The sequence below is a fragment of the Saccostrea echinata genome, unplaced genomic scaffold (genome assembly GCF_033153115.1).
Source record: "Saccostrea echinata isolate AGI-Se365-2 ecotype Australia unplaced genomic scaffold, CSIRO_AGI_Sech_v1 ptg000025l, whole genome shotgun sequence".
Lineage (NCBI taxonomy): Eukaryota > Metazoa > Mollusca > Bivalvia > Ostreida > Ostreidae > Saccostrea > Saccostrea echinata.
Genome location: NW_026889774.1, coordinates 1,412,874 through 1,484,962, shown reverse-complemented (window position 1 = coordinate 1,484,962; position 72,089 = coordinate 1,412,874). Strand labels below are relative to the sequence as shown.

At 33.5% G+C, this 72,089-nt stretch overlaps 2 protein-coding genes and 2 long non-coding RNA genes across 5 annotated transcripts; all 4 read right to left on the bottom strand.

Annotated features, from left to right (window-relative positions):
* Positions 1 to 11,594: 11,594 nt before the first annotated feature.
* On the bottom strand, positions 11,595 to 13,262 carry LOC133192407 (uncharacterized). Its single transcript, XM_061328418.1, has one exon. It carries the CDS (start codon positions 13,260 to 13,262, stop codon positions 11,595 to 11,597), a length of 1,668 nt encoding a protein of 555 aa, XP_061184402.1.
* Positions 13,263 to 38,252: 24,990 nt separating this feature from the next.
* On the bottom strand, positions 38,253 to 48,736 carry LOC133192485 (uncharacterized). Of its 2 annotated transcripts, none has more exons than XR_009721811.1 (3): positions 48,630 to 48,736; positions 44,617 to 45,012; positions 38,253 to 38,858 (listed from the first exon to the last, which is right to left on the bottom strand). It is a non-coding gene; the product is annotated as an uncharacterized LOC133192485 (long non-coding RNA). The 2 variants fall into 2 exon arrangements; XR_009721812.1 differs by lacking the exon at positions 48,630 to 48,736 and adding an exon at positions 47,555 to 47,624.
* Positions 48,737 to 54,164: 5,428 nt separating this feature from the next.
* Positions 54,165 to 56,938, bottom strand: LOC133192484 (uncharacterized). Its single transcript, XR_009721810.1, has 3 exons — positions 56,858 to 56,938; positions 55,035 to 55,117; positions 54,165 to 54,389 (listed from the first exon to the last, which is right to left on the bottom strand). It is a non-coding gene; the product is annotated as an uncharacterized LOC133192484 (long non-coding RNA).
* Positions 56,939 to 70,629: 13,691 nt separating this feature from the next.
* On the bottom strand, positions 70,630 to 71,291 carry LOC133192483 (sarcoplasmic calcium-binding protein-like). The gene has a single exon (XM_061328486.1). The coding sequence runs from the start codon at positions 71,288 to 71,290 to the stop codon at positions 70,754 to 70,756; it is 537 nt and encodes a 178-aa protein (XP_061184470.1). The 5' UTR covers position 71,291; the 3' UTR covers positions 70,630 to 70,753.
* Between the last annotated feature and the right edge of the window lie 798 nt (positions 71,292 to 72,089).

Here is a 72,089-nt window from a genome sequence, read left to right as displayed (position 1 = left end):
TCTTACTGTGGTGCTAGTACTTTACTGTGGCGGTACTCTGTAAATGATAAAACATCAAATGGAGCATTTTTGTTTTGGTCGTTTTCATGTGAACTGTACTCAAAATCCCTTACATTTTTATCATGTCGGCCGAACATGCTCAAGACAGAACTGTATTAGGGCATGCTACAAATATATATACATGTATCTATATTGGCCTTTATCATATACTTAGTAGTAAATACACCGATTCCGCACGTTGCGATACCGGTGATAACACCGTCATCATCATCATCATCCTTTACACCCTGTGGTGTGTAGGGCAGCAACAAACTTCCTCCACTCTTGTCTATCCTGGGCCAGCCTAGTTAATGATCCCCAGGTCTGGTGATAACACAATACCCCATATCACGTATCAGATTGGTATGCAAAAATCCATATCAAACAGGAAGTAACGTTTGTATAAAGTTTAAATGTTAATTAACTTGATTTTATTAAAAATAAACATGTAATAAAATTCTTGTGCTAAAGTTTTTCGACTTAAATAATTTTTTTAAAATGACCTGAAATTGAGTTGTTTTTTTTTTTTTTTAGATTTTAAGGAAAAAGAGTCATATACATGCACTAATAGTTATTATATGACTTTATGTAACCTTACAAATTACATATTTCAAAAATATGATAAATAGAATGCAAACACTAAAATCCCTATCATAAGCCATAACAACCATAGGGTTGACATGGGCCACTCGGGTTTATGTGACATGACATATGATATGGATTTTAGTATGTAATATTCTCTGTACATCATATCAACAATTTCTCATGGTAAATAGTTCAGGAAAACTGACGCTTGAAGATCATTTTATCATTTAAATCATTCATGTTGATTTAAGATATAAATACTTTCTATTTCCAATGTAAAATATACAAATCTTGCGGAGTTTCTGGGACAATCGTAACAACATGTAAACAATATGTTGGATGTCGATGGGGGGAAAACGCTTAAGTAGAAACGACAACATCAATTTATTTACCACAGGAAGTTGTTGACAAGACTTAGTTTTGACGGTTCGTCTCCAAATACAGTGTACATGCCTCGAAAACTTCGTAATGTTTATCAAGGAATGATAACTTCAGGGCTTCATACCTATTAGTTTTTCTGTTCTTTCACTGGAATGACAAATACACATTTAACATTCAAAATTGGATTGAGATCAGCATATTTGTATCCTCCGCTTCGTTTGTTTGTTTGTATGTTGTTTAACGTCCCTCTCGAGAATTTTCCTCTCATATGGAGACGCCACCACTTGCCGGTGGAGAGCTGCAAATTTTGTCCTATACTCAGCACTAACGGCCATTGAGCAATGAGGGATCTTTTTCGTGCCAGTACCTACTGCGACACGGGACCTCGGTTTATACGGTCTCATCCGGAGGACCTTTCTCCCCCGTTTGTCATTGTAGTCCCAGTCATACCACCAAACGCGCCTCAAATTTGAAGAGTTCCAGAATATTGTCTGTATAATAAATGCATGTCATTAAGGTATTCATGTATAAAGAAGGGATTTTGAACAATTTTGGATCGTTTTAAACTAGTTAAAAATACATTGCTAGATAACGATGAAAGTGAAATAAGCCAAATTCACATGACTGATAACAAATAAGAAGCTGATCATTTTGCACCTGAAAAGCTTTTGAAGAGTTATCTGCCCTTGATGAAAAGAAGAAAATTTTAATTTTGTCAAAATATCTGTGGTAAATGATTCATTTTATTTCATATTTTAATAAAAAGAGAGTCTATGCATATTTTCACCAAGAGATTTGTTTGAAATTCACATTACTTTTTACAGTATCTTAATAAAACATGCACTACCCATAGACGTCAACATAAAATTTAAGGTGCAATCAATTGGACAGTAATTAAAATGTTGTAAATTCCTTTGGTGGGGTATGTGTATTTCACTACACCTTCAAAATGTTACCATGATTAATCATTTCGGACCTTTCATTTATTAGGTACAAAATATGGTCGTTATACATTGAATACCTTAATGAGTAAAACTAAACTAAAACGCAAATTGAATGAAAGAGTTTACTTTTTAGAGTACAAGTACGTTTTACAAGTACGTTTTGATGATCTCTTTAGGAAATCTTTTGGTTTACAAGTACGTTTTGATGATCTCTTTAGGAAATCTTTTGGTTTAGTAGTAAAATATGTATGATTCACAGGCTAATTGTATTCGGCGCGTCGGCGCGCCAGCGCGTCCATCTCATCCCAATATCACATAAGTATTTTCTCCTTGCATTAAAACACTCAAATGACATCGATTTTCTTAATAATTTAAGCATTATCGCTTATATTCAAGTCGACAGCCCGAGCCCGATTGTAATTTTTTGTTGGGTGGATCCAGAAATTTTTCCCTAGGAGGTGTTGGCTCAAATCGCAGGGAAAGAGGTCCGAGGCATAGCTTTAGTAATTTTACTATGTCAGTTTAAATAAATTTGAATTTTCCAGGGATCTGGATCCTTGCATGCCTTACCACAATTTGTGCTAGAGTAATCCGAAATTTACCCCAATTTTTTGAGTTGGCCTACTTTCGATCTCTCTCTCTCTCTCTCTCTCTCTCTCTCTATATATATATATATATATACGAGGGTTGTCCAAACAGTTCGTGGACAAGGGCGTTTTTGTCAAAATGAATGGTTCCAGATATGCTTATTGTATACCAAAATATTAGTTATGAAAATCCAAGTCAGAATAGTTTGGTTTTTATTGTTTGAACGTTATATTTTTATAATTTAATTCTGGTTGTAACGCTTTATTTGATTGGACAAAAAAATTACTTTATTTTGTATAAAATGCGTTGCCTACGTCACAATGACTTGCGTCAAAAACGTATCGATCCGCCTGACGTTACATTCAAATTTTGCACAAATTGAAGTCATTTTTTAAGGATAATCACCTTTTTTTCTTACATCAAATGAATGAAAATTAAATTATAAGGAATGAATTTAATAGCAACCCATTTTATACGGTATAAACTGGGTTGGAACAGTTTACGCTTTTTTATAAACCGCTTCGCGGTTTATAAAGCGTAAACTGTCCCAACCCAGTTTATACCGTATAAAATGGGTAGCTATTAAATTCATTCCTTAAAAATCTCGGTCATTAAAGGTCGCCGATAGTGCGCACGGACCAGGGTTAAAATGCCATGAACTTTTAAATAAAGTGATCTGATTGAAATGATCATTTTCTTTTTAAAACGAGTCAAAGCTGAATAAAAATTTAATATATCACAAATAAAACGGTTATCGCCATTTTCTGATACCTTTAGTATCGCTTACTAAATAGACAATGAAAATATTAAGTGAAAACCGCAAGAAGTATGTTTCAAAAATTGACAGAAAAAGCGACGTCGGCCATCCGAACGGGACAGCGTCCAATCATACAATTATGGTTAATATGGTGAAACGTCGTCAAAAACAAAATATTTATTCAAACAACTTAAATTTATTGGAAAATATTTAGTCTAGTGATTTGTAATTGGTGAAAACGATTTTTCAACGGTGTGTAAAATTTTGGAGACATACAAGAAGTGGAAAACCACTGTTATTTGATGAAAATAGGATATATTCCTATTCATGACGTTGTTATAAATATAACGCCGTCGGGCTGGGCTGTGCATCCTGTGTTTACGAAGTGTTCATATTGATGACGCTGGTAAATTATTGTGTATTGTTTTGAATTTTAAAATTTAAATTAATTATAATCTATACATAAATATTATTGCACACATTTGGCAATGTGGCATAATAAAGAAAAATAGCGTGCGTCTATGAACATGCGATAAAAATCCAAAATTCATATTTCTGACGTTATCATGAAATAAGCGTTACGTCAAACTGGCCCGTGCAACTTGCATATACAAAGTATTTACACCTATAATGTTCAGTAAATAGTGGCAATTGTTTTAATTTTTGTATATTTACTCAATCATGGTCTATATTAAGATATTATCGTACATGTTTGCCATTGCGGACTTTAAAAAGAAATTTAAGCATTTGTCCACGAACTTTTTGGACAACCTTCGTATATATATATCTTTATGTATCACAAAAATTTACCGGTATTACGTAATGACCCTAGACTTTAGAGTTTAACCCCTTTTTTAGAGACTTGATCATGGCAATAAGCTGCCACGCATTGGTATCAGTGTTTGACAGATTCCTTGTTACGTATTAAAATAATACTACTACTAAAAATTAACTTGTCTTTATTTCAGGAGGGGGAGTAACTTTAGTTACAGAAATGGCTGGCCTGTAAACCTAAACAGATCATTTGCACTACAGATCATGTGCCAGTATACATAAAGTCCTGCCTCCATATTGTAGTCTTCTCAACCACTTAGCTCATTAAAAATCCATTCATATAAAATACATGTACAATGGTTTCATCAACATTCCTTAAACATTAATTTTTGAGGTTTTGTGTTTTGCAGAGTGAAAATTAAAATAGAATTTGATGGTCATTAGAGTAAGAAGCATATCAAAAAGTTTTATGATGACCTGCGTTCACGAAATACTGAGTCATTCGCTGATTGCACAAAAATTGATGCCAATGAAAATTGATAAAACCAGTGTATTTACTGTATTAATTAGTGGCCATGAATAAAAGAAACCACAGGCAGTTAAATAATGATGTTGAAGCTTCAAAAACATAATTCCAACTATGAAACTTTCTCTTTTTAGCCGGGCTCATTGCTCGTAGAGCAATAGCCGGCTTATGTTACGGTGTTCAACCGGAAATACTGCTTCCTCGCCGCCAAATTAAATACGAGTAAGAATATAGTACGTATGCTCAACCACCTTTGAAGCAATACGAACACTTAATTAAACAAATTTAAGTTAACTAAGAAATTCTCAAAAAAAAAAAAAGAAGAAGGTAATACTCTTTCTCCCCTTTTCTTCAATAAATTATTTGTCTAAAAAATGCGAAAGGTAATTTCATCAAGTCTGCCAGCTTCACATTCTATAAATAAAGGTTCTGTTACCAGGCTAACACTAATGCGGGGAGCACGTGACCCGATGCACACCTTTATGCAAAACTCCCCGCTGAGGACCCGTCTGTGTATAAACGTTTGACCTTGCTGCATCAATGTTTATTTACTTCCGTAAGTGATGTTAGACCCCGAAACGATACATGTGATAAATTGTTCACGCTGTTAAATTCAAACTGCATTTTATTTTAATTTTTTTTTAAACATTTTTTATTCATACTATATACCATAAATATATTTTTATGTGTTACATATTCTTCCAGTGTCTTGTTGTTATTCATCTGTAATTACAATGTATGTTTCATGTAAAACGGACTTGTTCACTTCTCTGTACATGTGTAAATGGGCCCGGCTCTCTGTACTTCTCAGTACTTTGATTATTTATGATATCGCGCCCGATGCTAACAGAATTGTATAAGCGATAATTTATTTAATAAACAAAATCTGTTGCGCGAGCGCGCCGACGCGCCGAATACAATTAGCCGATTCACATAGTTATTCCGCTATTTCAGGTACTGAATAACTTTTACGCTTCCAGTTTGTCCCTCGCCACACCACAACTTCCCTTCAGTATCAACATCAATAGCTCTTGGGCGCCTTATCCCTGCATCTGTTTCCAAAAATCGAATAAACTTCCCATATCTATCAAGGAGATGTATCTTGTTGTTGTCAAGATCAGTAATTAAAATGTTGCCGAAGTGATCGGTAGCTATGCCGCATGGGCTAAATGTTTGGCCCTTTTCAAGCACACTGCGGCCGGTGTAAGAAAATTTTATAATTCCAAAATGATCAACAACAATAACGGTTCGCTTTGCATAGTCTACTGTGCAAATATCGCCATTCCTGTTGCAGCAAATAAACATGGGATGTTCGTACAAGAGTGTTTTGTTGCTATTGTATTGGATTTCTTGTACAATCTGGCCATTTTTATTGTACCTCGAAACCTTCGACTCATTTCGTCGGTAAAGACAAACAAGTAAATGATCAGAGGATGTCAGGGTTAATCCTTTCGGTTCCAAGTTTTCAAATTTCAGGAAAGTAGTGATTTGTTTTAACGCAAATCTTTTTACAGAGTTGTCGGTTCTGTCTGAGTAAAAAAGTATACCTTTGGATGATAAGTCAAAGAAAAGACCTTGGCAAGTAATTTCGACAGTCTGGAAACGTTTAGAATCTTCCAAAGAAAGTTCTCTTAAGAAAAGCAAATTACTGTTTCCACCAATAAGAACTTTTTCTGAGTTTATGCAAGACAAATGGTATAACTTGTGATTATTTTCATCAGAAGGAAATTCATTTTTCAGAATTTTGGTAACTTTTGGTTTCTCTAAGAGTTGCATTTTCACGCGTTTAGCATTGTCCACTATTAAATCAGGCACTTCACACTCTGAGGCTTCGAAAGTAACTTTTCCAAAAAGTGCCAAAATTGTTTCTTGAATTACTTTGTAGATTTTGTTAGGTGTGAATTTAGGTAACTGTACTTCCACTTGGCTCGGGTTTACATGGAAGTAGGCAATGCTCGAAGTAAAAGTTGTTACGTCTATAGGATTTTGGGAAGTCAACAATTGCTGATTGTGTGCAACAGTTTCATCTATTTGATGAATTCTTTTTGAATATGTATCTTTTTGACTCTGCAATTGTTCTATTTCCTCGTTTTCGTTTTGGTCCATAGTCTGATATAAACTGTCTACTGCATTCTCAATTTCTTTATGCAAATATTCTCCCATCTGTTTGATGGCGTGTTTCACTTCTTTTGAGCTCGTTGCTATTTTCTTCAAATTTTCCTCTGTAATGTCCAGTATCTTTTGATAAAAGGGCTTTATTTGATTTATTAATTCTTGGTTTTCTTTGGAAATAACTTCCCTAAAGAATTCCAAAATAGCTTCCAGGTCACTTTTTTCATGGGAAACATGGTCACCATCTGTCACACACTCATAACATAAAGGGAGGATACAAGTTCTACAAAAACATTTAAGAGAATTTTTGGAATGAAAGGGACATTTTGTGTTATCGGTTGTGCTGTCCGATAGCAAGTGAACAGTATCCATGTGAATATTCATGTGTTTCCTACACAAATTAGCGTCGCATAAAGAGCAAGTACAAACAAAAGGTTCACAACAGTCGGAGCACGTTTTTAATGGAGCTTGAGCCCCTGCACCTATTTTGGACATGTTCACAGAAATTAAATACTGACCTAGGGAAAAAATGAAAAATGAAATTATTTCTTACTATATTTACAGCTTTAGTCATATGTTTTCCATTTAACATATTAAAGATAGTAAAAAGAAAGATACATACTTCTGAATACTGGGTGGATCTGAATGTTAAAGTCCATAAAATATGCAACTGATATATGTTATGTGATAGACTGATACGCGATAAATTAAAATGGACTGCAGATAATTTATCTATACTTGTTTGATATTTCGATAAATTGATTGTAAGATTACAGTTAAAAAGGATTTTTATTGTAAGTTTATCTTTATAGGTTCTGTAAGACGTCTTTAGGAAAAGACATGTGGGACAGGAACAGAAACAACATCAATTAGTCTACAAATTCTTCAACATCTAAAAGTAGGCTTGATGTACAATAATATGCTAGGCGCAATAAGAAAAAAAAATCATTTCTTTGTTATTGATAAAAAAAATGCCTAGTCCATCTAGCATCCTTTCAATAACAGAGTACTTGTGTGTGGAAATAGAGTGGTTTTTCACAAAGTATTTTGTAGACGACCAATCACAATATATAAAAAATTCCATTTGTATTGAAGAAACAGTTGTCTATCATATCAAAAAGCTAGGCGAACTTTAAAATAATGTTTGCTTGCCCTCTCCCGACTTAGGGTGATAAAATTGGATCGGTAGGTAGGTGAGAATTTTTTTCCCAAGAAAGTTTCAAAATCAATGCTAAATTTTCAAACTATATTTTCCAAAATGCATAAAAAAAACCTTTTTCCTGGAGATTAAAAAAGTTTCGAGTCGGGCCATTTTTAGTCCGTCTGTCGGGAGAGGGCAAAATTTTTTAAAATGGCCCAAAGTTTTTGATTTATCGTTAGGAATGATCGTATAAAGCGTAGAAAAGTCATAGATTTTGATGTTATTGATTTTTGAAAAAAAAAAATGTGCGTTCAAATTTTCAAAGAGTTTTTAGTATTTTTTGTAGTATCCATATTTGATTAATATCATTTCTTAAATTTGTTGTTATGTACTGTTGAATTTTCTCCTTCATTGCTGTTAATGTTTTCGTGAGGAGTAAAGAAAGAGGCTTAGAACATTTATTAGATCTCGCTATGTATATTTGTTTGTAAGGATTTTGATGAAATTTTGTAATAAGTAGTAATAAGCCTTATAATCAAAGATTATTTTAATATGATTTGTTAGTTGGAACCAGTACACCTATCTAATTCTTTTGACACTACTGAATTACTGAAGACAGAAGAATAAATGGTCAATATGCATTTTACTTCTCACCTTTTAAACGGTCACTGTAGCTCAGTCGGTAGAGCGCTCGCTCCGTGTTCAGTAGGTCGTAAGTTCGAATCTCGGCCGCGACTGACCTAAATCGATAAAAAAATAGGTAGCAGCTGTTCCTTCGCCACGCACTCGGCACTTTGTAGTGAAAGTTGCGGGTCCTTCGGATGAGACCTTAAAAACCGAGGTCCCGTGTCACGGCAGGCGTTGGCACGATAAAGATCCCTCACTGCTCAATGGCCCTGAGTGCCGAGTAAAGATCAAAATTTGAAGCCCTTCATCGGTGTATGGTGACGTCTCTATATGAGTGAAAAATTCTCAAATGGGACGTAAAACAACATACAATCAATCAATGAATCAATCTCAACAAATAATACGAGATTGCAATATCCATCTTCTATTTTTTATCCATTCTGACAAAGTGTCAAGGTCTTCATTTTTGACCCATCGCCTGGTATAATCTTCGATTGAATTCATAATATTTATATGTAATTTTATCGGCAATTAAAGCACCTTAAATTTTAAACACCTTAAAATGAGTGATTTAAAGTTCTCATTGGTAACTTTATTCACATCACCCTTAATGACATACCTGGCAGAACTATAGTTAAAGGAGTTCTTGAGAAAAAGATTTTCCCCCAAACATTCCATCATATCTTGACCCCCACATTAAATTAAAATGAATAAAGATAGGGAGATCAATATTATAGGGTCATAAAATCTGGAACCCCTTCCTTATTTTAACAAGCATAATTTTTGAACCCCCTTTCTCTTAATTAAAAAAGTAGGGGTTTTATATTTATTGTCATATTTGCAATATTTTGCAACCATCTTATCTTGAAATCCCTCATTTAAAATTAAAAAAAACGTAGGGGGATCAGTATTTTTATGTCATGATATCTTGAATCCCTTCTTTATTTAAAAAACATAATATTTTGAACCCCCTCTTCCTTAAATTTAAAAAGATAGGGGGATTAATATTTCATGGTCATAATATCTTGAACCTCTCCCTTAACTGTAGACTAATAAAGGAATCCCTAATGTCCACCTAAAATATAATAAGAATTGGGGGAGGATCTTATTTCACAACCATAATATCTTGAATCCGGGCTCAATATATTATAACCACAATATTTTGAACCACTGAGGTTCAATATTCTATAGGGGGTTCATTATATCGCAGAGAGAAAGTGAATCCGGCTTAAAAATGTCGCGGTATCAAAATATTATGCTACACCGGGTTCGCCGCGCCGTGTCAAACCTAAAACATAAACGTAGGTAGTGACTGTTCCTTCGCCAAGCGCCCGGCACTAGAAGTGAAAGTCACAGGTCTTTCGGATGAGAACTGAAAAACCGAGGTTCGGTGTCACGGTAGGCGTTGGCACGATAAAGAACCCCCATTGCTCAATGGCCCTAAGTTCCGAGTATAGGTCTAAATTTGAAGCCCTTCACCGGCAAACGGTGACGTCTCTATATGAGTGAAAAATTCTTGAATGGGACGTTATATATATATATATATATATATATATATATATATATATATATATATATATATATATATATATATATATATATATATATGAGGGATGGTAATTTGTAACCGGTTAACCGATTAATCGGTCGGAACGGTGGTAATCGATTAGAAAGTCTGTAATCGGTTAGTCGGAAAAACTAAAATATATGTAAGTTTGAGCGCAATTTTCTTAAAATTTATATTTAGAAAGGAAACCTCTGTATAGAAAGTTGATAACTTAGCATTTACACATCTTATTATGAAAGCTAAATTGGAGGTAATTGTGGCTCTCAGGAATGAGTGAATAATTAGTCAGTTTGGGAAGTGTTTTATTAATACTGTTTTTAAAAACATCATGTCGTTACCCAGAATCTCCCGTAATTCTTTGATGATAATAAATAAATCACCGTTGAGCACTGTGAATTAGTATGTCTATCTTTTGTCATTATCTATTACGTCATATCATTAGCAGAAGCATTGTAAATTAAATGGAAGTTCAAGCATAGTTTTGATTATGGTGACAACGCAGAATGAACTTGTGTGACATCTACACTGGAAAATCCGTGTCTGATTTCTTAGACAATGTTCATGGTTTTCCTATTTTTTTCTTGTTTTTTGAAATTGAAGAAAAATATATGTACATATAGTTTCCAAATGAAGAAAATAAACAGAAAGTTTCTAACTTCAAACTTTTTTAGTCTTCTTATGTATATTAATAGATTTACTTGGGAAAGAGAATGCGTATTTTGATTCGATTAATCGGTCGGAACGTCTTGCGATTAACCGATTAGCAATTCTGTAATCGATTGCCATCCCTAATATATATATATATATATACCACATTTTACAACAACTAACATATCTGCCCTAAGTGAAGAAATATTAATATAGAAAGCACAAAGAAATTCACTTGTATAAGGATACCCACTTCCGCCCCAAACCCGGGGTTGAACTCTCGACCTACGGAATCTGTCTCCTAGCAGTACAGGAACAGCGCGCTAGACCGCTCGGCCATCTAGGCAAGTCTAAAAAATTTGCTTTCGATGCCGATGGAATTATCGCGGCGCTGTCCTAAACTACACGGTCATTGAGAAAGGAAGAGAGATACAGTTATTTGGACATAAGTTTTATTAGAGGATCGTTACCGATACACTTGTAATGAATTAATTTTATTTATACAGCACATTTTACAACAACTCTTAATCTAACATAACTGCCCTATATATATATATATGAAAAAAAAAAAACAAACTTAAACTAGTGTCTCAGATAAGATAAAGAAAAAATGAAAATTGCACAATAACTTATATATGCTAAATGCAGTTTTTTATTTAGCTTAAATTGATGTTCTCCTCTCATTGCTAACAACAGTCTTTAAAACACATATCTGTCAGAAACACGACTCCTTCGACGATAAACAACCATTTAAAAGACATTAATATATGATTAACCGTGTCAAGCTAAAATTTTCGACATTTCTTAAACTTTTCTGTTGTATGTTCCTTAAAAATTTTGTAAGCACAGACTTCGTAGTATTAAGTTTATCGCATCAATCCACGAACTTTTTGATAACCCCGTACTTATTTCAAATATTGCAAGACTTTAATATGTCCAGTTTTACCCTCCCCAAGCCACATTTTCCCTTTCTTATCAATGGCAATGGCTCTAGGATGTCTGATTTCCGCATCTGGGTTTAGAAATCTAAGAAATTGCCCATATTTGTCCAAAAGATGGATCTTGTGGTTCTCAAAGTCAGTAATTGCGATGTTGCACAGGTCATCTGTAGCCATATTGCAGGGAGTAAAGGTTTTGCCACTTTCTGGTAGTGTGTGGCCATTGTAAGAAAACCGAAAGACGCCAAATTGATCTACAACGATAACGGCTCGTTTTTTATAATCTGCTGTGCAAATATCACCATTTTTGTTGCAACAGATAAACATGGGATGCTCATATAAAAGTTTTTCATTGGTATATTGGATTTCCTGTACAATATTTCCAGTTTGAGCATACTGCACCACCTTCGAGTGTTTTTTTCTATACAGGCAAATGAGTACGTGATCATAGGGAGTCATAGTTATCCCTTTTGGTTCCCAGGGGTGAAATTCCAGAAACGTAGAAATTTTGTTAGATTTACGCTTTTTTATTCTTTTCACAGATCTGTCATTTTTATCTGAGAAGAATATCGCACCAGTCGATGATAAGGCAAAGTAAAAACCTTTGGAAGTGATTTTAAAGGGTTGAAGATGCTGCGAATCATTGTAATTTAAAGCTCTTTTGAAAAGCATACAGTCGTTTCCACCGATTAGAACTGTTTCTGGGTTTATACAAGACAAACTGTATAATTTCTGATCGAGGGAATCTGGTGGAAATCTGGATTTCCAAAGGATTTTCAAAATACCTGGCTTCTCCAACAGTTGCATTTCAATGTCTTTAGCATTATTCAATTTAAAATTAGGGACAAAATTTTTATCAGAGGTGTGTAATATTTTTCCAAAAAGTTCCAAACATTTTTCTTGAATTTCTTGATTGTTTGTATTCGGTTTGTAGTAAGGCAACTCTAATTTCACTTGGCTAGGATTCAAATGAAAGTAGGCAAGGCTTGAACTAAAATCTGCTACTTCTGCTGCATTTTTGGAGCCAAGTAACATTTTGTTATGCAGAAGAGTGTCATCTAATTTTTGAAATTTTTTGGAGTAAAAGTCCTTTTGATTCTGTAGCTCTCTCATGTCTTTCTTTTCTTTCTCATCTAGTTTTGTATGCATAGAGTCTACAGCATTATCAATTACCTTGTGCAAAAAGTCCCCAAAATTTTTGATAGCTTTTTTCGCTTTGTCATAGATCAGCGGTACTTCCTTTAATTTTTCTTCTGTGGTGTCTAAAATATTTTGATAGAACGGTTTAATGTGAGTGATCAATTCTCTGTTTTCATTTGATATTGCTTCCTTTAAGAATTCTAAGACAGTTGCTAGTTCACTTCTTTTATGGGAAACATGGCCTCCGTCTATCACACATTTATCACACAGGGGCAGACAACAACTTCTACAGAAACATTTTAGCGAGTTCTTCAAATGCAGAGAACATTTTGTGTTCTCGGATAGCATGTGAACGGTATCCATGTGGATATTCATATGTTTAATACACATATGCATTTTAGTGTCACATAAAGAACATGTACACACAGCAGGTTCTCCACAATCTGCACACGTATTTAACTGAACCCGTGGGCTGATACCTATTTCTGACGCCATGTCTTTTCCTTGGAAGTCAGAAATAAAAAAGTACATATTAGTTCTTTGAAAATATTGTATTTTTCAACGTATTTGTTAACATTGATAGATATTGAACATACCTTCTTCATAGACTATAGGGAAGCTGAATGACGGAGTCCGTTAACACCCCCTTTCACCGATAAAAATGTTTGTATTGGACAGTTAATAGTGTGAGTAAGCAAAGAACTTTATCAGCTTTATAGCCACCTATTTTGTTTTTCATTTTCATAAGAGTTTGAAATCTCTGTACATATGTACATACGTGAACAAACATATGTACATATACTTCTATAGGAAACTCTATGTAGTGTATTGTGTAACAAAAATATATTGAAATGGTGTTGTTATCTAGGGAAAACATTCCCGAGGAGAGTTTTATTTAGCTCACCTAATCCGAAGGCTCAAGAGAGCTTTTTTTGATTAAAGAGTGTCCGGCTTCTGTCTGTCGTCTGTCATCTGTAAACTTTTCACTTTTTCGACTTCTTCTAAAGAACTACAGGGTCAATTTCAACCAAACATGTCACAAAGCATCCTTGGGAGAAGGGGATTTTAGTTTGTTCACAGGAAGTGTCACGCCCTCTTTCAAGGGGAGATAATTAAGAATTCGTAAAAAAAATGATGGCATCTTTTTAAAAAAAATTTCTCGAGAACCATTAGGCAAGAAAAGATGAAACTTATGTAAAAGCTTCACTACGTACTCTAGATTCAAGTTTGTTCACATCATAATCCCTGGGGGTAGGGCGGGGCCACAAGAGGGCTTCGAAGTATCTTGATGCTTTTTGAAGTATTTTCATTCAATGATAGGCCACGTATATAATAGTTGTTTCTAATTTGGGTAGCAAGTATTTCTAATAAGAAAATGAAAAGAAGCGCAGACACCAGTCATCCTTGACGTATTCCCCTTTTCATAGAACAGAATTTTGAAATCCAACAATTATTTTTAATTTTTTTTAAATGAATTTTTAATTATTTTTAATTTTTAAAGTAGGATTGTTATAGAGGGTTTTAATCATGTCAATGAAATGTTCTCCAAAGTTTAATCTGCTTAATGTGTTGAACCATAGGCGCTGGATAACAGGATGGTGTGTTTTTCTACGTCTGTCTAAATACATTTATTAAAATAAAATCGAAAATCACTGAAATTTGCATTTATAAAATTACTACCCGAGTATATTTCTGTGTATAAAAAGACACAAGGTTCGCAACTCGCCATCTTGGATTCCAGGGGGTGCCTCAGTTCACACTTGATTTTACTCATTATCTGCACTTTTCCCACCGGTTTTCTGGTGAGATCTAGTTTCAAAAATGATAGAATAACTTTCCTACGGATAGTAAGTTTGTATCCATTCACTTGAAGTTACATGTATATAGATATGCTTAGTTACCCCTGATCCTTTAATTCTCTTCCTGTTAGAGTTTCTTCTTGCCTTCCGTATCAAGCCGTCCAGATTAGTCTGGTTGTCGTCAGGATTCTTCCTCACGGTGAATTACTTCTAAGTTTCCTGGAAAATTTTGATGCGGTCTTATTCATAATCAGTGCTATCCTGTTCTCAATCGGCCATTTATCTGGATTTGTATGGAGGGTGGCTTCTGGAAAAAGTCCTATTCCCCAGAAGATATCGTTATTGGCTTCGCCGAATATTGTGTTTGCATCTGAATTTTCCAGTTTTTCGCGAACCTCTTAAACTTGTGCAACTTTAGAATGTATAATCACTTCCATTATCGCTTGTTTCTGGTCTTGTCACTTTTCAGGATTCTTTAATTTATCTCCCATTCTCTTGGCCTCCAGAGCTGTTGGAGCACTACAGATGTTTTCAGCAGCGTTAAAGTTCAGAACGAAAAACTTCAGTAAGCTGGTATGCATGCTCAGCTGATCTGTTAGTTTCCCCGAAAACCTTGACATCGCATGGCAAAAAATAGGATAAAGGATTTTCCTTTCCTTGGAATACAATTATTCTATCAGTTGGTTTCGTTGTAATGCTCACAATCTTTTGATCCCAATTTGTGTCCAGGTTGTTTGCATACACGGCACGCTATTTCTTTTGTACAGTCTTTGACTGTGTGTCCAGTGTCCCAGCAGGGCAGTTGTAGCATTGCATCTGAGACTCGCCCTTCTCTTGTCCATAGTGAAACAATCTACATTTGATATCAGCACATTTTACAAATCTACGCAGTGATTTTCCTGTTTCCAGAGGCTTTATGTAAAGAAATCGGTTGCCGTTAAGCAAGCTTGCTCGTTGGGTGTTTGATCTTTCCTATTTAATTTCACTTTTCAAGTCTACTTGATAGCTATCTTACATTTCAAGAATAGTACTGCCATCAACAGATAACGACAGACCGCTGACCGTGATCTTTAGGACTGGGTCATTAGGACTTTTTGCTCCAGTAGAGTAGGGATTGAGTCATAAACCTGTATAGAATGGTCACAGAGCTCAAATCCTTGTCCTACTCTCTTTACATTTTAGGTACACTCGCTATATATACAGGGTGTTTCTGAAAACATGCAACCATTTTGATTGACTTAATTTTATTCGTGCTTCATCCAATACCATCCACCAACATATTAAATTAAAAGGCACAATTACAAAATTTATTCTTGTAAGAATAAAATTATTCCGGCAAATAGATAATGAGTTACGAAAGAATAAAGAAAACTTTCAAAATTTCACCTAGTCAGAAAATATGTTCTAAATGACGTCATTTCTGCTGAATGAATAAATGTAATCGATGCAGGAAATTTTTCATAATCATAACTAGTGCACAAAATTTCTTTGTTATGAACCTTGACTCATTATTTAAAAACTATTTAGAGTTCATGTGTTGTGATGAGGTGTGTATTTTTTTTTATAAACTGTGACCTTTAACTGCCCCAAAAGATAAGTCGGGGGGGGGGGGGGTTAAGTCAAGTGAATGTCGAGGCCAAATACAGATTTTCGGATTTGGAAGGGAAGAATAATCCTCCAAATATTTGTTTCACCTAGTCTAACGTGTAAGATTCAAATTATATTTCAGCATCCGATATACACGACTTTTCATTTTTGAGTTGCATTCGTTTACAAGGTCAGTTATTTTACTTAAGGATTTCATGGGAGTCACTGAATCAACGTCTCTAACATTCTCAATGTTTTCATGTGTTCTATTGTCTTCGTTCTTCCAATTTTTCCTTTTTTATCACTTACGTTCCATTATATTCCAAATTTTTTTAAAAAAATTGTACAACTTTTTTAAAGTTCTTTGTATTATGGATTCTTATCTATATTGTCCTAAGCAATCACAGGAACTAGCGACATGCTTTGATAAAACAGTGTCAAAACTCCTAATGATTGATCTTTAGTAAATTTCATATTCAGAATGATATGACCTATTTTTCAATGATGTCAAATATGACGTCATAATTAATTTAAATGATAACTATTTCCCAAATTTTTGTTATCAATAAAATCTTAGGCCTATTTTCTATAATTTTAAATAAAACTTTTATATATCTCTGTTTGCATATCAATAAAGTGAGGAAAGCAAATGGTTGCATGTTTTCTGAAACACCCTGTATATCTCTATCACTCTGAATACAGCGAATGTTATCTCTGATCTTATCATGAATCGCCATATAAAGTTCGAAATCAGATACCCTTTTACTCTGGTCAGATTGAAGATCTTTGTTCTTCAAATTATTCGACTTGAACATTATGTTTACAACCTCTGAAGTCATGATTGTTAATATTTTGCTTACTTGTGTAGTTCTCACTCGTGAACTCCGCGACACAGTTAACAATTGCACACACACACACATACGTGTATGACGTGCCGACTGAACACCTTAACTTCCCACATGCAAATGGACACTTCTTGTAAAAGGGAGTTAGAGGGAAGAAATGTTATCTGTTTGACTAAAAATAACAACTAAACATAGAATCAGACTTAATATGTATCGAAAAAGGTTTATTTTATTCCTTGATTTTTCACATACCAAATGAACACTTAACTGATACACAACCAATTGAACACTTTCATTTACACACTATCAACTGAACACTTCTAAAGCACACAGTCAACTGAGCACGTCTGACACACACTGTCATCTAAACACGTATAATACACACAGCCAACTAAGCACATTAAGTACACACACAGTCAACTTACCACCACTGATACACACGATCAACTGAGCACGTCTGACACACACTGTCATCTAAACACATATAATGCACACAGTCAACTAAGCACGTTCAACACACACAGCCAACTATTATCACTTCTTAAAGACATGCATGGTTACCTGTTCACCTCCAACACACAGTCAACTAACCACATGTGACACACACAATCAAATAACTATATCTGATACACACAGTCAACTAATTAAAAACATCTTAAGTATACGATTAACAATACCATCTCCAGAGTTACCCGTGTGGCGCAGTGCAGGTTAGAGCGTCTTCTCTAGAGTCGCGAAGTAAGGAGTTGATCCTTACGTCGCGGGTTACAATCCCACTGTGGGACCTGGAGACCGGTCCTTCGGATGAGACCGTATAAACTGAGGTCCCGTGTCGCAGTAGGCGCTGGCAGGAAAAGATTCCACACTGCTAAATTACCGTAAGTGTCGAGTACAGGACAAAATTTGCAGCTCTCCACCGGCAAGTGGTGACGTTTCCATATAAGTGAAAAAATCTCGGGAGAGACGTTAAACAACATACAAACAAACAAACCATCTCCAGATAAAAAAATTTAACAAGATAGAAATATTACGTCGATCTGCCTCGTAAACATAGTCAGGTATACATATTCTTTATAGACAAAATTTAGCACATCCCGGAATTCATGATCACCGATCAACCGAATCGTACAAAAAAGTACCCACTCATGTGTTTTGGTTTTTCGTGGTGAGAACACTTACATTGGAAAACGTTTAATTTTGTCAGTTGAAGCACAATGATATCAATAGAAATGAATCTTTTTTTAAAAATTTACTTTGAAAAAGTCCATTAATTTATTTTATTCTGAATTTTAGCACAGCCAAGAAATGTAAATAAACATATTTTGAAATATTTTAAGTAACTATATAGATATATTAGGAGACGTTCTAGTTTCGAATTTTTCCGTTTGCACAACTTTCATTCATCGTGCATTCAACGTCTGTTCACCATGAGCTCATAATGCGCTCATTTCACAGTTTTGCGTTCAGCGTTCACCAACCGCTTGCATTAATTGTTCACAAAGCATTGTTTTGAATATATTTTATTGAGTACATCAAAAGGATAGAAAAACAAGTTCTTAAAACTAACTAGTTATTTTCCATATATATTACAATATTTTATGCAAATTAAAGAAAAATTATACAATTGATACAAGTGAAAATGCTATTAAGCAGATCTTTCATTATGTAATTGCATATTTTGGATCAAAGGTTGTGCTTTATATGAAATATTGAAAAAATACCTCAACTTTTGGCCATTTTTAAGGGAATTTACAGGATATGGGAAAAATGAGGCATTTTATGACGTATAATGCATTGACTAGAGAGAGAATAACGTCATGTTCAATAGATACACTGTCACCAAGGGTCCACGTTATAAATACTGCATTTTCAACTAAAACTGAGCAGTTTCGATTTTTCAGAAATTCTCAGAGCCAAAAAAAGGCCCTAAGTGGCTCTTGCTCTTTAAAATTTTTGATGTTTTTCCTAACCATTTTGAACATCATATTTTTAGAGTCCATTTTTTTTATTAGCACTGCATACCGTTACAACACCAATAAACATAATATCAGACCTAATATGTCTTAAAAAGGTTATGTCATTCCATGATTTTTCACAAACCAAATGTACAGTTTACTGATACACAACCAATTGAACACTTTCACCTGAACACTTCTAACGTACACAGTCAACTGAGCACGTCTGACACACACTGTTATCTAAACACGTACAATACACACAGTCAACTGAGCACATTTAGCACACACACAGTCAACTGAACACTACTGATACACACGATCAACTGAGCACGTCTGACACACACTGTTTTTTAAACACGTATAATACACACAGTCAACTAAGCACATTTAGCACACACACAGTCAACTTATCACTGCTGATACACACGATCAACTGAGCACGTCTGACACACACTGTCATCTAAACACATATAAAAGATGTATTGGAAAACGTTCTATTTTCCCATTTTTCCGTTAGCTCACTATTCTTTCACCGTGTGTTCAACGTCCGCTCACCATGAGATCATCATGCGCTCTATATTTACAGTTTTGTGTTAAGCGTTCACTATCCGCTCGCGTTAACTGTTCACAAAGCACTGTTTTGAACATATTTTATTGAATACATCAAAAGGATAGGAAACAAGTTCTTATAACTTAATGGTTCCTCTCCTTATATATTACAATACAGTATGTCATGCAAAGAACAAGTCTCAATAAGCCTTATCTGTGGTCCCCGGTTACTCATCAAATTTTGAACTTTTATTAAAAACCTTAAGAACTAAATTATATTATTAAGTGATGTTTTTATTATTTGAGTCAACATTTGAAAATGTCAAACAATAGGTATAGACAACATAAGAAGCTGCGTTTTGAAGGTGGGGTCCCTTGATTTTCATGAATAACAAAAGAAATCAGTTACAGGTGCACACATCAAAGCTTTCGTAAACACCGAGCACAGGTTTGTTCAGAGTCGAGTTCGAAATATAATGTGTATATTATACATGTATGTATAAAGGTCCAGTGAAAATATCTTTGTTGAACAACCTTGTGCTCTATGTTTTCTAATTAAAAGTATTGTGATTTTGAATATCTTCATTTACTTGCGATTAGCCTCATTGTGACCTGCTGAGAATCATAACAAGCCACGTGAATTTGTATCGTCACGGGTAAATGCCTCCAGTAAATGTGCTCATTCGCAGTTGAAACGTGCTCAGTTTTATATCGGTCAGCTTTGGGTTGTTTCGTTCATCTTATTGTATAGCGTTTATTGCAAACAATTCGTAAATAGAAAAAAAATTATTTGTAGTTGATTGTAAAGCTTGAACATTTAATTGTTTGCAAGAAAAATTTCAAGAATGTTTCTTTCTGTCTCCTCTTTGAACCATTTTTTTTTTTCACTCGAAAGGTCCGTTGTTTGTTTTTATCATGTAATTCATTGAACCTTGCATTTTTCGTTCCCGTGAATATTGTTTATTTCCTAACTCTTAATGCACCTTGACAAAACACACTAAAACGTATAATTTGTACGAAAATACCTATAAATAACAGCGCAACACCCCCATCCTAATAAAGAACGTAAATAAATCATATATGATGTAAAAGAAAAAATAAAGATATGAAAGATATGAAAACCTTTGTTATAAACCAAAGTTATAAACAATGTTCTATTATTTTGATTGTAAAATGACTTAACTTTTGTCTGCAATGTGTACTTTCACAGTTTCAATTATCTTCTTTTTATAGTATCTAATTTAAATGTCTCCGCCCATTTTCATGTACCGTAATTGAGAAACCGTAGTCTGTTCGGGGGAAAATGTTTCGGAATTTTTAAGTGTGATAGGTGTTAAAAATTGGCTTATTTTTGGGATATGTTAAACTATTCATCATATATACACGATATTTTAATTAGAAACACTCAGTTATACACAATGAAAACTTATAAAATACCATGTGCTAATATTTAACCGGTAAACTAAGGGTGAAAAAAAGGGACCACGCTACTATACTTAAGTGGACAACTCCTTAAGAAAAATAAAACAATTGATATAAGTGAAACTTCCAATATAACTTATTGTTATATTACTTGAATCTTCCAAGTAGGTTTCTATTTTGTCGTAACAATTTGATATCGTATTCTGTTTCATATTGTTGACTAAATTTCGGACCTTTCTATATGCGGACCAATCGGAATCTTTTTTTTAGTTTATAGTGCTTTGTTACGAAGACGGTTTCCAATTCTTATTCGTTGTTGTTTCACGTAGCACTGAATTTAACCATGGTTTTTCACGAGGACGAATGGTTACAGTTTGTTCATGTATACATTCATGAACACAGGAAAGATATTCCGATATAAAATGTTCAGCTACAAGGTTTATTGTTTCATTTTCGTTGCTACTTTTTGTCCAATCACAATTTCCGATAAATAAGAGAATTTACTTTTTGAAATCTGAATTGTTATAAGCCCACACTTTATGCTTGTACGAACGATTATAATTTATACTGAAAGAAAGCGAAATATAAGTTGCTCTATAGTCACTGATAGAAGCGCCTATTGTTGGAGTGTCCGATTCGCATACTTGAATGTCAACAGATGTAAGAATTGGGTCAAGAAGCGTGGTCGACGTGTGTGAAGTTCTTGTCGGTTGTTTTAAACATTTTTTTATTGAATTAATCAAAAGGATTGGGAACAGGTTCTTGCAATTTACTGGTTCCTCTCCTTAAATATAACAATATGTCATGCAAATAATACATTAAAATATAATATTTTCAAGTGATATAAGTGAATAAGACGACAATTTAAAATATACATGTTTCATCAATAGATTTATGGACAGCAGCAAAAATATTGTTAGTGTATTTGTAAGCACAGGCAAATCTTTATCACCCCATAATAACAGGTTTTTGTCAATTGTAACCAATTCATCAAGCAAAAACAGGTGGTTGAAAAGATTGTTCCTAGTATTTGCATAATTTCTACAAGCAAAAAAATAATAAGCATCTCCATACTTTCCGCATGAACAAAGGGGATTGTTGATGATATTGCGTTTATATAGATCATAATTAAGTAAACAGTTGTGTCTTAGTTTAGTATGAATTATGTTTGTGTAGCGTTTGCCAAAAGAAAAATACGTTGGCGGATTCCTGATTTTTGTACAAGCTCTCAAGTTTTTACGGAATGAATTAATAGGAATGGCTTCTCTTTTGTTTCTCCTTTTAAGAAGTTCAATTGTTTCACAGCTTCTGGTACAAATGGCCTTTTGAATAGTTCTAATCTACATCTCGGAATAATAAACTGCTCTTTATTGCGGGTATTGTATTTTGATACATTTTCATGCTTGTTTGGTATAATATTACTTAAAGCGGCAGTACTGCTGCAAAACGTGTGCTTTTTCATTCACATTTACCCAATATATCATTAAGAAATAAGGTATAAAGTTGATGTAAGCAGTTTGAGAAACAGAAATATTCTCTCCTCATACAAAATTAACGTAATTAGAATCTGCCGGAAAATCAAGGGTCGTACAAACTGGAGCAATCTTAGATATGTTTATTTGTACCACGTGAATTCTAAAACGGCACGTGCCTACACTGTAACGTTTACAATTATAATGAATATGAGGTAAAAGTAATTTTCAAAAGCAAATTATCATAACTTTCTGATAAAATAATCCAAAATAATAATCGTTAAGATTTTAGTCTGCTTTCAGACGAATTTAACAGAATTAAAAGTACAAATGTTGACGGTTTGTGTATTGGGGTCCGAGAAAGGAAAAACCACCAAATCAAACGTTATCGCGGCAAATGTCAAACAAAATATTTTTCTGCACAGTTAAAAAAATTAGCACTTCAAATGGTAACAATGTTTATAAGTCATAGGTGTATTTTTATGTTGAGTTTACACTAATTTTTTTTCTTTGAAAGCGATGGAAAAATGAAAAATGATAACAACTATCAACAAACCTGTCGAGTAGAACCTTCGCGAGCCCTGCGTGAGTGACGCCGAGTTCCCGTTTCTTCCTCATCCAACAATTATATTAATCCCCAAACTAAATTTTAGTCAGGAAAGTTGCTTTTTCAAGCTTTATTTTCAGTTTCTTTTTCTTTTTGGTCGACTTTATCAATGTAGCAGGCTCTTAGGGCTTCCTTCTCTTACCATGCTGTTTTGTTTATGAAAACTACGCATGCGTGCATAGCATGGAATGAGGAACCCCGAACACGTTGCGATGTATATATTAACGTCCCATAAATAATTATTAATTTTAATGAAATAATCAAAATTATTTCATTGTGAAAGTTGTAATTTTCTGAAAGTTTATACATTTATGAGTTGCCAAAAAAAATCCAAATTTTGTCGGAAAATTTTATCAAGTCAGTTTTTTGATGAGATGCGCCGTACTATCACTTTAAATATTCAGGAACAGTCCCTTTGTGAATTTTGAACATACTTGTCATTTTTGCAATATAGCGCCTAAATTTTAAAGTTTCCCAACCAGTTTCTAAATAAAGTGTTCCTGTAGGCGCAAAAATAGGAAGTCCTGTGAAAATTCTAGCCTCAGCTAGTTAGACTTTTTCAAGCTTTTTCAGAATCATGTTTAGAGCAACCATCCCAAACAACAGAAGCGTATTCAAGCATTGGTCTAACAAATGTAGTGTACAATTTTGAAAGGTTATTTCTACTCAATTTAAACTTTAGTTTTTTCAAAAGCCCAAGTTTTTTTCATAAGCCTTGTTTACAATACCGTCAATATATTATGCAGACTAGCTAAGATTCTGTGACAATAATAAGCCCAAGTGTCTATGGACTGTAACGCACTCCAGCCTACCTCCTTTAAAGAATAATTTAGGCAGGACAGAAATAGATTTCGTGTTAAAAAGAAAACAACCTTTGTTTTAGATGTTCTAGTCGGTTCAAATTCAATGATATTGTTAACAAGTTTGTGTGTTGAAACAATTCCATGAATTATGTTTGTTTGTGGAGCATTAAGAAGATCTACATGTACATTCAAGTCACCTACTAATAATATTTGAAGTTCGCCTACTTTGTCAATGGACCATGTGAGTTATGTCCAAAAACTTCTATCCCAGTTTGGAGGACGAGATATGCACTAGAGGTATTGTGGGCACTGAGCTCACAAAATTATAACCCCCCCCCTTCCCTCGCGACCAAGCCTCACACATATAATAGTAAAGTCCTTTATTAGCTGAGGGAAACCCCAGATATCTGTCAATCAGAATATAAAATAGGAGGTGCACAATGGTACAGTGTAATAAAAAAGATTCTGTGAAAGTCTCATAAATTTTATTCAGTGGTATATGAGGAGTTGCAGAAAAGAGATGGGAGCCTTCAAGTGATGCTGACATAAAATAATACACCCCAATCATTATAAACTCTGCCTTTCAAGCGGGGGTGTAAAACTACATGTTTAATAGTTTTAAGTTGCAAACTTTGAAATGCGCCTGATAAAATTAATGCCTAAATGCGTATTTATCTCTCTTATGAAAGGATGTGATGGAATTACTAATCAACCATTAATATTAAGTTTTAAAGAAGATGGGCTAATAGGGCGAGCGATATTCCTTTAGTGCAACAAATATGAAGGTGAAAAATTAAACCTCAATTATAACGAAATTTTCTTTGATATTTCATCTGACATAAAAGTATACTTGATATAAAATCTCAACAATTTGCAAAAATCTAACAAAGAGTGAAATCATTTGCCCATGCATAGAATAGCATACACACAATGAAGAGGGCAAAAGGGATCATTTTCTCATAATTATAATTACCGATAAAACAGTCATAACCCCTCCAATTTAATTTAAAATTTCGCCAAATGACGTTTCATGTATCGAAAGGTGAAATATAAATCTTTATGCGCTACAAATGTACAACAGTGCAATTTTTAATTTAAAAAAAATGACTATGTACTGTAAACGTGTGAAAAACCATCTTCGCTAGCCAAGGGTTTACGATTCGCTCCACCCGAGTAGATTTTGGATCGGAAACCCTTGGCTAGAGAAGATGGCGAAAAAGTGACATTATCCAAGAAGTATGTTTTATCTAAATATTATAGCTGTATATTTTTAAGGATCATCCGAAAACATATAATTTTTGCATATTTATTGGAATATACGAAATAGTTTTTATCTGCAGAGTTTTACTGGTTTCATGCAAATAGCGAGCTAACAATAGAACCTGTCTGCAAACTTTTCTAATAACCCTAATATATTTCTAATCAAGTGAGGAATAACGTCTAATGAAAACACTAAATGTGAGTGTCCAAAAAAGGTAGGTATACATGTTCTGATAGAGCTCTTTATGGATATAAGGCCTCGACGGAGATTACGCAAGTTGGTAACCGGTTTGAGTTTGGAATGGGTTTTTTTCTGGGGCAGAATTGTCTAAATTAAAAATAATATTAATTACAAATTCTGATTTTATTTTTGTGATTTTTTTTTTTTTTTTTTTTTTTTTTTTTTTTTTTGAACAATAATTCCAACATGTACATTGTTGAGATCAACCATTGAACTGTTCAACCGATGTGCGCATCAAATAAGTTAATGAGAGCAAAAGTTAATTAAATTTGATTTTCGATTGCAAAAATGAAATTATTTTCGCAATAATTAAATTGATATCTTGAAATAATTCTTATGTATCATATTTTCATGTAAATTAGGTTAATTAGTGAATTTGATTTGTCGAGTTACATTTGTTGAAAAACTCTATTACCATCTGAATCATGAAACCACGCCCCCAGCATGGTGTAGAACAGCAATAGTCACCATTAGTTATGCACGTAGCATGGTCTCTGAAACTGGGGGACAGGCGGAGAAAAAGTGACAACTTACCTGAAAATCTTTGACCAAAAAAAGGAAACTTGTCCAAACTCGATATCATCTTTCATGCTGATGGTGGTGTGGTGGTGGGGGGGGGGGGGGGGGGGGGAAGTTTCCAAAAATTTTCTTTTAAATAACATTCGCATCGGAGGATTTGCAACAAAATGTGGGGAGTGGGCCGCTAAGTCGATGAACTTTTACTATATACTATATTAGCAGTTAAAAATAGGGCACCCCCCCCCCCGATGCATGCTACATGCCTGTTGCCCTCAACTACATGCAATATTTATGCAATATTGCGACAGAGACGGTTATAAGGGTTTGTACGGTTAACGCATTAGCTCGATTAGTAGAGGCCTGGACAGACAAGACATCCCAGGTTCAATCCCAAGCACAAACGGATTTCTGTTACATTTGATGTCCAATGTTGTGATTGGGTATTCTTTATCGGGTAAATGTGATTGCCCCCCCCCCCCCACCCACCCAACCCCCGGCTCCGGAACTACCCTACATGTTTTAGCACTCCTTAAGAAATGAGGACACATCTATCTCTGGAGGGGTACAGTTTTGTATTGTGTGATACACTGATTCCTTGGGTTAGTGGCTTAATTCCTTGGCTCGATTGATAGAGTATTGGACTGGCATGTTAGAGATTAATTCTGGTCCAATCCCAAGTGGAGGCACAAATCGTTTTGTTACAACATGTACAATATCTTCAATGAGCTCCATATTTCATCCCTGCAAACGTGCTTGGAATCTTCTATATTTCGGTGTTCAGTAAATTATAATACACGAGGAATCATCAGTACATGTCACTCTGTCACTCTGACAAGACTACAACAAGACTACCAATCAGATAGATTAAATAAGTCGATTAGATAAATTATTCACGGAAGTAAACATAGCTAGAGAGTAATGTTTATTGACTAGCATGTTATGTCTTGTAAACAGGAGATTATTTCGTTTCAGTTTTCACCATTTTGCAAAACTACCTGAACATCTTTCTGGAGTACTCATTCAAACTTCTTCAATCAGTTATTTATGTCCCAGGGGCCCGTTTCATCAAGGTCGACGCCAAGTCGTAGCGCTACGCCGGCGTAAAGTCGGGACTAGCACAAAGATTTGCATTTCATTAAACAGCGTATCCTAACACCGGACTAAAGTTAGGCCAAATTTTTACGTCTACTCATGGGTAGGTGGAAGTTCGGGCGTAAACATAAAATAAAGCGACTTTACTGATCTGAAAACAATTTAGCCATTCCTTAAGAAGAATTACAGTAAATTCTAAGAAGTCTTTTTAATACAAACGATGAATTATTTAACTTCACAAACTATGAATATTTGGGGGAGCGGAAATTAGGGGGGGGGGGTTACACCCATTTAAGGAAGTAGTTGACATGCAGTATTTACATAACTTTAATAAATTTCTTCATAAAAGATTGTCTTATTAGGGATTCATTTTTACACCATGTCTTAAGTTTTGATAATCCTGCATTTATACACATTTGATTGTTGTATTTTGAGTACGAGGTATTGTTTATACATTTTGTGTCATTCACTGAAAAGAAACCTATTAAAATGTTTATTTTGAAAAAAAGCTATTTTCCCCAACATTTTTTTAAAAAGGAAGCACAGTTATCTTCTTTAGGTTTGGTTAATATCTATATTCAAAAAAATATTTTTTTTTTAACTCATCGTAAAACCAAGTAGGCTTTTTAAAAACTTTATCGTGCTCGAAAACTCCATTTCTTATTTACTCCACGTCCACATGCGTGGATCTGGGGGGGTGGGGGGGGTGGGGGTAATGGAGAGTGTCCAGTTCTCTTCGCCGCAATTTGCGGAGTTATTCAGGTATACAAATCTAGAGTAAAGAAATTAAAAAAATGCAAATGACCTTGGACCCCTGTTAAAAAAGTTAAGTTAGTAGGAAGAACCATATATTTATCAAGTTTAAGAATTGAAGGGAAGGACGAAGGGAACACCCCCTCCCCCCCCCGAGATTTTCAGTTTTGGGAAAGAAAATTACGATGTTTACCTTGTCAACAAGTTTCTCAGATGGAATTTTTGTTTACTGATGACCTACCCTCCCCATTCCCTTTAAAAAAAAAATCGCGGACCCGCCTGCGTCCAGTAAAAAGTTGTTAACGTTCAAAAGACGAAAAAGATTCCGGTTGATTTCGTAAATATACTTGAAAGTCAATATATCCTGATATTGAAAACTAATTAAAGAGGATTTTACCTTAGGGACTAGGGGCAACAAATTTAGTCACTAGAAAGATTCTGAGAATCAGCTGTAAGAGAAACTTGACTGTAATTTTACAATTATTACACCCATGTATGACAATATATTAGTGTTTAAACAATATATGATACATTTCTGAATTCAAAATGCAAATCAATGATACTTTCCTTTCTTCATCGGGAAAAATAAAAAGAATCTGCATTTTAAAAAATAAATACTACAGTTTTTTTTAGGAACAAACAGAATGGCGTACAAGGTACTGTCATAGAAGAAATTGGAAAAAAAATCTTTATTTTTTCATAATAATGCATATTTTGTAATATTTTATCGATTCTTAATTATTTAGTAGTCCATCATATGCCCAGTTACATATGTACACAAGTACATAAAATTGTAACGGATTATCTCTCCCCCCTACTCTCTCTCTCTCTCTCTCTTTATCAAAATCGGGGGGAGGGGGGGGGGGTAACGTATATATTCCAAAATTTATATGTATATTTCCAAAATTAATACATTTGCAAGAACATTTATTTCTTTTCTCAGGCCTTTAATTTTGGAGTTTAATCAGTTTAATCAGATGGTATGTTGTAGGTAGTTAATATTTTATAATAATTAGATTTAAGTTGCATGTTTTCTAGAAGGTCCCTAAAAATTCATTTAAGTTTATATTAAAGTTAATGTATATGTGTGTTGTTCTACAGACATTGTACACAACACGTATGTATGTTTTTTGCGCATATGCAATGCAGAGTTGTAAAGGAATTAGTCCTGAGACTAATACCCCATTCATACGACGAAAATTTGCTTATGTGTGCAAATTTACCGATGAGTAAATTTACACACATAAGTAAAAGTTAATTTGCTATGCGTTCAGACGAGATTTATGTACCATAAGTAAATCCTCAAATTGTCATTTAAAATAAGGAGATGGACCGCTTCAGATTTGTGAATTTTCACAGAAAAAACTACTATTTGGGTATAGGATTAACTTACTATTTAGGTATAGGATTAAATTTTGGATGTTCCTCAAAGAAAGTAGAAGAAAAATCCGATCCAAAAATTGGTACGACAGAACCGTTCTTTATGACTTAAAGGACGAAGATTGGTATAAGAATTTTCGAATGTTTAAGGAAAATTTCATAAAATTTCATAAATTTCATAAAATTTTGTGAGAAGTTGGGAAATGCTTTTGACCCGACCCAAAGACTGTAGAAGAGCCGTTGGATGTAAAGAAGAAGGTGGCTGTTACCATCTACTGGTTAGCGTCTTCAGCGGAATAAGGGACGTACGATTGGAAATCATTTTGGTGTTGGGAAATCTGCCATGTATGATTGCAAACATCAAGTTTACGAGGCTATTATGGAACATATGCTAATAAGATCATTATAATGACCATAGAGTAATTTTCCGTCGGTCGCCATGTTGGGCGCTAACAAGGCCAGATTCCTTCATAATTCAACCAATTTAAACTTCTCATACTGGACAATGAGGCGAAGATAACACAGTTTTTCTTACGAATATATGTTAACAAAGTTCATAGGTTTAGTAATTCAAAAATTTTTGCCCTTATATTTCTGCTCAAATACCAGTTTGATCTCCAAGATGGCGACCAAGGGAAATAACTCGAATTGAAAATGTGTCATATGAAATCTATCTATTTACCAAATGCTGACTTGAAACGAGGTTGTTGAAATCCTTGTAACATAAACTTATCTGTCAGTAGCCTGCCTCAGTTTAAAACTGAGAAAGGATGAAGAAAGTCATCAAGGGCTAAACTATGGTGGAGCGATTGATGGCACGCATATTCCTATCATAGCTCCTAAGCATTCACACGGAGACTACTTGAACAGGAAAGGATTCTACTCATTGAATCTGCAGGGTGTTTGCGACCACAGCTTTATCTTTAGATTTGCCCGCGTTTTTGCATATTCGAAAATTTATTTCAGAGGAGATAATGGTTCCTTGTTTCCAGAGTGGAGAAAGCAGTTTGGAGAAATTACTATGCTAGTAGTACTTCTCGGCGACACAGCGTATACCCTTTGAAGACTTGGCTTTTGAAGCCATACACCAACAGATCTACCCTTACAGTAACTCGGTTCACTTTCAATTTTTGTTTACTTAGCGCAAGACTGACCCTTGAAAATCCGCGTATTTTTAGAGCTTTACTTTCTAGCAGCCATGTTTACCGACTGATATTTTACATGCCAATGCATATACAACCATAACAACACTTAAAACGGAGATTGATGCAATACACATGACGAAAAACTTACATAAGTAAATTTGCTGCGTGTTCATACGACAAATTTTACACACGGGAGCAAATATTTTGCGACAACGTGTATGCAAAAGTTAATTTACACCTTGTCCTGACGAGGTGCAAATTTACTCAACTGTGCATAATTTGCATATGAGCAAATCAGTTCATACGACAAAAATTGCACATGTAAGTAAATTTACATATGTGTATAATATACTGAGGTATGCAAATCGTGTCGTATGAATGGGGTATAAGCGTATCGTTTACGACTAGACTTACGCCACTTCGTGAAACGCAAATTACGTCCGACTAAAAAGCCCCGGAAGTACACCTAACTTAAGTCTTAAATTTACAACTTTTGATGAAACGGGCCCCTTAATCAATAATGGTGTTTTCACTTTCAATTTAATATCATAATGATTGTTTTTTTTTTTTTTAAATAAAAAACTTTTTAGAAATACTTACATACGTAGTTTCAAGAGAAATAAGCATTATAAATTACAAGTAAAAGACCATAAAGCAGTATTCTGTTTTCTGTAGAATGTTTTTAGAAACTGGTTATAACCTAGAAGATTTAAAATGGGCCAAGAGAGACCTGTAGCGGCACATATTGTTGCCTTTGAATATATTGTCGCTGGCGACATTATATAAAGAATTGAGCTTTGGCACATATTGTCGCCCAGGGATAAAATATACCGGCACACACTGTCGCCGGCGACAAAGTGTGCAGACCCTTGTGACACATATTGCCGTCCTGAACATCAGAGTTTGCATGATGATAATCGCTGATTGCAATTAAAGTTATTTTTTACTACTTATCAATTAATTGAAAATTCATTGCACACAACGTAGCCTGCTGCGTCATTGTGCAAAATTGTAACGGCTCACGATGTCACTCGTTCAGCAGAAGAAAAATAAGGCATAACTACTATATCGGCACATTATGTCAATGACAATATGTGCCAATGAACGACACTATATGTCACTTTAAAGGATGAACCTTCATAACATTGCGATTTCGCCCGCTTACATTAGTTAATAGCTCTAAGCATGGGCTTCTCCATTACGGCTTTGTAGGTCATTGTTTTATTTGAATAAGACGGGGCGTCTTAAATTAGCGTGTGTTCGAGATGATCTAAGTTTTATTAACAAAATTCAGGTCATAACCTTAAATTCATTTGCAACTGATTGTGTCAAAACCCTCTATTGCAAATGTTTATTTTTTCACATGCAACAGTATCTTGTTCAGTCCTAGTGAATCAGCAAAACATTATCAGACTCATTCAATGTTCACCTGGAAGCTGAACTACATGTATTCGGTCTACCAGAAGATGAACATACATGTACTTCTTGGACGACCAACACTTATCCTGTCTGAAGGGGAGGAAATTAAGTTTGAAAAATTCAGTGCTCAAATGTTGTCACATCCAGTGCACTCTACAACAAGCTGCAAGCAAGAATTTGTCAACGAAGAGTCCAACCCCCTTGTCTGGCTAACCTTTACTATAAAATCGTGTTCTATAAAAAGTGTCATTTTCTGCTTGTTGCTTTTTTGGTATTTTTTCTTTCGTATTTTAATTATTTAAGGGAGCCGACTGGGGTTTATTGTGTGAAAACTACTATAGAGAAACTCTTTAATTTTATTCCATATGTACCTTACATTGACTTCAGTATATATGCCAAGTTTAGTGAAAATCTACTGTCTGGTAATTTTGTAGGGACCATCTCAAAATACAGGTACATTTACTATAGGATTATACATGTATAGGGAAATACCATTTTTTCGCACTTCGGAGCAAATTATACAAATAATACTATAGACTTTTTGCCAAATTATATTATTTGATGGGTAATACTATATTGTACATTTTATGCAAGAAACACAAAATTCTACCTTCTGGTTTTCAGAGGGAACATCTCAAAATGCATGATATTTTCCTGTTTTTCTGGAGTACAACAAAACATGACAGATACCACAGATTTACATAAAAAATGATAAAAATGATTGTGAAATTCTCAATTTACTATGCTTAAAATTTCAAGAGCATCTATTTTATAAGTAAATATGCCTTATTTTACTATGCTGCGCGAAGTATTGCGCAATGAAAACCCAGGTCGGCCCCCTTAAAACGCAGAGGTGGGGGGGGGGTCTCTCTCTTTATAGCATGATTAATTTATAATTTATTATGGTGCAATTGCCTTGCTAAAAAATCTCTGTTACAGAGAAAATCAAAGATGAATGAAACGAATTATATTTGAAATGATAAATTTACTGGAAATTTTAAATTAAAATGTACACATTATGAATATAGAATGGAATCTGTAAAAAAAAAAGTTCTTGGGGAACTGAAATCTTGCTCACTTCGCCTCGGGAAATAGACTTGCTCTTAGGAGTACATGTATATCTTAATACTATTGTCGTCTTAAATGATTGATTAAAGGGGACATTAAGTATATTCGAATATGATAATGAAAATTTCCGCAAATGCTTTTGTTCAACCTCCTCTTTTTCAAGAAGTGTGATTGCACTGGCCTGTAAAATTAGTTCAAAGTCCTTGCAAGTAATCTATACTTCTATTTTAATGATGTGCACTGTTTACGCCTCAAAAACATTTTATGGAAATGCTGTTTATAATCTTGTAAGTCGTGCCTCAGCGTGTGGACGCTACGTCCGTCCTGCAAAATGTTAGGTTTTAGACTTGTAAGACAAACCTTACCGTGTGTACCGGCCCTAACATCGACTACTACCGACACACGTTCCTGGGATAATTTTTTTTTTAAAGAAGACAAATTTGGTGTAATATTAAATTCAAATCCGTAAATAAAAACTCCATTCTTTAAATAATAAGATAAAATTAAAAAGTTTTAAAACTAAAGTTGTTACAAATAAAAAAATATCAAAGGGAGGTTGTATTGAAATAGGTCGGCCAAATGGCTGAGGGTGGAGTGGGGGGGGGGGGGATGTATATCGAGTCATATGTTTTGGAGGGTGCGTATCATTACCGCTACATTTTCAAAATTTTCATTACTGCTGCATACTCATTACCACTACAAAAAAGATAACATTACCGCTACATTACCTCTACATTGCCTCTTTCATTAGCCAGCGGTTTTTTTTTATGTACATATTGATTAAAAGTACAACAAACACGTGTATAAAACCTTTTTTTCTGCTCACCACGAGGGAAGTGAATATTAGACTTTGAGCAAATTTTTTTCTTCACTTTTTTATATAAAATCTATTTTATGTAATAAAACATTTTAGAAAATATTAAAACAGAGAAATTGTTCACGGATAAAACACACAGTCTTCACAGAATTGATAGATCTTTGAAGGCCATTTGCTTGACGTAGGCCTACTGCTGTCTGGAAATCTCGTCATTTTCTTTGAATTTCGTTGATGAAAGGTATTAAATATACATGTATCGAAAATTATTAAAATTAAACAGCAATTCACATAACTTGTCGTGTTGACGTGCTACACGCACTTTTGAAGAACTTCTTGAGACTATTGTTAACAGATACAGTACACTTCGGATACAAAGTAAAACAGGTGCCAGGGATGAACAGTTTTGATCTGTCATTATACCGCATAAACGAAAAAAGTGACATCTTTGATTTTAGTATCCATGGACATCATATTATATAAATACTGCATATATATAGTTATATAAATGTTACCCTCTACTACATGAAGTATTTATTATATCATTCTATATTATATTATTCTGAATGTTTCATACAAATACAAATAAAGATGAAGCGCTGGCGCATAGATTCCTGGCGGTCTTTGTGTGTGTGTGTGGGGGGGGGGATGATATCATCCGTCCTCTAGCAATGTTGATTGTTGTTAAATTCTATCTGGAAGGCGCAGTTTCATCATTCAGAGGGTAACGGTGTTTTTTAACAAATGTTTCTCGACGAATCAAATTCCAGTAATTTACATGAAAGTATAATACACCAAAGTAACGATGTTGTATTTCAGGGCCCTCAGATACTCACTCTTGCTAAAATCTATAGTAATTATATAGGACAACGCTACTGGACTAACAAGCTCACTTCATAAGGCCACAGTAAATTAATGCTTTGTTTTACGTCTCCGGGCGAGCAGTTTTTTCTTGAATATTAAAATCCAGTAAAACTGAAAACAGAACTTCCCAGAAATACAAATAAATTGAGAAGTAATACTTCCTTTAAAGAGAAGTGACTGATGCTATCAAAACAAAGGATGCATTAATTAGTTTTAAGCTCTACTTTTCGATTTTATGTGATAGAAAGATCTTATGCAATGGTAGTGTCCGTCATTTGTAAGTCTGGACTTTCCACTGTCTGATCTACTTGTATTTTTTCAAATTGCTTCTCCTCTTACAGTTTTGCCCGATTTAAATAAAACTTGGCATACAAGTAGAGTACGCTAAGATACACTCAGTTCTTTGTTTCACTTTTTTATTTCAGTGAATGGTGTTGCCATGGTCACCAAAAAAAAAAAAAAGAATTCCTGTGAAGTTCAAAAATGCAATACGATTGTGATGCATATATTATAGGTATAACACCATGATTGCCTGACGCCACGTGCATCAGGCAGTATAAGGATTAATATTTCAGGGATCCGAAACTAAGCGATCATTCTTAATGAACTAGATTTTGTGCAAGCTGATTTACATCGGAATTTGTTTCCTGCATTTAAACAAATACAGTTTGCAGGAGAAAGAATCATATAACTGATGCAAAATAATGATGTGTTTAAAACCCTTCAGTTTTTTGAATGCACATGTTTATTCTTTGCGTTTCTTTGTACGGACATGTCCGTATAACATTTTTTCTGCGTTTCTAAACTACTGGATCAGTCCGTTTGCCTTCTACGAAAGGGGTGACACAGTCATTTCGCGCCAAATGTCACGTAAATTATCTTCGCACCTTTTTCTTGGATTGTTCTATTGAATGGGTGTGATAACCTCAGAATTATCAGTGGCGGATCCAGGAATTTCATAACGGGAGGGCGCAGTAGAAGGCAAGGGGTCTGGGGGCTGTATTGAAACCCCAGTGGGTCCAGGACAAAGCCCTGATGGGGGTTCGGGGGCGAAGCTCCCGGAAGCTGACGAATTCTTACAAATAAGAGGTGTTTTTTCCTTGATTTTAGCATAATGAACATATAAGTTCTACAAACAAAAAATTCAAACGGGAGTTGGGGGGGGGGGGGGGGCACGCCAGGCGCGCCGGTGCTGGATCCGCCTTTGATTATAATCTACGCTAGCGCACTTGCAGTTTCATCCCAACGTAACTATAGTCAGCCCGTGGGCTAACTAATAAATGACCAAATAGTGGCATGTCTTAGATATTCGTTAATCTGTAGTATTTGGTTATGACATTTGAGAAAGTCAATTGTACATCTTGTGTAATGAAGTATCGCAGCTATGTCACTCCTTGATGACGGAAAAATCTTGCATATACGTTCCATAGATATTGATTGATTAGTCAGGCAAGCTTTTTGAAAAGCTATTACTTGTACACATTAAAATTGCACTACTCAACGTTGTAGTGGTTATCTACATCGATAAAATTTCTTAGATACCACTGGGTTATGATCTTGATGAATGCATTCTATAGAACACATTGTCAAAGAGGAAGGACAACAATTTAATACCCAGTCTTCAGATAATGCGTTCATTCGTTGAACTTTATGTTGTTGTTTTTTGAGGGGGCGGGGGGGGGGGGGGTGGCACTGAAACTCGTGCTTAATTATCTTTTTTTTTAAATTTACATTTTGAATAAATAAATAATGAATTATTAATAGGGAATAAAATCAAGACACTTCAACTCCTGTAGCATGAAAATTGAATTTAGTGAAAAGAGGTTTTGTGGATTTATGAATTCCGCAATGTGCTCTCCACAGAAGAAAGAAATAATCAAGAAAAAATGGTTTCTTAATTATTTCCAAAATTTCTTTAATGGGGTGTGCTCCAAAGCCCTGATTCAATCACACCTGTATCCAACCTTATTAAATAATATATTATTTTTCTTAACCCCTTCCATCAATATCATGCAAAGCGGAAATTATGAAAAAGGGGGAGGATTCTCATATAAGTACCCAAAACGTGGAGCGGGGGAGGGGGTGCATAACATTTTCACTTATTCCTTTGTTGAACGTAGGACGGTAGCAGGGAGAGTGTGGCTAATTTTGGTCAAAATTTGAGGCATGTTACCGGATATTGTTACCGGATATTGCATATGCAATCAAAGAATTTTTTAAGCTTGGTTACAAGTTCTAAAAAACTTTTGACCGACACAATCAAACATACATATATATTTGATAAAATGAATGCGAATTTACTTAATTAATTCATTTAGGTAATGAGAATATTTTAGCACATTAAAGAATACGGGCTAGGCTAGTGGATCAAATAATAAAATAGACTGAGATTTGAAATATAAATAGTGAATAAAGCCTACATGTATCTCTTTACATATTTTCAAATTTGATTTTAAAAAAAAAAGATGAAAAAGTGATTGCAAAATAAAAAACCACCTGACCAGAAGGCCCACTTTAATCTTAACAAATAATTTCATTAATAAGGCAACTAATTCTGAACAATATTTGCATATAATATACTGTTACATGGATAGAGATGTGTGTCATGTACAACCAAGTACAAATTCAAATTACTTATTAAATAGGTAAAACCCCTTATAAAAACTTCAAAGGGAAAACTGGACCTTTATGACTATAGGCTTAATTCATCTTTTTCCATTAAAATCATTTATTATTTTAAAAAAATCAAAGTCGCTGTGTTTCTTCAGAATAGGGTGTACTTTCATGTTCCTAAATATAAGAATGAAATCTAATACACAGAAGATGCCAAAGCCAAAATGCTTGCCTGAGTCATTTTGTGTCTATTGCTCTTAAAGAGATTATTTTTAAAGATTTTTCCCCTCCATATTCCCATGAAAAATGTTGACACCTGTATACATGTAAAATTTAACCCCTAATTTTAGTCCTTTTCTAATCCAAATGTCCATAATTTAAACATAATTAAATATTGACACATAGATACATGCAAAATGAAAACCCTACTTTTAGCCCTTTCCTAACCCCAATGTTTATAATTTGAAAAAATTAAATCTATATGATGTTGTAATGTTGGCATATGAATTTGCTTTATAATTTATGTCACCCTGCTAATTTTCACTTATACATATTTTCATGCAAAACTTTTAACCCCTCTGCAGCTCTATCCTCGCCTTATGGGCAATGAAAAAAACTTGAATCTATGCTCATTAAGAAAACTCTTGGATAACATTTGTCTTATATGATCAAGTTGTTCTTAAGGTATTCAATGTATAATGACCATATTCTGTACCTAATAAATGAATGGTCCAGTGTTTTTAATCAAATTAGCATTTTGAAGATGTTATCAAATAAAAGTACACCACCAAAGGAATTTACAAAATTTTGATTATTGTCCAATTAATTGCACCTTGAATATTATATTGAAGTCTATGGGCAGCGCATGTTTTGTTTAGATATTCAAAAAGGTAATTTGAACCTCATACAAATCTCTTGTGAAAATATGCATAAACTCTCTCTTTATTGAAATATGAAATAAAATAAGTCATCTACCACAGATATATTGACAAAATTTAAATTTTCTTCTTTGCATCAAGGGCAGATAACTCTTGAAAATGTTTACAGTGCAAAATGGTCATGCAGTTTCTAATATGTTATCAGTCATGTGAATTTGGTTCATTTTACTTTCATCATTAATATCTAGCAATACATATTTAACTAGTTTACAATAATTCAAAATTGCTCAATATTCCTTCATTATACATTGAATACCTTAAAATGAAAGATTTTTAATGACATTATCCCATTTTTCATGTTTCTTCATTATCTCCCCTTGAAAAAGGATGCAGCACCTTTATTTGAATAAGCTTTATTCCTTTTAAGCAGAGATACATTGTACCAAATGTGGTTTACATTGACCAAATGTTAGAAAAAAAAAAGAAAATGTTAAAAGTTAATGGAGGACAAACAGTCAAACATAAATGTTGCATTGTTGGATACCAGAGACTTCTTTTTATCAGAATTGTGCAATTGAGCCAAGTTGGATCAGGTGAGCTAAATTCCATATCCATGTTTAGCTATGGACCTCACTGTTTAAACAGGTGTGCTATATCTTCTTGAAGTAATGTACACCATATACAAATGTTATTTTTAAGGCAAATCACTTCAATTTATTAATACTGGTACAATTTAGAAGATCTGAATTCCACTGGCAACTGTCAAAGGCAATCTAGTCTCACTTATAGATGAATCAGAATGTTTTTAAATGTACTTTTAAAGCTTTAATTCAATTGTCACAGCAGAATTTGTTTAACTTCCAAGAAATATTTTTCGAACTGGCTGGCTCTCTCAGTTGGACATTCAAGCACTCAAAATGGCTGCATGATTATTTTTTCTGATGAACACTAGGAATTTTCTTTTGTCCTGGTTTTCTTCTTTAGCCCACCATCATGCATGCATCTATATTGAAATTAAATTTAAATGATCATTTAATAATGCATGTTTAAAAAAAACACTTTAAATCATCAAATCCTTCCTGCATATATATATATATATATATATATATATATAAAACAGTGTATTATTTGAATGTGGAATTATTCGCAAGTGTACATGTAATCTGGTTCCCCTTAAAAATTAGAAAGGCTATAATTCTGTCAAAAATCAACAAAGTGGAATGAAATGCAAACTTGATCTGTAACTTAATTATCAAGGTACACACACATGTACTAAAAATCAGCTAAATACACATGTACACTGTATCTGCGAGTGTTTAGTATGGTGGCATATTTCTGCCCCCTACATGCAAGATAAATTATGTTAACATGAAACATAATCATGTAGACATGCGATTTATCTATGTCAACATGCAAAATAAATATTTTAACATGCGAGATAAATATGTAGACATGCGACTTATTTATGTCAACATTCAAGATAATTATGTAGATATGCAACTTATTTATCTCAACATGCAAGATAATAATGTTAACATGCAGCTTATATTTTTCAACTTGCGACTTATTTATGTCAACATGCGAGTTATATTTTACATGCAAAATAATTATGTCAACATAATGCATGCAAGATAATAAGTTGCATGTCAACAAACATATCTCACATATTGACATTAATAAATTAACTCGCATGTCAACATAATTATCTTGCATGTTGACATAAATAAGTTGCATGTTAACATTAATTATCTTGCAATGTTGACATAAATAAGTCGCATGTCTACATAATTATCTTGCATGTTAACATAAATAAGTCACATGACAACATAATTCTGTTACATCTTGCTTGTATGATGTCATATAATGGCGTGCATAAGTAAAGTTTAAAATTAGATTCTCTTGAGAAGTTGGTAACTTGCATGTAACATAATTATTTTGCATGTTGGCATAAATAAGTTGCATTTCTACATAATTATGTTGCATGTAAACATAATTTATCTTGCATGTAGGGGCAGAAATATGCCACCAATGTCCACAGTTTAGAAAAAAAATCCAGAAAACCAAGTGATAAAGACTGACAGACAGACTGAAAGACAGATAAAGGGGAAACCTGTAGTCCCCTTCGGTTTCACTGGTAGGGGACTAAAATAATTACATATGGTGTACAAATATTTTGGAGACTCTCTGGAACAGTAGTATATTCATTAATTTTAAAATGAACATCATGAAAATATTGATCTTAGTACATGTACATGATGTGTCGTAATAGAACATGCTAACGAAATAAATTAAAAGGAAAATCCCACTTTTCAGAGCACGGTTTTAATAAAACAAAAAGTGTGGAAAACCAAATGGGACAGACTGACAGACAGTCAAGGAGAAAATCTATAGTCCTCTCCAGTTTCAACGACATGGGACTATTAAAATAAGAAGTTTACACCCCCTCAAATGTTAAACATATTAAAAGACCCTTCTTTTTTGGATTGAGATTTTTTTTTTTTTTAAAAAGTGATATTCTTACATTTAATGATCCAAACAGAATTATAAAATTTAAAACTAGATTTACATAAAATTTTAATGAATAATGAGTAGAGAAAACATTTTTTAAACATTAGAAATTTTAATCTATCCATTTTAGCAAATATTTTTCATCACTCGAATCATTCTTGCTATGGCAGATTAAATTTGAAGAAAATAATTATTAGATGTGTAGATTGCAGGGGCTTTTGAATTAAAAAAATATTGTGTATAGGAAGTCTTAACATACAAATATTAGCTGTACATATATACATTAAATATTATACAATTATTGCTGGTTTTTGAGGTCAATACGATGATTTAGACATCTGAAGAGTACAGTATTCACCGAGCCTGAAGGGCAAGGTGAATACTGTACTTCGAAGGTGGCTAAATCATCATATTGACCGAAAAAAACAGCAATAATTGTTTTATTATATGATTAAATGACACACACTCATTAAGCAATCCATGCCATCTTACTTGTTCACATCTATTGAAGTACTAGCCGAACATAATGAGAGAAACAGGGTTAAAAAAACAACCAGATTTATCACATGTATTTTGGAATTTTTAATTCTAGTTTAGGGTCAGTGTAGAGGAAATAAATGTCAGGCACATATATAGGATTGATTTTGAAAATGGGGGCATTAAAAGGGAAAAAAAATGACAACTTACCTGAAAACAAACTTTTGACTAGCCCCCCCCCCCCCCCCCAAAAAAAAGGAAAAGAATTCTCTCAACTCAAAATTTTATTTAGTGGGATATAAAGATCCATAAACGAGGGGAGTGGGGCTTTCATTGAAATTTTTTATACTTAAAATTTAAAATAAAACTTTACATTCTCAAAAGGTGGGGAGAGAGGGGCAGTCCTCCTGCAACCCCCCACTCCCACCCCTCACCCAAGAATCTATGTGCCTTTAATGTTATGTTCATATGAGTGGAAGTCAGGTGCAAGTGAAATAACTTTCCAAAACTATTTGCATCAATTTGGAATTTCCCTATCTATTTTTGGTCAAATGTAGAATAAATAATTCCTTATATTGACCTGAAAGGTCACGTGCAGGTCAATACAACCTAGTATTTTTCTAACATTGTTGGATCTCAGCCAATCAGAGAGATGGGAATTATTCAATCATATAATAAATAAATATATATATATTACTGTATATACTCGCCTATAAGTCAGTTCGCTTATAAGTCGGTTGTACTTTTTAAGCTTTTATTAGAGGGATTGACCATGTTGACCGTCTAAAATATCAGTCTTTTTATAACTCGCCTATAAGTCGGACAAAGAGTTTTGGTCCAAATTACAACTCCCAAAAAACCAACTTATAGGCGAGTATATACGGTATATATACACTGTGCTGTAGAAAGCCTGTCCATTGCTAGAATTCATTCACCATTTTTTAATAAATATGTTGTCAACTTACATGACTTAGTGTCTTCAACTTATCCCTCTTATCAGTTAAACTTACAAAATTAACATGATTAACCATGTTAACTGACACATTTGCTTTCAACAGATTTTATCATAATCTAAAAATATTTCATGATTTTATTGCAATTATAAATTCAAAAAATTTATATGTCCTTATTTGTCGCACATAGTCTCTTACTTAGGGGTGTTTGTTATACATGGACCAGTATATGGAGATAACTTTCAACTGAAGTTGGTTACCAGTTAAAGGCAATCTTAATTATCTTTACTTTTTTGGTTGTCAATTTAAAAATCAGAAAAGAATTCAAGTCATCTTAATTTAAGTACGACTTCACTGTACTTTACAAAATGTAAATTTTTTTTTCAAGATATAGAATTTTGATTACCATGATTACTGATTCTATAAACATGATAAATTATATTTATAAACAAACCTTATCATAATGATTGAAGAATAAATTTATTCTTATTAATAACAATTTTACAAGATATAGAATTTTGGATTACCATGATTACTGATTCTATAAACATGATAAATTATATTTATAAACAAACCTTATCATAATGATTGAAGAATACATTTATTCTTATTAATAACAATTTTACAGTGGAAACTTCAAGGATTTTTTTTTTAATATTCTATAGAACATGTAGAACAAAAGTAAAAAAAAATTGAGTGATATGCATCAATATATATCATAAAACACAAGTCAAAATATTGTCATGATTAAATTTTTTTGCATTTTGATACTCATCCCTACTTTTAATTAAATGAATATTTACTCTACACTTTGTGTAAGTTTTGAATGAGAAAGCATTTATGAGATTAGACTCAAAGCAAAGCTAGTGGGCTAACAACAAAACAAGAGGCCCAAGGGCAACAACACTCACCTATCAGTCACTTTGGCCCTGCTGTTCTGCCACAGATTTCCCCCCCAATATACATGTATTCCTGATGGCTATGTAAAATTTTGATCGTCTTTTGTGACCCAACCCTATATATAGGGCCATCATTTAATAAAAAATGAATCTACGCTACCAGAGGATGCTTCTTACATTATTATGTTTCATCGTGGCTTTAATGTTTTTGAGAAGAATTAAGCATTTTAAAGATTTATCCAATGTAATCCCTATTGTGGCTCCACCCTACCCCCAGGGGCCATGATCTGAACAATTTAAAACCTACACTACCTAAGAAAGCTTTCACCTAATTTTCATCTTTTCTAGTCCAGTATTTCTTGAGAAGAAGATATTTAAAATTTTTCCTATATATTTCAATGTAAAGTTTTGATTCCCTATTGTGGCCCTACCCTACCCCCAGGGGACATGTTTTGAACAATTTACAATCTACACTACCTCGATCAGGAAGCTTTCAACTAAATTTCATCTTTAATAGTCCAGTATGAGAAGAAGAATTTTAAAGATGTTTTTCCTACAATATTTTCAATGTAAAACATCCATTCCCTATTGTGGCCCCACCCTACTCCAAGGGACCATGATCTGAACAATTTATAATCTAATATTCCCTAGGAAGCATTTATATGAGTATCAGCTTTTCTGCCACAGTGGTTCTTGAGAAGAAGATATCAGTCTGAAGATTTTTCCTATATATTTCATTGTAAAATTTTCATCCCCTAATTTGAGGCCCCATCATGCCCCGTGGGGGCAAGATTTGAATAATTTACAATCTACACTACCTCAGGAAGATTACATATAAGTTTCAGCTTTTCTGGCTCATTGCTTCTTGAAAGAATATGTTTCAATGGCCCCACCCTATTTTTGCATTTCTTGATTATCTCCCCTTGGAAGGAAACTTGGCCCTTCATTTTAAAATTTAGAATCCCCTTTACCCAATAATGCTTTGTACCAGCTTTGCTTAATATTGCCCCAGTGCTTCTTGAGAAGAAGTTGAAAATATGTGAAAAGTTTACAGATGGACGGACAGACACTGGACAATATGTGATCTAACTTGAACTTTCAGCTCAGGTGAGCTAAAACTGGAAAAAGGGTGGGAAGGGGGTGTTAAGTCATACATGCACCTTGTCCATTAGATTTCACGAAATTTAAAAATATATGTACATGTATTTTTAAAAAAATCAATGTGAGACGCTACATCAGGGTTTGAAATTAACAGTCGCCCACTCGCAATTTGCGACTAATGATCCATTTGGGCGACTTAAAATTACGTTCAAGTTGCCCACATGGCGATTAGAAAATTTACGATAATAAATATTTGTTTTTCAATTTTGTCCGAATGTTTTGTATTTTTCTCTTGAAAAATTTCATAATCAGTAAAGTGCTTTATGATTACCCGAAAGAAGTACTTATATATACATAAAGCGTCTAAGTGATTGTGTCGGGCACAATGTGGCATCGACGGGTCAACAAGCCCAAGAAACCAAAAAGTTATGTTGTTATTTGTCAATGAAAACGTGCCATGTGCTCTATATATGATATTGAATGATCATATCAATCTTCATAAACAGAAGAGTTTCACTTCAAATTTAGATAAGTCGTGCATAATGTTACAACGGATAGAAAAGAAACACAAAACACATGATAAAAAGAAAAGAAAAATGGGGTTATTGTTTTTATATTCAATAGAAGGTGTGATAATCTGTGGGCGAATAAATTTTGATGTGGGCCCCAGAATTGAGGTTCAGTAGCCCACATGGCTATCAAGGATTACAAGTTAGTTTAAAACCCTGTACATGTAAAAATTAGTTAAAATTAAATGGTAGTAATTAAAATTGCTAGGTCATTAACAATCAAGATAATTGATATAAATGTTTAATTCACTTACCAATAATGAGATCCAAGTTCAAAGAGCCATATTTCCAATGGTTGATTCTTTGTCATCAAAACTCCTAAAATCCGTCTTAGTCTTAACTCGCACATCTTCCTTGAATTTTTGAGAATCATGATTTTTGTTAATTTTGTCAGTTCAACAGTATTTCCTGACTTAATGGAAGTCTGAAAAAAGTCCTGAGGATTACACTCTACTATTCTTTTTTTTCACACTCCAATGGAATTTATTCTGATTTGTCATATTTGGTTTCTCACAATCCTTAAATCTTTCTATTGTGGCTATATATGCTTCCTTTAAACTTGGTTGATATCATGTGTTCTATGATCCACCACAAGCTGTAGAACAGAGGTCCTTCTTCTTACAGGGTTTGTTGATAAGAAATGTTCATAACTAAAAAGATAAAGTGATTCCCATCTATTAGAATGTTGCAGACCTTTAATGAAATATCAAGATTACAAACAGTATTTAAGCTCAAAGGTGCATTGAAATATTACTAATTGTGAGCACTGCAAACATAGATCTCTAAAACATCAGAGGTGGGATGAGTTGTCATGGAGGAATATTTAGCATCCCCTGTCAACTAGTTACACCTGCTGTGCGCTCCTTGTCATAATAGGGTGAAATGGATAAATCTGTAGACAATTCAGTATGAAAATAATGGCCTAACAATTTCTGTATGAAAAACATCGATCAGTAAACATTTGACTTATCTGTACAGTAGACTGTATTAGTTAACAAGGTCATTGTATCAAACACAGAATTTGCAAAATGTTCAACCTGTATCATTAACTTATTTGCCAATAGCTTGCCTCATTTTAGTAATTGTTTGTACTAGGTACACATGCTCTTGTCCTTTGAATCAAATGGGAGTCATAAACTCCATATGAAGGTGATAATGCTACATAAGTAAGGGAAGTTAATAATAGAAAAATTAAAGTTACGTGTTTATCATAAAATTTAGTTGTTACTTTGCCATTAATGTCTTTGTCTAGTAAAATATTCAAATATGAAACAGATGTATATGCCTCTGTGGTGTCTTTAATTTTGAGTTCAAAGAGATAATTACATGTGAATGAAAAAAAAATTAAATATAATGAATAGTGATCAATCTCAAAAAATTTATAAAAATTACAAATCTGTGAAGTGCCTGGCAAAAACAAGGACCCCCTGGAAATCCCAGAGGTGGGATCAGGTGTCTAGGAGGAGTAAGCATCCTCTGTTGACCGGTCACACCTGAATAAGTTAATGTAGGAATAAAAATGAATAATTACTGTCCATTGATAAAGCATCATCAATATGTCATTATACATGATATATCTAATCATGTACCGTTAGTATATATAGGACAGGAAATACAAAATATAGTTATTTATAAAACAGTGTACAGTGCTACCTCGGTATATTGCAAGCATTTGTCCAAGGCAGATTTTGGCATTATAGCGAGGGTGGCATTTATAACGAATTCTGCCATAAATTAAAATTCAGTGGGTAATCAAAGCAATATAAATAGTTTACGTAATTCATTTCAGTTACAGTCTGTTAATGTCATGCTTGTGCACATACGAATAAGGGAAGCTCTTGTTTCTTTTTGAAAATGAAGTCATTATTTTTTTGGTTTACAACATTTTTACTGAAAAGAAACAAAATGTCAGAATATTGAACACCTGTCAATTCCCTGCTCTTTCGCCATGCTCTAAGAATTTAATAACCTGATAACAAAGATGTCAGTAGCCGTTATAGCCTCTCGGTATTAAAAAAGTTCTGAGAATTATTATTAATCTCATCTGAATCGAAAGTAGATTTTTTTCACCGTCTCAAGAACTTCTGAATCAGTTAAAAAGTTCGGTTGGTAAAATGTCATGACGAATGGCAAGTCACGTGTCAGAGTACGTCAACCTGTTGTAATAAACATGCATTCTTATGTTTGCTGGTACCTCTGTACTTCTCTTCCGATTCTGTTTTGATATTTATCAATCAACCCAATCTGTGCCCAGCAATTTATGAAAAATTCAGGGGTAACAGAATCCTTAATATTTTCACGTGCGGAATTATAGTAGTCTAAAAATAGAGGTGGGATTTCCTTTTGATCGATAGAATGGCTTCTTAATCTAAGGGGACACAAATGAATATTTGCATTTATTATGGTTTGGTGCATTATCCATGATAAGCAATAATAGGCGATTTACAATCATATAGATCAAATGTTGATCAATCAATTTTTTTTTCTCGTAATCCAAATTTGTACTCTTTCTCTTGCCTGACGTTTCCATTACTGTGATGAAATAATTCTTCTATCTTAAAAAAACATGCCAAAGACATTGCTAATTTTGAGTTTTATTCACCAATTATTTTTAATTTAGCTGAATTCCTTGTCCAGCCTTTACGCTTCACCGCAACCACTGTCAAAGCACGGGTGTGTTGTCCAAATTACCGACCCGCTCTAGGTAATTGGCATTGTTCTCGAGGGTTTTCCTTATATAATTTGACCTTTTGTTTCCCAAAACCAGTGGCGGATGGCAATAAGCAGGGGTGGCAATATAACGGGTGTATCAACAAAAGGGGGAAATCCGTTCTTCAAGAATTCTTGGCAATAAGCGAGGGTGGCAATATAACGGAGGGCAATATACCAAGGTAGCACTGTATTTTCAACTTCAGCTAGGTCATCATATTAAAAAAAATCATATATTTCCAAACATTGAGGAGTTTCATTGTATTTAATCATGTAAATAATGTATCTGACCAGCAACATATGGCATGTGGCTTAATTGTGCTAATTACGCCTGCATCAAAATTTATTTCTAATTATAGCTCTCCTTAGTGTTCACATGGCCTTAATGAAAGAAATTTGATGCGCAGTAAATTAATTTGAATTAACTTATTTGCATTAAATTGTCCATGTGAATGTGGTTCAATTTAATCTGTATTAGCTTACGTTTAATTCGAATTAAACCCTCCTTGTGAAGACGACATTAAATGTACATATCTCATACTGTACACCCTCAGCAAGGCTTCACAACCAGATAATACATATTCTTGTCAGCTGTCAAAATCACATTCGCATGATTAAAATGAAAGTGAACGTTAAGTTGAATACCGATCCCGATTAGAATAAAGACAATTAAAGGACTGTTAAGGACCCTCTATACCATGGGCGGATACAGGATTTGTGATTATGGGGGGCATGGATAACTTCGCTTAGGCAGGGGGTCTTGGGGCCGCCTTAAGGCCCCCAGTGGGTCCAGGGCGAAGCCCTGGTGGGGGCCCAGGGGGCGAAGCCCCCAGAAGCTCCTGGGTTTTTGTGTATTTTCAGAGTAAAACCAGGCACAATAATAGTGGTATTGGTTAGGTTGCATTATACCCCAATAAATACATGTATAGTGTGTACCCCTCCTTCTTTGTTTTTTTTGTTTTTTTTCTGAAAATAGAAGTGTGCACACCATAAAAGGGAATTTATAGTAGTTTGTATTTGTCTAATATATTAACACATTACATATGGAATGCCCTGATGACAACAATGGCCAATGGTGTAGTATTAATTATCTGTCCTGTTTATTATGGAAAATAGCTAAATAATGAAAATTATCAGTATGACTGTCAGTTGCAAACATCTTTTTTTTAATCCCATTTAAATAATTTTATTTTACTTTTTATCTGGACTACATGTATCATTGGTGAAGTTATTTGTCTTTTAAACTGAACCTTCAATTTTTTTTATACTGGCACAATTAGCTGATAACATACAGACTTAATTTTAAATTTATTGACCCTCCCAAATATTTGCCGGTCTTGGGCCAACAGACTGTCATTAAGGTAAATAAATATGTAAAACACTGATTCATGACAGTCACTGTAGTATATTGAAATAATGCAGGAAAACATATACAGATCATGTTGATACACAAACACATCATCATGAACTCCGATCATCAGAACTTCAGGTAGGTTTGTTTTTTTCCTGACATGTAGCTTTTCACTATTAAATGAATATTATATAATTGCATTCATACCATAAACTTCTCTCTGCTGTGTTCTGAGAATCCATGAACATTGATAATTTCTGATCCAAAACCAATGAATCTACCTGAAATGTATTATAATATTATGCAGTTTTAAAACATAAATTTCATGATAAATAAATAGGAAAATATATTCTTTAATTACTGTAACTTAGTAGAAGTCGCATCATTTTCATGAATCATCATAGCTATATATACATATTCTCTCAAAACTGTCCCAATGCAATCATGAGTGCATAACAATAAATGACAAGTATCAATCTTTAAATTCACATACTTTGAAAACTTTGTACATTAAAATTAGGGCATGGCACTGTCTAAATGCACAGCATGTCTTTGACATTAATATCAACTTATATAGCTGCACTATACCCTCAGGTTGCCAGGGCTAAAAGACCACGTTGAAGCAGGGACCTATACATGCTTAACAATTATATCTATGTCCCTGGGAGAAGTAAACAGCTACCCCCCCCCCTTTCATCATTTAAATTATCTCTAATATTTACGCCTCAGTTGTACATGTGTTTTTTGAGTTGACAGCTTAATATGTACACAATATTAACAATGATTTTAGCAGCCCACGTACCTATATATAACCCAGGCAGACTGAACGTTTCCCCGGCCCATAACACATGTTGTGACCGACTCTACTTTCGTTTTTAATATGAAACCTTCGAACTTGACTTGACACATAAACAAGACGCGAAACGCAAGAAAACATTTAAAATTTCTAACAATATATTTTGCTACACATTGCAAAAGATCAACGTTGATTCAATAAAATCGAAATATTAGATGCACGTACATGCAGAAATAGTTTCTCTCCGCGAGTACAACATATGCCAATACGGAATGTGTTTACCTTCCCAGAGACATATTTCTTTATGTTTTCACTAACATTAATAATAATAACTTTTAGTTTAATGGTTTTAACCATTTATACTGCAATCATGCTACGATGCACATTGTAACTATACAGCATATACATGTATACATATCGTAGGAAAATTATTGAGTAAACAATAATGCCGTAATGTCATAATGGACACATATCTTTACTCATTTATTCAAAGGCCATATTTAATACATGTGCATAAAATTTATTTATTTATTTACAGATTTTGTACTTACCTTTTACAAAGTTTACTTCGTCCTCATGTACATGACCAAGTGTGAAACGGGTACTGTATTATGATGTCATTTACGACGTCATTTGATGTAACGAGCATGCGCACTCGCAATGTGTGTAAGTCTCGCCGAGAAGAAAAATTGATGGATCGGTGGTCATCTTATACACACTCATTACACAGATCTCATGCATCCGGTCAAATTAACACTTCATTTTTTTGAAATGGGATGCATCCTAGGACATTTTCAAGTTGATTTATGACAAAATCCAACTGAACACCACCATTTCGTGTTCATTTGGTTTTTTCCGTGTTCATTTAAACGTGTGCCGTCTAAAGCTCGTGTCCAATTGACAGGGTTTACAAACACACACACACACACACACACACACACAATACTCAAAATCCATATCTCAAAATCACATAGGAATGGCTTGGACTTGAATATCAACACTTCTTATGTTGTTTTAGAAACAGAAGAAGTTCTGTATTTTTACAGTTTTTCTGAGAGAAATATATTTCACATGGTATTGTATAAATAAGTGTAGATTTCAATTCTTAATTACTTATTCAATGAAAGATTTAAATTTTCCCATAGGAAGTTGACAAATATTATCTGTTATGTAATTTTCACTTAAAGCTGGAAATTCTTGTGAAAATTTTACAGTAATATTTTACGCTATGGTATCCTAACAAAGTAGTTTAGTATCTCAAGCCTTTTTTCTCTAATTCTTTCTATCAGTGGTTTTAGCGTAATATTTCATATTGCACAATTTATGTAAAATGAAAATGGATAAACTGATATCTTTTCAAGAGTAAGAAAAAAAATCTTTCAGGGATACAAGGATGCCTTTAGAATTTTAAGACAGTTCAAAATCAACACCATTTTCACCGACACATACATTCCAGGCGTATGTAGCCTAGCAAGGCCTTAGGTATCTTTTATCTTTTATCAATCGATAAACTACTCTTTATCAATTATTTCATGATTTGTAATCTTATCAGGGCACCTATTTTGTACCTATTTTGATTGGTTAAGTTTTCCTCCTATGATTTCCCTTCATAGAGATGTAACACTTAACAGTGCGACATTTAACTCCGGACACGACATTTGTCCGGACTTTCGCCAACCACTTTTCCAAAGATATGTGGAAACCATTTATGTCATCTGATGGGATTTTTTAAAACTTAACACATGAACCAAAATTAACACCTGATTATCTTCTAGGTAAAAAGATATTACACCTGAAACCAAGAAATCCCATGGGATAATGGTGGGATTTTTACTCCTAACCAATATCCCACCATTATTCTGTGGGAGAAAAAGGTATTCTGTGGGATTTTTTCTCCCATAGAAGTTTGAAAATCCCATGAATGCTTTATAATGGGACAAAATCTCCCATATACTTGTATATAGAAGATAATCTCCCATCTCTTTATAAATGTGGGATTTATCCCATATTCATTACAAAATAGAAAAAAATTCTCCCATGGGATAAAGAAACAACAGTTTTAAACCAAATAAAGAAACTATTGAACAGTTTAACTACTATTAATTATTTATTTTCATTTAAGTTATGTGTTTCCTAAACCATTTTTTTTTAAAAATTTCTTAAAATTAACCAATTTTGGGGTAATGGTTAATTTTTTCAATGATTAAAGATCAAAAAATCAAAAGTGGTTTTATCTCTATAACTTTCATTTTTTTTTTTTTTTTGTTTGTTTTTTTTTAAGTAAAAAGGCAATTTCCCTTGTATGTAGATTACCTTCTTTTATTCCTTGTATGTAAATTTTGAATGGGAAAAATAAAAAATGCAATTAAGAAAGAACAAATCTTTTTTTGTTTATTTTCCTCCTGATCATTTAGGTTAATTTATTGCATAAGTGCCATTTGTCAAGCTTTACAACATGATCAGATCCATTCACGTTGTTAGATCTTTGCCTGTTTGCTGCACTAAACTGATAGGTTTCCAATTAAAAAATCACATGAAATTGGGTCGTATCAGTCACTCTGAGATTCTTAAGAGAGTTTTAAAACTTATTTAGATGCACAAACTGTAATAATTTACCTAATTTTTACTTTTAATTTTCTTTGTATGATCCTGATCATCATCATGCCTTGTTTTGTTCCAATGACAGCTGGAAATTATTTTACACATAACGAACCCGATCTGACAAATGAACAGAAAATAATGTTGAAAAAAATTCAACCATCTTCATTATGCACATTTACTGGTAGTTTGCATTAAAAATATTTAACAACCTTTTCACTAATTTCAAAACTTTCTACCTACACCTTAGAAACATATCAAGAATTTTTGACAGTTCATTGAACCCGTTCAAAAATAAACATGATGAAAGGGCATGGATCCAGAAATATTTGCGGTGGTACTCTACTCATTGTTTCATATCATCCAGTAGAAAACAAGTTTTCCTTAGTTCTGTTACTTCTTTAATAAAAGCACTCTGCTGATCTTTTACTTGTTATTTTTTGGTACATATAATAACCATGCACCATTGACATGTATTCAACTGATAATAGCCAAGTCACCTTAGGCCATTGCAAGTTTCTTCTTTGTTAAATGTCAGCATGCACCTTGTTTTGGACACCCCATAACACATAAAATAAGAGGTCCAGGCCACAGTTAGTTAATGCTCACTGTTAATACCCACGCGGATGCAAATATAGCAGAATGATATTGGGTACATGTATTAAACTTTTACCTCAGCAATCTACGTGTAATTTAAATAAGATGTTAGATCCGCACGCATACTCGCTTAACTGACTGTAGTGACTATGTGAGCGGATCTAACATCTAATTTTAACTAGATTGGTACTTAAGTGGCTTAAATTTATTCAACTTCTTTCAGGAAGATTTTCAATTTTCTTGTCATAAATGCATATTGTCAATTATTATGCTTCCTGTCAGTTTGTCTCTACATAACCCATACCCTACTATTCTTGCATAGTGTTCTAAGGATTTAAATAGCATAAGCATACTATGCCGAAATAGTGCACGACTTCATTTTCTGAAGAAAAACTGACTGCGCCCACGCCTGGGAGCGAACTCACAACCCCGAGATTTCAGTCCGACGCGCTACCGATTACAACACAGACGCCGTTATAAATATCAATGTACTATAATATATATAAACTTAGTTTCAAATATTTTACACTTAAGTAGCTGCAGAACTGTAGCTCTCAGAAAAAATATATGTTGACAGACCGGAGAGCTACAGTGGCACCCATTGAAAAAACTGTATATTTATTGCGCACAAAAAAGTGCGCTCAGTTCTGAATTAATTCTTCGAAATTCTTACCTCAATTGAAAAAAAAGCTACATTTCAAAAAAGTCCTTACTCCTCTATAACTTTCGTAGTTTACACTTGTACTAAGTGCGTTGGACCGAATTCTCGTGAAGACCAAAATGGCAGTATAAATAGGCAAAATTTTCAATGATTTCAATTTCAGGGCCAGGAGAGCTGTTAAAAACAATTATAAGGAATGTTTTATTGTGGAAACAGTGAAAGAATATGTTAGAAACACACGTTTAGTAATATTTTGAGATGACAGTTTTAAAAACACTGAGAAATAAATCGAGAAACAGCGCACAAAAAGTGCACAATAAATATACAGTTTTTTCTATGGGTGGCACTGTAGCTCTCCCGTCTGTCAATATATATTTTTTCAGAGAGCTACAGTTCTGCAGCTAACACTTAAGATGAAAAATAAACAAAATAATTCTTCTAAAATAGTTTCTTGCAATTGCCCCCATCACTCAACTACTATTCTCTAAAACTATCTGTACATTATACCTAAAGCCTCCGGCTTGTGCACCATGTGTCAAACCCTGACTACTTTTTAAGAATAGTGCATGCAAAATACAACACTATTATATAAATATGCACACTTCATGAGTTCCCTAGTTCATTGAATAAAGGTACACATACCTTCATTTTACATTTAAGGACATACGCAAGATACCTTACCTACTGATAATTTTTCAAGATATTCTAAATTTAAACTTATAATACATGTACCATATAACATATTTTTAAACAAAAAATCAGCATGCATTTCCAGGGATTTTGAAAAGATATTAAAGTTTGAAAAATTTTGCATTATTCAAAGAAAAATGTACAAAAATCAAAAAACATAAATTCCAGATTTTTTTTTTATCAAAATTGTTTTAGAAGAGATTTACAAATCCATATATAGACAATAAAAATATTGCACACAGGTCCTTCATTTAATGGAACTCTTCAACTCCAGGGAAGAACCCAATAAAGTGCAAACTACGTTGCGTATGACCTTAAATGCCCGTTTATATAAGAGAAAAATAAATGAAAGAACTTGTTCTAATTAAAATAATGAAAAAAAAAAATCCTTATTTAAGCCTTTAAGTTTAATTTTTAATTAAGAAATTTGACAGATGAATAAAAAGAGTAATATACAATATAATACTTCTTAAATTAATTCTCTTGGTTCCATTCATTAGATATTCAATATTCGAGTCAACACTCTATACATGAATGAATTATCAAAAGTTTTGTCCTTAAAGTTTTCAATGGATCCACAGATCATGAGGTGATGTCTCCTTTTATGTGTATGTATCTGTGTACACTGAAAAAAGAGAAAGTCGCTGTGTGATGAAAAGGATAAACCAGAAGTCTCTGATGAGACTGTAGCTCTACTGGTCTATATGTATAACAAAGAAAAAGTAACACTTGGATTTGAAACTTTGCAACAGACAGCAATAAATAGAATTATGTATCTAAGTGTAGTCTACTTGTGTGCCACATTATATTGAAATCATACCAAAATTGTAGGTGGAGTAGCGTTTTAAAGGAATTTTACAGAAATTTCTATTTTTAGTAACCACGGCAGCACCGTTCATTGAAATGTACCTTAGTGCAGTCTAAGTTATATTGAAATCAGAATAAAACTGTAGGAGGAGTAGTGTTTTGAAAAATTACAGACAGATGGACAGCTAGACAGACAGACAACTAGATGCCATGGACAGACAGACAGACAGATGGACAGCTAGACGGATGGAAGAGGGACACCTTCCTATCCCATAAGCTCTTCTGGTCTCTGACCAGTAGAGCTAAAAAAAATATAAAATTTGATTTTTTTTCAATGTTAAAGAAATAAAACTGCAAAATTAAATTGTAAATGGTTGGTTGCGTACTAATTATTCAAAGTAGTTTTTGTTGTATGGTTTGAAAAATTTTATTATTCATTCTCTCTATTTTCACAAAGAATTACCTTTGCATTTCTTGTATCTACAAGGGGGACAAACCTTCAAGTGGTACATGTACACTATATGTCAGCTACTATACCTTCATTTTCTGTTAAAGAAAAAAAATAGAATAAATCATACAATACCAATTATATGTATAATAACAAAGCATGGATTAAATTTTTCACTAAAATTAGAAAATGAATTGAATATCGATCACTCAAATTTCTCGATCCAGCCAAAATGACTGACACTAAAATTTACCCCTACTGAGGTCGAAGTATAAAAGTATAAATTATTTTTATCTATCAATATACCATAAATGAAACTTTGTGCATGTTCTGCATACATTTACCGGTATCTGTATTATAGTAGTTTTATGCCCTTGAGAATTTTTCATGATGTCATGCCATAATATTTCCATGTCTGTTTTTTTTTTCTCTGTGGTAACTCTTTGAAAGTTAGCAGAATTGATTTCTTGGTAATTCTATCGGAATGTAAATTAGGCAGGTCGATAGGTCAGGAGCTAAGAAGGCCTAATATGCATGAAAATCTTGTGCACACCTGTCTCTGTGTTTGACGCTAAGGAGGCTAAATATGCATGTAAATCTCGTGTGACTACCTTTGTGTTTGACTACAGTGGGCGAGGACTATTGAAATTGGCATGGGAGTCCTCGTGTAATTTAAATCTATGTCTACATTAACATTGCAGGTTATCCTGCAACATTCATGAGAATGCGGTCTTTATTTCTTAAACATCCAATATCCTATCAATTCTAATAAAAAATCATATTATTAGTAATAAAGCTAGAACTTTTTTTATTTCATTTCCAATTAATAGAAAAAATATTTTTACAAATAAATATGTAAAATAAAAAAGTCCTAGCATTTTTGTCTTTTATAATTTACTTACACATAAGCATCTACATGATGTATATTTTTTCCCCTCAAAAGAACATGAACATAACTTAATAATGATATTCCTAAGTATGTATTCATGGTATAAAAAATGAGTTTAGCAGTATAAAGATTGATTTTTCACTCAAAGTTTTAAGACTGTTTTTCAGAGATTAAAAAAAAAAACATTGATTATATCAATTATCATGTGGGTACATGTCCTATGTAAACTTCAGAGGATCAACCAATTTTCTAACAGAGAATTAGTAATTTGATATTTGGATACTTCCAAACAATATAAGTAGGAGTTTTGGGGGTTATTAATTATGTACATCATGACATGTACTATAAGCACTGACCCCCCATATCTCAAAATTTATCTTGACACCAAAAAAAAAAAAAAAAAAAATAGTACTTGCAACACATGCAATGTTTGTTAATCCCTAGTACACTACAGTAGTAGGACACTTTTAACCATGTCTGAGAGAAGATAATTAATTTTCTAATCAGTAATGCTGATGACTGTGATCAAGATACTTATAAATTGTAACTTGCAAATTACAGACAAATTTAGACATGACAGTATAATTTTTTAAGTACAATCATCAGCTAGTGTACACATTGAGAGTATTCGAACGAACGAATACTACAACGTTGTCATTGAGGAAATTCGAACGAAAGAATAATATTCCGATGTGTATAATTTTCTGACGATTATTTACTTTGTTAACTTGTATAATGTACTACTGAATAACCCCATCGACTGCTAGCTCTGCAAACACTTTACAGTGACAGAAATTCATAAGATTGTTTCATCAGTTAACGAGGAATCAGGATGATCTATAGATCTTTAGACTTCAAAAAAAAAAAAAAAAAGAAGAATCTATGAGCCATGTATTAACATGCTTTAAATGAAATAAATAACAAAATCAATAATTCTAGATCTACTTACAAAAATAGAGCAGGTCTTCGTCATATTTTGTTTACAAACATCATGTGGAAATTCCAATATCCTCATAATCTTGTCGCCGTTTTTTTTTCTTTGGTTGGTATTGGGTAATTCTAGGAATATAATGCGTCCGTCTGCACAGAATTTTTAAGAAGTGAATCCATAGATAGAATATTACTGCTTCTTTTTATTTATTGGTTTATCTTTTTTTAATTTAAACAATGCATAGTTCACGAGAAAACAAATAAATGAAATAAATTATCAGGCCTATTTTTTTCAGATTTTTGTTGTTGTTGTTGTAAATACTGCCATGGGTAATAATGGTAATTAAAATGCCCAATACCAAAAATATTAACATTTTATATAAATGGGACATGATCATGATCATTGAGAACATGATAAGAAAGAGGAGGGGTAGTGGACGGGTGGGTAGTCTCTCTGTATCTCTAAAATAAAAATTAATGTTTCCCTTGAAAAGTCAAGAAAATTTTATTTGCATGGTCAGTGGGATATTCAGTACAAGTTTAAAAGTCCAGTCAGTACATAGCCTCAATAAAGCCCCTTCTTCTTCTTTTAATTCACGACATTTTGATATATTGTTAACCTTTTATGATGTTCAAAATTGTATCATTCACCAACCATCCTTGATAATCAATAGTAACCTATAAATTTTTGTCACTTCAAATCCCATTTTTGTGAAACGTAGAATGAAAAATCAAAAGCTATACGAGCATTCATTTTACTTTCATAAACATGATTCAAGTTTATATTTTCGAATTTTTTGACAAACGTTTGTTTGTATCATCTGTCCTTAAGGGGGGGGGGGGGAGGGGGGGTATGCAATTTTATATTAATTGTTTGCTATCAATTATGAATGATGTAAAATTGTTTGGATTTTAATTTTTAAATTGAAAATGAAAAAAAAATTATGACTTAATCCGAAGGTTTAGTAAAAGCATGGAGTTTGTTTTTCATGAATTTCTATTGTAGATTTATTTGTTAAATCGACTTGCTGTGTGTTAATATCCCTTGTGTATGTTTTGTTAGTTCCAAGCAAATTGTGACAGTTTTGCTACCTGTGGAAAACAAAAGACTCTTAAATGCCTCTAGGTATATACATACATGTATCATACCCTATGGAGATCTGGGGTGAAGATATTGGTTTCTTGGAAGTTAGCAAGGGGGGGGGGGGGGGGTAGGTTTAACAGCAGACTTAAGTTGCTTTATTAGTATTCAAACATTTACTGCAAGATTAACGGGTAATACAACAGAAGTTGATTATTTTTCTGTGAAATCAAACTCAGATGACAAATATCAAAAAAAAAAAAAAAAAAAAAAAAATCAGATTGAGCTTAACTTGGGATCGACACCCCCGTCCAAAAATATAGTCCCGTCCAAAGCTAAAGCGTTTAGAAGTCAGCAGAGTCAATATCTCGAAGTGGGTCTTGTGACGCATTTATGAATATGTCCTATTATTGTTTTTTATCGATAAAATAAAAATAAATCATTTATAAAATTATAGCTTTAACTCTAGCTTAAAGAATATCTATGTCCGATCTAGGACACTATAGCATAATACGATACTCTTTACAGAGTTATGTCCCTTTCTAGAATGTAAGTTATAGATTTTAAATACTTATGGTCTTTACGTTTACGTGATTTATTTTTTTCATCTAAACAATAATAGCCAATGTAACTTTTATTTTAAGAAACTTTGGACGAAAAGGAATTTTTTTTAAAGTTTAGTAGAAAAAAATGACAATTTATAGATCCTTGATTTAAATTATAGTAAATAATCAAAGCAGTCCCCTTAGGACTGTTGGTATATAAAGAAGATAATATGTCAGTCTACTATATAACTTCAATCACCTTGTTTTAATGTTATCCTGTAGATCACATTCGCATTTCAAAATATCTTTCGTGGAAGAGCAAACTGATTAAATTGTAAATAGAAAAAATGAATAAAAATATATAATTTGATATTTGAAAGTTAATGATGTACCAAATGTAAATTCCGTGTGAAAAGTATACACATATACTTAACTTTCCTATCAATAATCTTGTATTCAAAGTGTACAAACAGTACATTTCAGATACTAGATGCAGGACTTGTGAAATAAAACAAAGGGCTAATTGCAGCCTTATGTCTGCCGATAAGGCCACTGTTGTTTAATTTCAAGTCTATTTCAGGTTTTTTTTTTATATACATGTATTGAAATTTTACGAGATTGTACAAACTTAGCACTGCACATCAACACCAAATACAGAGTAAGAGTGGAAAGCTAAAGATTCACACATTTTATCGTTATTCAGTAAAACAAAAAATAAAATTAAAACAATTTTAAAAAATCAAGCAGAAGAAATGTTGCCCCCATATGCAGACGTCTCTTTTACGCTACGAATATTATGCAACAAAATTATAAAAGTTGTATGCTTCTATAAATTCTTCATCAGTTGAGCCCACCTCCTTACATGTACCCCACCCCATCTCAAAAGAGTACTGAAATTGCTTCCAAAGGCTTGATTGTATTTCAGTATCTTTGATTTGCTGAAGAATTTTCAAGAGATCTAGAGTAATTTATTGATTCTGGAAAATCTTATATAATGTTGTAAAAGAGTGATCAGATTGAAATCATTGAATGGATTCCAATTTCACACCTTTGAAAATATATTGTAAAATTTAGCCTGAAGGGAATATTCTCACACCTTTTTTTCCCAGAACTTCAATGTAAACAGTGATATACACATATATTCAACAATTCATCTCCACACCGACTGATGATGACTCGAGCCATTCCCTGTTTATTATCAATTTGTGTATATACTTTGTTTGGAGTACCTACTCTAAAAATTATTTTAAAACATTTTCCAAGAAAAAACAACAACATTTTAAAGTGTTGATTAATGGACATACAAAAATATGTATAGTTGTAGTTTTTTTTTTACTGCAAAACAATGAAGATGACAATGGCTAATAATTAGTAAATATAGTTAACCTTGTTAATTAAGTTTAGGTAACAACATGTTGGACTAATTATATTGTTAGTGCTATTATCACATGAAAACAGTTATTGGTATCTGTTTCAAAAAAAAAAAAAAAAATTCAAAATACATGTATTTGAATGTACACATGAGGCTTCATGGTTTGCTCATTCAAAGATCTGTTGCAACTCATTTTCATAATTAAAAAACCATCATTTATTCAACATTTTATTTTTTTCTTATTTAACAGATTAAAAATATATATTCATAAAATATACTTTTCTAACATTTCAATTTAATTTTACCAATTTATATATATGCATACATATAATATGACCTTTCCTATTACAATGCATTCAGTACTGTCTTTTATGGTGCAGATTACAATCACTTACAGAATTTAGACTCAATTAACCAGAAATTGTATTTTTCATTTCATAACTAAATGTTTGGGAAATTTAATGATAATAATAAGTGTATAAATTAAATGAAGAATATCTAACTGTGCCATATTTCATCGTAAGTTTTTGTATGAAGAAAAACTATATAGGTATACATCTCAGCTCTTTGAATTACAATCCTTTAAATTTAAAAATGACCCAAAATTTAAAGTTATACTGATATAGAAAAGAGTAGAAATTCTGACATTGTAAAAGTTAAGACTTCAATTTTCATAGGGAACATTTGCCATGTTAATTAAACTCACCTAATCATACTGGTGTGTTCTCTTAAATGGCTAGTATATATAACTTTTTTTTATTTCTGAATGAAATTTTGCCAATTTGATATTATTTTGCTTGCAATAGCATGTACTTTCTAAATGTAAAATGATAAATTGTAAAAGGACTGAAATTTTCATAGGGAGAATCCATCATCATATTATACTCCGTCAATCATACTGGTGTGTTCTCTTGAATGGCCATAACTTTTTTATTTCTGAATGAAATTTTGCCAATTTGATATTATTTTGCTTGCAATAGCATGTACTTTCTAAATGTCAATTGATAAATAATTGTAAGAGGACTGAAATTTTCATAGGGAGAATCCATCATCATGTCATATTACTCCGTTAATCGTACTAGTTTGGTGTGTTCTACTGAATGGCCATTACTTTTTATTTCTCAATGAAATTTTGCCAATTTGGAATTATTTTGCTTGCAATAGCATGTACTTTCTACATGTAAAGTGATAAATTACAAGAGGACTAAAATTTTCATAGGGAGAATCCATCATCATGTCATATATTACTTGTTAATCATACTAGTCTGGTGTGTTCTCTTGAATGGCCATAACTTTTTTATTTCTGAATGAAATTTTGCCAATTTGATATTATTTTGCTTGCAATAGCATGTACTTTCTAAATGTAAAATGATAAATTGTAAGAGGACTGAAATTTTCATAGGGAGAATCCATCATCATATTATACTCTGTCAATCGTACTGGTGTGTTCTCTTGAATGGCCATAACTTTTTTATTTCTGAATGAAATTTTGCCAATTTGATATTATTTTGCTTGCAATAGCATGTACTTTCTAAATGTAAAATGATAAATTGTAAGAGGACTGAAATTTTCATAGGGAGAATCCATCATCATATTATACTCTGTCAATCGTACTGGTGTGTTCTCTTGAATGGCCATAACTTTTTTATTTCTGAATGAAATTTTGCCAATTTGATATTATTTTGCTTGCAATAGCATGTACTTTCTAAATGTCAATTGATAAATAATTGTAAAAGGACTGAAATTTTCATAGGGAGAATCCATCATCATATTATACTCTGTCAATCGTACTTAATTGTGTGTTCTCTTGAATGGCCATAACTTTTTTTTTATTTCTGAATGAAATTTTGCCAATTTGATATTATTTTGCTTGCAATAGCATGTACTTTCTAAATGTCAATTGATAAATTGTAAGAGGACTGAAATTTTCATAGGGAGAATCCATCATCATGGTATACTCCATCGATAGGAATTGGTGTGTTCACTTAATTAAATTACCATAACTTTTTGTACTTTTCAATGAAATTTAGCCAATTTGGAATAGATTTTTTTTGTCATAGCATTCACTTAGTAAATCAAACCTAATAAATGAATTTGTGTATATTTTTTGAAACATTAAGAAAATGACCAATGGGAGACTTTTTTTCTACTCAAGACCAGGTTTTAAAATTTAATTAAATTATTTGAAAAGGGAGAGCTTTATCTGTCTTATAAATACAGTCATAATTACTATTCAAAAATAGAAATTAAGTTTTTAAAGTCAGATACCTGCATGCATATAACATATGAATTTATTTGACCCCTAAATTCATCTGTGAAACCTGAGTGGACTACAAATTTTCTCCTTTTATTTCATGCAAATTCACTTGGCTGAGTACTTTTATTTGATAACGCTCTCCGAGTGAAAACGCTACCATGATTAAAAATAATTCAACATTCATTTAAAGTAGAAAAATATAGTCGTTATAGAACAATTGAATACTTTATTTAGAATGAAACGAAACGCCCGGAGTGAATCCACATAGTCGAGACGAATCCACCCAATACCGATCAAGATCTCCACTGCGCTTTGTATTCGTAGTAAAATTACACATTCTGTAAATGCATTGTTGCAACTGTGATGCAAGAACAGGGAAAGATGCAGTCTGCTGAAAGGATTAATTCACGTACTTTTAAATCAATTTAGTCTCATTTATATTCATTTTATTGAGATATTGGTTTAATACGTAATGCTTGAATTAGTCCACAATCACCTCAGTGCAATTAATAAGTCAAAAAGAAAGGTGCTTTAGTTCAGTTCAGTTATGGAATTCCCTCCTATGTATAAGGAGCACCCGAGAAGGTGGTTTCATAAAATACATTTAAAGGTCGGAAGTATTTCAGCACTTATAATTATAACCCATTACAAACCTATTTCAATGATATTTACAAAAATATTTTAGTTACCATTCATTTTGAAATCATTTCAAAATAGATCCATGCAGAAGTCTATTTAAGGTTTATGATAAACACTGATAAAAGTAATGAAAAACAATTTTATATCTAGACCACAGCATGTATATAATATGACAGTAAAGTTTTTTTTTATAGTGATATAAAGCTAGAGTAGAAATATTAAAGTAATGATTTTAAAATGTTAAGTTTGCAATGAATTATATGGCAAAAAGCTTTCAAAAATAATTTTGACCCTTGACTGTATTAGATTAAAAGAAGATGGACTGTTTTTCCCTGTACATTAAAGAGATAAAAACAATTTCCATTCTCCTGTAGGATAAAATATTCTATAAATCATTTTGTTAGAGAACTTTTAATCCTATTAGTGACAATTATAGAACTTCTTGTCCTATTTCACAAATTATGGGATAAAAAATCCCATGTAAGGTTAAAAATGGGAGTTTTGCTTCTATAGGAGAAAAAATCCCACAGAACTCATTTTTCTCCCACAGAATAATGGTGGGATATTAGTTAGGAGAGAAAATCCCACCATAATCCCATGGGATTTCTTGATTGCAGGTGTAATATCTTTTAATCTAGAAGATATTCAGGTGTAAAGGTTAGTCCATGTTGTGCGATTAAAAAAATCCCACCAGATGACATAAATGGTTTCCATGTATCTTTGGAAAAGTGGTTGGCGAAAGTCCGGACAAATGTCGTGTCCGGAGTTAAATGTCGCACTGTTTTAAACTTTCTCAAATGCAAATCAAATATGTTGGTACCCAAAGTAAGGTCTTGTCTCGAGGAATTAGTCCGAAATATCTGACGTTTTCCTGGCTTTTTTACGATTTGATATTTTACGTGCCAGGAAAACGTCAGAACCGGAAACGAAAACTGGAAATTTCGCCTTCTACAACCGGAGTTGATTTTCGATACTTGCGAACCGAATTAAATGCCGAACTCACAATTTATCAATAGGACAGTGCTTCTAGTACTCAACAATATCGATGAAAAAGAAAACACCACTCCACATTTCGATACAGGACTTGCAAGATTTTAAAATGCACGAAATGAAAACAAATCTCGACAGTCAGATAAAATATTTTCATCGAATTGTATATTTTATAAACGAACCATAATACGATGTTGATGAGTACTAAAAGTATTGTACTATTGACAAGCTGTGAGCTTGACATTTAATTCGGTTCGCAAGTATCGAAAATCAACCCGAGAATGCCGCCTCCGGTTGGAGGCGGCGAATTCCCAGTTTTAGTAATGGCGCCGGTTCTAACGTTTTCCTGGCACGTAAAATATCAAAATCCTGAAAAAAAGCCTGGAAAACGTCAGATATTTCGGACTAGGAATATACCTGTGAAATATGAAAGCCAAAGCAGTAACCATTGAATAGATATGGAGAAGGTTAAAGCTTTTTCAAAAGTAAGTCAAACGTAAGGTCAAGGTCAAATTAAATGTGCCCAAGGAAAGGGCTCACAAGAAATCTGAAAGCCCTAGCACCAACCGTTCAAAAGTTATGGCTAAGGTTAAAGTTTTTCAAAGTACGTCAAACTCCAAGGTCAATGTCAAAAGTTGTTGGTATCCAAAGGAAGGTCTTGTCACAAGGACTACATAATTATGTTAAGTATGAAAGTTCTAGCACCAACTGTTCAGACGTTATGGACAAGGTAAAAGTTTTCCAAAAGTAGGTCAAACTCCAAGGCCAGGGTTCGCAAGAAGGTCTTGTCATAAGAATTATACATGTGAAGTATGAAAGCCCTAGCACCAATTGTTCAAAAGTTATGGCCAAGGTTAAAGTTGGGTAAAATTTTGAAAATCTGGATCAAACTCCAAGGTCAAATATGATGGTACCCAAAGAAAGGTCTTGTCACAAGAAATATTCCTGTGAAATTTGAAAGCCATAGCTCTAACCAATCAAAAGTTATTGGCAATGTTAAAGTTTTTGCGGACGGACTGGGCCAAAACTATATACCCCCGAATCTTCGATTACGGGGACATAAAAATTTTGAAAAATTCATATTTCAGTTTTACTCAAAATAAATATTTTCATGCATATGATTTATTAGCACCTCTCATTTTACGTTATCATCGGAATGATACATGGGGTTTTCCAGTACCCATCTCGTTCGGAACTCCTCTTATACAACTAAACAAGTTGCTGTCCTTTAAAACAAGAGGCCCATGGGCCATATCGCTCACCTGAGCACTGTGGCTATGAAAAAAGCAAATATCAGTTCAGTATTGAAAAGCTTTAATGCATAAGTGGTCCCGACCTACCCCTAGAAAGGGACGGGGGGTATGATTTGAACAAAACTGAACCTACAATAACTAAAGATTCTTAGATATTTCTTTGTCTGTAAATTTTTCCCCTACAATTTTGAACTTTCATTATGGTCCCACCCTACCCCCGGGGGTCATGGTTTGAACAAATCTGAATCTACACTATCTGAGGATGCTTCCATATAATTATGCCCAAACATAGCTTTGCTGTTCTTAAGAAGAAGATTTCTAAAAGAAAAAATTCCTATGCATTCTTATGCATAACTTTAATCATCAATTGTGGCCCCACCCTGTCCTCAGGTTGTATCTACACAGGCATGGGCATGATTACTGAAAAATGTAATCGATTAATAATCGATTACTTAGAGGAATTTTGTTAATCGATCATTAATCGATTACACTTATTTTTGTCATGTAATCTATTACTTTAGAAGATGTAATCGATTAATAATCGATTACTTCTAAGTTGAATCTACTTTATCTGAGGATGATTCCACATGAGTTTCATCTTTCCTGGCCCAGTGGTATTTGGGAAGAAGATTTTTAAAACATGCCATTAATTTTTCACTAATTAGTAATTATCTCCCCTAGGAAGAGGATGCGGCCCTTCATTTGAACAAATTTGAATCCCCTGTACCAAAGGATACTCTGTGCCAAGGTTGGTTGAAATAGGCCCAGTAGTTCTGGAGAAAAAGATGAAATTGTGAAAAGTTTACAACGAGGATAACGACTACAGACAACGGACAATTTTCGATAATTTTTTTTTTAATCTTGAAATGTAAAATTTTCATCGCTATTTCAGTCTAATGGCTAATTAAGCTGTAATAAAAAAATATCATGGCCTCATGAAATGTTGATCTAGGTATCTTTCACAATCACATCTGTTGGAATATATCCTTTAAAATTAACCAAAAGAACCTTAAGCGTGCACGTACTTGTATCATAATACATGTTGAATTTTGTCTCCATTGGCGGATCCAAAAAAGGGGGGGCAGGGGTTGGAACCCTTCTTTATTTTTGCAGAGAGAGAGAAAAAAGAGTGAGAGGAGAATTTTTCCTGTAATTTAGATATTTTTACATATAAGATTCTGAATAAAATTAGATAGCTCAATCTCTGTCCTTTCTGCTCGCTAGATATAGTTTCGCGTATTTGTTTTCCTCTGTGTACTTTCACAACCCCGGCCCAGAGCCCCGACCACCCACAAGTAATATGAAAATTTTCAGTTTGATATCATCGGAAGATTCCGGAGAACTTGAGCTATGCCATTTTTTGGACAACCTTCTGAAGTAAACAACTTTAAGAAGGAAGTATGCATAAGAGAACACCGGTATTTCTTATATTATGGGGATATTTTCATGGCCGTAGGAACCGAAGGGGGGCGTGCCAAATAATTTTGCTGATATATAGAATACTATAGAAAACATATCTAAAAAATGCGTGTGTCCCCTCAATGAAAACGTCTGACGCCCCCCTTTTTTAGCTCACCTGAGCCGAAGGCTCAAGTGAGCTTTTTTGATCAAAGAGTGTCCGGCGTCCGTCTGTCGTCTGTAAACTTTTCACATTTTCGACTTCTTCTCAAGAACCACTGAGCCAATTTCAACCAAACTTGCCACAAAGCATCCTTGGGTTAAGGAAATTCAAGATTTTTGCAGGAAGTGTCGCGCCCTTTTTCAAGGGGAGATATTTAAGAATTCATGAAAATTTGGTGGCATATTTTGAAAATCTCCCTCTCAAGAACCACTGGGCAAGAAAAGATGAAACTTATGTGAAAGCGTCATTACATACTCTAGATTCAAATTTGTTCTTATCATAACCCCTGGGGCTAGGGCGGGGCCACAAGAAGGGGTCAGAGTTTTACATAGCAATATGTAAGAAATATCTTTAAAAATCTTCTGAAGATCAGCAAAGCCATGATTAGTCATATTATTACAAAAGTATCCTCAGGTAGTGTAGATTCAAGTTTGTTCCAACCATGACCTATGGAGGTGGGGCAGGGCCACAACAGGGGGGTCAAAGTTTACCATAGGAATATATAAGAAATGTCTTGAAAAAAATCTCCAGAACAGCAAAGCCATGATTAGTCAAATTATTACATTGATATTCTCCTGTTGTGTAGATTTAAGTTTGTTCCAACCATGGCAAAAGAGGGGTCAAATTTACCATAGGAATATATAGGAAATACCTTAAAAAATCTTCTCGAGAACAGTTTAGCCATTATTAGACATATTAATACAGAAATATCATCAGGTAGTGTAGATTAAAAGTTCCAATCATGACCCCTAGGGGTAGGGCAGGGCCACAACAGGAGAGGGGGGTTCAAAGTTTACCATAGAGTATATAGGAAATATCTTGAAAATATGTTCTCAAGAACAACTAAACCATTATTAGACATATCAATACAGAAGTATCCTCAGGCAGTGTAGATTAAAGTTCAAATCATGACCCTTGGGGGTAGGGCGGGGCCACAAGAGCGGGTCAAGGTTTACATATGAATATATAAGTGTAATGGTTAAGGGTTATTGGAGTAAAATATTATATTGAAGACTTAAAATAGTGGAATGACCTGACATCCCTTGGAATGGACTAGCCTAAGGGTATATAAGGCAAAGCTTTGGGAAAGTCAGGCATTCAGAAGGTAGCTGAAGAAGTTGGAGAATGAATCAGTAATAAAGAAGTTAAGGTATTCCATCCTACTAGGAAAAGATTCAATAAAATTGAGGAAAGTCAGGCATTCAGAAGCTAGTAGAAGAAGTTGGATGTTGAATCAGTATTAAAAAAGTTAATATATTCCACCCCTAATAGCAACAGATTCAATGAAATTGAATACATAACAAATGTACAGGTGTTGAAAACTTAGTATATTTAGACATAATTCCCATTTATTACTATTAGCATGTAAGTGTGGGATGCGTCCTAAATTATGACCTTGAATTTTGATAAGAGTTATCTCCCTCTGTTTTTAATTAATTAAAAAAAATCAATTTTAAAAATCTTACCTGGTAAAAAAAATCATTTTCAATTGTCATTCTATTTCTAATGTGTTTTAGTGCATTTTTTCACAACAGTATTTATTGATATTCTTCTCGTATTTGAATTTTTAATTTTAAAAAATTGCTCCATAGACTTCAATGCAAGCTTTGTTAAGTACTTGAGTTCTGGGTGTAGTTAATCTGAAGAAGATTGAGACAACTGGTTCATATCTATCAATGGGAACCTAGGGGAGAAACACGGTGCAAGTAGTGCAAGTACCTTACCCAATCCCCATCTCTATATGAAAGAGATTTAAGTACTATGTGATATACCCTCAGACATAGCTGTCCAATCATTAACTCAGACAGAGTGAAAGGAAAACCTATATATCCCTTGTAAGAACCTGATCATACACGTTACATAGGAAATATCTTTGAAATCTTCTTCTCAAGAACAACTAAGCCATTATTAGTTGTATATATACAGAAGCAACCTTAGGTATTGTAGAATCAAGTTTATTCAAATTATGACCCCCAGGGGTTGGGGTACAACAGAGTGTCAAAGTTTTGCATAAGAATATATAGGAATCATCTTGATAAAAAATCTGCTGCTCCAGAACAACAAAGCCATGATTAGTCATATTATTATAGGATCATCCACAGGTAGTGTAGATTCAAATTTGCTCAAATTTACGGTGGGTAGGGTGGGGCCACAATGACCAATCAGAGTTTTACTTAGGATACATAGGAAATTTTTTTTGAAATTCTTCTGTTTAAGAACAGCAAAGTCATGATTAGTAATACTGATCTGGAAGCATCCTGAGGTAGTGTAAATTTAAGGTTGCCCCCCCCCCCCTTAAAACTTTTCAAAATACTGAACTGATTTGTGCTTCTTCCTAGCCAGTGTGCTCAGGTGGGCCTCTTATTGTTTTGCTTGTCTGGCCTAATTTTAATCAATGAGGAGAAATGTTAAAAATGTTCCCGTAGTATGCGGGTAGAGGGGGGCTCACGTTTGCTATAGTTTTAACATGTAAATTTTGATTTACATTGAAAGCTCCCCACGCACTTTTTGTTACCGGAAGGTCAAAATACGGTAATTCAAGCATTTGAAAGAAAAAAATGTACCGAAAACTTAGATGACCCCCCCCCCCCCCGAATTAGGATTTTACGTTGTGGTGCACAGGTTGTTAGTGTAGTTTTTTTGTAATTTATTGCTTGTCAACTCTTTTTGGAGGTTGCCCCCTTTGAAAACCGTTGCCACGGGCTTGAAATCCCTGTGGTATTCTTCTATGCATGGGTGTTTATGCTTATGGTTATCTATTAACCTTTCGAAACAAAGTAAAGAATCAATACAATTTTTCTTTTGCAAATTGTAAGAGGAACACGAAAAATATCGGGAATTTTAGCACTCTTTTGCCTGTTGTCTTGTGATAGCAGGGGTGTCCCCTACAAGAACCCTAATAAGCGTCGAGCTTATGTATGACCAAATATGAGAAAATATGAAAAAAAACTGCTTTCAAATTCTTAAAGTTGTTTAAAAGAGTCTTTAATTCTAAACAAAACAAAATTACGATAATGATGATTTTTAAACGTGTATGACATCATATAGATGAATAATATGTCTCAGGAACAGAACATGTCTTTGAAGAGTTCAATATAATCAAATTTAATGATGTATTATGTTAAATAAAAATATTACTTCTAAGCAATAAAACTCAAAATTTAGTCATATTCTGAACTTTTGTTTTTTTGTTTTTTTTTTTTTTTTTTTGGGGGGGGGGGTTGAATGGGGCATTGCCCTTTTTTATTTCTCTGCCTGTCTTTACATTGCCTGATTTTACTTACAGTAATATGAGCTGCAATTTTGATGTCGAAAATTTTATTGGTAATATTATAATCAACAATTTCAATGACAAAAAAATAAGAACATTTTTCATATTTGCAATGGAAGAACTATTTAGAAGCTTTGATTGAAGCAAAATTACACTATTGTACATGTAGTCCTGTACAATATTGATTTCTTATATAATACTATACATTCCATTGTACAAAAAATTTTCTTCTGAAAAATTAATACTTTATTTTAGTGTAATTGATCATAAAGGTTTGAATTACATACGGATTTACGAAAACATCACATTTTAACAGCAAAATAAAATTCTCAAAAATGCAGCTCATATTGCTTCAAAGAAAAAAAACCGCGTGCATTAGCATTGAACCTCTAGGATTAAATCTGCTCAAGACAATTAATTTACAGAAAGAAAGACGGACATTATGACTCACATTTTCCTCCCTTTTCCATGAAATCAATATATTCACTTCATAAATCAAATTTCCATACAAATATATCTCAAAATCCGATAAAATTTAAACTTGTTTAATATTCATTATTATGGTCAGACTTTAATCATTGATCCTTAACCTTTTATTACTTTTAATTTTGACCATAGAAATTTTCTACGACCGGATAAAAATAATTCCTTGATAATATATCTTTTCAAAAAAAAAAGAAGAAGACAAATTAGCCCTAGGGTAGGATGGTGCATTAATTTCAAATTCTCGATGGTTCTTGTCCCTCCACTAACAATAGTAGTCAATTCAAGTTTAAGTGACTGAGCAAAATACTTTTTTCCCATAGCTGAAAATCAGCAAAGGCTTAGTAAAAAATCATTATAATTTTTATACATAACAATTACAAATGTAAACCAAATTTAAAAATTACAATAATAAGGCCTCGTGAATCATGTCCTGTTTGCTCGCGTCGTCGTCTGCAATGAATTGGGCCCAGGCGTCTACTATGTGCTGGACATTTGGTTGACCCTTGGTAGCCTTGAATAGCTGGTAAGCCTTAGCCACTTGCGCCGAATCTTCTTGACCAAAGACTTTAAATCCGAAAGCGAACTCCTGCTCTACGATAGGCCGGTCCTTGTTTTCTGCTACAAAGGAAGCGATATCGCTAAAACATCTCTCCATTTCTTGATAGAATGCCGCCTTGTCTTTCTGGTAAGATTCTCCTAGGCTGGCCTGGAACTCTTCTAGAGTCAATGATACACCGGGACCTTTACGAAAGATGTAAGTATTCCACCATTTTGTGTTGTCAAATCCCGCATTGTCATTCGCTTTGTCGCCGAGTATTTTCTGTATTTCTATAAACTTTTTGGCAGAAATCTCCATATCTTCTATCGAAAGTTTATTGTCGTGGTTAGCATCTAAGGATTTGAACCATATCGCCCATTTTGATTTAAGATAGTCCATTTCTCCTGTAATATACAAAATACATTTATTAATTATAGTACCGAGTAAGAAATATAAATACTAGCTTTCATTGTAAAACCTTTTTGATTTAAGATAGTCCATTTCTCCTGTAATATACAAAATGTATAGGTATATATATTAATTATAGTACCTAGTAAGAACTTTAAACACTAGCTTTCATATTGTAAAACCTTTCAGTCTTGATGTTTCTCTACCATCAAAAAAGATTCACCAAACGATAGGGGGATGAAAAATATAAATTCTGCAAACTTCAGGCTTGCTGAAAAACTTCATAAACAAAACCTGAAGGGCAGTGTATTCGTATTATGTACATGTAATATATACAATAAGAAGTACAGGAAAAATAGTTTAAATCTGTGATTTATTATGATGATTTGCATTTTTGTCCAACACCATTGCCTCAAACACAAAATTCTTTCATATGTATTTCAAAATTGAAGAGAATTAAATAAACGAAAAACATTTTTTAAATACGGACCCTAACGTTCATTACGTCTACTCGGTTTAACCAATAATATTTGGCATACATATGTATTTCCTTTTCGTTTTGGACAAAGTGTTGATGAATTTAATAAGAGGCCCATGGGCCACATCGCTCACCTGAGCTCAGTGGCTCGGACAAAGAAGAAATCAGTATGGTATTGAACGGGGGGGGGGGGGGGGCTTTAATTTACACTACCTCAGGGTGCTTCCATATCAATATTACTAATCATGACTTTGCTGTTCTTAATTAAACAGATTTAAAAGATTTTTTCCCTATGTTTTCCTATGTAAATCC

Excerpts from the sequence above, each read along its gene's own strand:
- LOC133192483 (XM_061328486.1), bottom strand. The coding sequence starts at position 71,290 with ATGGACTATCTTAAATCAAAATGGGCGATATGGTTCAAATCCTTAGAT.
- LOC133192407 (XM_061328418.1), bottom strand. The coding sequence starts at position 13,262 with ATGGCGTCAGAAATAGGTATCAGCCCACGGGTTCAGTTAAATACGTGT.